Here is a 72,089-nt window from a genome sequence, read left to right on the forward strand (position 1 = left end):
GCAGATTCTCCCCCTTACGCGGCGTGCGAACAATAGCGGTCAACTGACTCTAATCCAGTTCGTCGTGGTTAGCTAGCTCGCCCACACAAAGCCCAGAGGTGGGAAAGCCGGACTGTCAAGGCCGCGGTGTTGGAAAAAGTGGGACAACATGCCGGTTTCAAAACACCCGAGCCTCACTCTTTGTGTTATGCACGAGGTAACTGAAGCACATCCAGCGCGTCTTCGTTTTTTTTGTGTGTGTGTTTTTTTTTTAAACGCAAGCACGGCGTGTTGAGCTTTTTAAGAGAGTGACGTTCATTTGTGGCAATCTTTCTTTGAGCCGAAAGTCACGGGGAGAGCGGTTCCTTGAGAAAGGCTGCTTATTCCGCGGAGACACTACAGCTCGGCTTTTCATTGTCTAAGGCGTGATCGCCAACACTTTATGGAACAGTTCTGGTTTTAAGCTATCGATGCATTGTATTCACACGCGTGGTCGCCAGTAAACTGTTAGCCAAGTTTATTTTTGTAGGCATCAACAGCGATGACCGCTGGCAGAATATTTTGTCGGGTTATGAAACGTTATCAACGCTTGTACGAAGCGTCACCTGCTATATAATCTAACCAGATGAAATTTTGTCGAACCCTACACTGTACTCTACTGTACTGTAGTGTACTGTACTCTACTGTATACTGTATTGTGTACTGTACTGTGTGCTGTACTGCACTGTACTGTACTGTACTGAATGGGAAGGACAAACTGTGGAAGTGGTAATACAGCTTCAAATAGCGCATTTCGATCGACGTTATGCCGCTCTGAATGAAGAGCATTGCCTGCTGACGCACCTTCCACAAATACTTGTTGGGCGCTCACAATTAGTCTTGTGCTGTGGACAAAGAAGATTACGAATGGTAACAGACACTGAGTCCCTATATGCACGGGATCATGCCCCATTGCACCCCATCTTCACCGCTTAGACGACAATGCGCCTGTAAGAAAGGACGGACGCAATTTGCCGATAGTCTAAGCAGCAGCACCGAAATATTTCGCTTTGGGGAAACCCGAGTGAGGCCGCGCTCGCTTCTCAGGTACGAAGAGCGGAAACCGCGCTTCCAAGTTGAGTTTGAAACTATGGAGCAACTTGCTCTCGACCGCAATTTTCCTGATTTCACGGTTCGTGAACTGTCTTTGGAGATTTGCGCTTTTAAAGTGCACGCAGGAAGGATTTCAACCACACACCATGCCAGGCTTCCGAGAACACACGGCGTTGACAGGCAAGTAAGGTTGTTAGCAGAGGACTCGTTGCAACATCGTGCGCCCCGTTCAGCACATCGTTGACAGCCAGCGTCCTCGGCTGTTCGCCGACTACTCTTCCGCTCCCACATTGCACTCCCGTGGACTTTGCGAGCCGGTAGGCTTTACACTTCGTTGTGTACACTCTTAGCCATGGATGTGGGCTGGATACACTCGATGGCAACACAGCTGTAGAGAAGGGAAAGCTAAAAAGCGACACTTTTGTAGATGACCTGATTTATGCTGGGAGCGGAAGCCATTTATTTTCGGGTATCCGGGAGGAAAATGGTGCCCAACTTTCTTTTCGCTCAACATTTTCAGGAGCAAGAAATGGTCTACTTTGTTGCGTGTTATAGCACCAACACAGTCGTATGGGGGCAAGTAATAGCCGAAGGGGAAGAGAATGAAAAACATGGAGTAAACATATATCGCGTTAAATGCAATTCCCAGTTTCCCATAATTCTAAAGGGAATCAATAAAGTGGCCTACCTGATCTCCATAATTCGAACATTTCAAAAGAAATGAGTGACGAGGTTAGGGGCATCCGTCGTCACTGTTTTGGATAGGGTACTCATATCGCCCACCTATGCACGAAATACAGATGTTATAAGCCACACGCACTGTGAAAAAGTATTTGTGCGCATAGTCAAATTGATCGCATTGGGGATCACATTACACATGTGTCATATGCCAGGAAACGCTTCACGTCTGCGCGCACAAAATTTACACGTCCACATACACAGAATTGCATGGAACCGCCGCCGACTCCGAGGTTAGTTGGAATCATTTTCCCGTGCGCGTCTCCCTTGTGTGGTGCAGTTGGGCATGCTATGTGCAAAAGATGAGCCGAGGTAATTCTGTAGCTCACGCTTGAAGAAAAAAGATTTTCTTCACTACCGTTGCTTTAAAAGAGCATACAACACTGTGTGTATTCCCTTCGGCTCGGATCCCATCGTTGGCATATGGTTGTTTTTAAGGCGAAAACCTTTAACGCTCCATACTGTCGCCACGATTCGGTCACATACTTCCGTCACACTTATTGCTGTCAATCATCCCGGCTTAGCCACGCCGGGCCCGTGAGAAACGTATATCTTAGTTCTCCTGGTATACCTTCATGCCAACACAGTTGCCATGGAGACCGTCGCCCCTGTTTACATTTAAAGCTCTCAGTGAAGAACTTTAGTTAGTGGTAGATAGCTACCGATAATGATAGCGTTAGTGACAGTGACAATGATGATGATAATGACACAGATGACTGTGATGTCATCGCGTGGCTGCGTCGTTGGACGTGGTGTAACGTCATGTTTGGTCATGGGCGATTCACGCATATACGAAGCTGACCCCGCTTGGAGTCCGATCCAGGCGTCCGTACGGCGTCTTTCATTTGCCGCTTCCTCGAACGCTGCACATACAGGAGAAGACGCAGTAAAGCAGAAATCAGCGGCGTTTAAAATTGGTTCGCAGGAATCTGTCACACTTCTCCGCAGCCACCTGAACCGCGCCTTATGGGAAGGGAGGAAGGCGGGAGTGAAAGAAGAGAGAAGCGAGAGTGAAAAAAAAAAAAAAGAGGTGCCGTAGTGGAGGGCTACGGATTACCGCGCAATAAAGACTTTCGCCTCATCGCACTTTAGTGATCCAAAATGACCTCTAGAATATTATTTTCTTCTCGTTTAGTGAAACTTGTCTCCTGATTGAAATTAGTATACAGTGTATTCTCTACGTTTATCAACACAACCCCAACAGGCAAAGTAACATGAACCATTCCTTAATTTCAGTGATGTGGCTTCTTTCCAATGCATATCCTAATGACGCCATTATCTCCACTCACTTGTACGCTCGCCGTCACTCAGCGAAGTACAATGGATAGGGGGTAAGAAGACAGTGCCCTTGTGCAACGCGAAACAAAATGGACAAGAGTTGAGGAGAACCCACAGTCCGCTAGCCAACGTTTCAATATGACGATATTGCGATCTCTTCGAGCGCAATTACTTGCTTCGTGGCTTTTTTTTTTAAATCAAAGGAACATGGTAGCTGGCATTACCGTGGCCATGAGACCTGCTTAAAGAAAGGGCTTCTTATTGCTCCAGACTACATGGGAGAAAGTAATTTAATGGAGAGAAAGATGAAGATGTGGCCGGCGGCAAGGTGACCCGGCCTATACTACTTACTCTAGAGCACATTGAGTTTAGTTTACGTGTTCAAATACAATGGCATTGTGCTTGTTTTCTTTTGTTTCATCTCTTTCGAGGTAAGGGTACCCAGCCAGAATCGATATCGGGACCCTTTGCTCAGCAGCGAAGTTCTACAACCGCAGAGTTTTCGGGGCGGTTACTTCTGTATTGTTTCTCGCAGCAGTTGCGGTGTGCAGAAAAGAGGCGCAAGATTTATTTTTCACGACGAAGAAAAATAGAAATGACCCTGCCCTACTCGGTGCAATAATTACTTCTTTTCTGCCACTTTAAAGTGGACTGAATAAAAACGTGTTTCTTTTTCATTCACATAACAGCAGTAGTCAAGAAGACTGAAATATTTGCATGCTAGAGCCAGAAAACTGCAATTGCTGAAAGTTTTGAGAAAACCTTGTTAGCTTGGAAATGCAACAATGCGAAGAACCGAAAAGCTTCCCCACTTTTTGCTGGCGCGTTGAGAAAGTTGCCTCAAATTTGGTTTATCAGGCCAGCTGGCCAGTATTTTCAGTTCAGAGCCTTACTCTTTATGAGCTGGATCAGTGCAGTGCATTATTCTGCCCCAGCTCATTGGAATGCAGCGTCGCCTGACACTTAGCAGAGTAGTCCAGGAAGCATTTACTTACTCGCCTTTCCCTCTTGCGCGCAAGTTTTCCCCAAAGACTGCGACCGAGAAGTGACAGAGGGAAACTGAAGCTGCGCAAGCGAGCCCCCTAACACGATTGATACTTTCCTTGGCAGGCGTGTTTTTTCCCTAGGGCGGAACCTCATGCATAGGGCAAAGTAAGGGTCCAGGCGCTCGCTGGCGACACACATTGGGCGGCTAACTAAATTCGTTACGTGCGCCTCTGGGCACGAGAATGAACGCGCTGCAAGCGGTGCAGAAACGCTCGCCACTGGCACAGGAGGATGCAAAGAGGGGTAGGAAGCGAGAAAGCTAGGATGAAGGGGACGCGTAGGGCACGCCACCCCACCAAGGGGTCGATGAAACAACTTCTCACTGGCAGCTTTCTTTTTTCACGTGGGCAGCCTGGTCAGAAGCTTGATGAATATGACGTTAAACAAATGGTGTTGAACGCAGTGTTCGGTCGGGAGCTGCACAGGTTCTTTCTTGACGTCAGCCTCTACGGCTACATGTAGAGTATGGGTAACCCCAACACATACCGCCTGACGAGTCTTGAAACTTGATAATAAAATAATGAAACAACCAGGCGTGCGTTCGCGCATGTTCTTAGTTCGTAATAAGAGAGTAATTAAATAATTCGAGCCGTGCCGTGGTTAGGGCGCTCGACTACGGTGCCCAAGAATGCGGGGTCGAATCTCGGCCGCGGCGGCCGCTTTTCGATGCAGGCGAAAAGCAAGGCGCCCGTGTGCTGTGCGATGTTGGGGCACGTGAAAGAAGCCCAGGGGGTCGAAATTTCTGGAGCCCTCCACTACGACGTCTCTCATTGCCTCAGCCGCTTTCAGACGTTAAACCCCAAAAACCAACCAACCAACCAACCAAAATATTCGACCAACACCGTTCCCATTTCGAGCTATTGATCAATGCGCTGTCGCCCTACGATCTGGTCTGCTGACCGCCCCGGTTAGCTCATTTGGTGGAGCGACTGCCCCGGAAAGGCGGTGGTACCGGGTTCGACTCCCGGTCCAGGAAGAATTTTCTGAGAAAGCTGTATAGCTTCCCTTCGCGGCCAGTATGACTGCGCTTCGGTGGATAACAATGAGTAATTTCTCCATTATTACAAATCAACTCCACCTTGGGGGATTCTACCAATGCTCTCAGCTCATAACTGGAACCAGCCACCTCACGACACATAGCGGTTAATTTCTATGAAGAAACTATAACTTCCATTCCCATCATTTCGGCTGTGTAGCGCAGTCGAAATATTTGAGTCCCTCGCAGTAATTTTCTTTAATTCGTGATGTTAAGCGCGAAGTACGAAATTTGCTCGCCATAACTCGCCCTGCTGCGTGTGACGATACGACTGAGCGCTTATTTTTTCCATTTCCTTGCTTTTGAAATTTTATATTTTTCTAATCGCATACCATGAAAAAGAAAGGTCGTCTCAAGTCGAAAAGTCCTTCTTTAGGTCAAGACTTGTTTTTTTTTTTTCTTGAGGACAGTGCACTAGGCGCCTCCAATTAACTTTCTGGTCGGAATTTCTGCGCGCAAGAAATACATAGTGAATCGGCACAAGCATTCCACGTTTATTTTGTCTCTTATAAAAGGCTACTTCTAATCGACAATTTAAATGTAATTCTACGAGTTAAGTTCGTTTCCAATTTCCAATTGGGATTTACAATGTTCTCGTATGGGCCGCCGTCACGAGTCTATTGGGAGCAACGGCAAATTGGCATGCCTTTTGCGAGTTCAAGCTAGTTCAGCTTTGCTGGCAGTATACGACACCGCATGTTTAGCATCGCTGTCTTGCTTGTGATGTACCGTAGGCTATCGTATTCTATATATAGACCCAATAGCATCCGTTGCTCCCGAACATTGATATCCTTCGGCAAGGTCAGCAGACGCCACGTAGTGCGGCGCGCACACAGGCGGCCGCAAACACGAATGAACCTCGCCAACCCCTAGCGTCTGGTGGCCTTGGCCCACGCACTTCTCGCAGAGGGTCGCTGATGGTCAGACCTTGCTCTCATTCGATCACTAGCGCCGCAGTGTTGCCAGGAGCGTTGATAAGCGTGATGTCTTCAAGCGTGGGCTAGGCGTCATAGTTGTGAGTGCTGTTTGCGCACGCCCAGCTCCCTGTTTACGTCTCAGGGGATTACTGCGTGCTCAGTGCAAATAATGTTCGCTGAATTGTGCTATGAAATGTCGTCCATCTAATTCGCGGGGTTTGAGTGGTCCAGGCGATGAAAACGGTCAGGGATAGTTAAAGGAAGAGAAAAAAAAATAGCAGGGGTTTAACTCCACTTAAACCGATTAAGACGAGCGAACGCACTTCCTTGTTTTGATTAACGGGTTATCATTGGGAGTCTGGCGCGAAGTTTAGCAGTAATAAATATGGATTTATTGCCCAGAATACAAATGGACGTATGCATGCTGCCGGTTCGAATTCCTATCTCGAACTAGACTCTAACATCAGTAACAATTGGAGGCTAATTGAGGGGCGAAATGGTATGGCGTCTGCCGCGGGAGGCGGCGACAGCATATGATATTTACCGCTCGCTTCGCGGAGGCAACTGGTTTTCCACTACATGGAGGTCCGTTAGTAATGCTATGTGAGCAAAATAAGCGCAAGGGGCGATACGGGGGAGCGGATCGACCTGTCACAGGGGTGTCTTTTGTGCATGTCGTCATCGTACTCACCGCTTTGGAGGCTGGAAAACGGTTGGCGTCATGATTGCTGCAGCAACCAGCAATGCAAAGCAAGAATTTTGCTCCGGTCTAACGATCGTATGAAAGCTTTCACACTAAAGGTAAATAAACACTGATCATTCACGACAGTTGATCATTCTCTACAGCCCAAGTCGGAAACATTTTATCGGCATTCAGTTTTCCATTGTTTTTCTTCATTTAGCATTATTCCCGGGTCATGGTTGTTTTAAAAATATGACGCATAGATTCCATCAATATCCCTCTCATCAACGTTTCAATGTGCCGAGAGGAAACGAACGAAGAGCATTACTAATTTATCCTTAGTGAATGGGAACGATCAGATTGGAAATTTATGACTGGTTCGGTCATATCCAGCCTATTTTCCCCGTTCAGTGTTACCATGCATTAGTTACCATGCGAAGAGCGTTAACGCAGTTGTCCTGACATGGAAAAATGCGTGTGCTGAAATGTTGCGATCGCAGGTAGGCGCGATAACCCTTGCACATTATTAGCTGATGCGTTTAACTGCCACCAGGGCTCAGCTGCTTTGACGCTTCGGGGGTTGAGTCCCAATTCTGTTGGAGATAAATGCAGAAAACAGCCTTGTGCTGAGCGTTGTACAAGGCGTTAAAAATTCCAGGCACTTGAAATTATTCCGCGACCTCCGTCCACTATACGGTGCAGATTTGTAATGTGTTAAACCTCGCAAACCGTACCCATACCGCACATCCCGCCTCAACGCATCCCACCGCTCTGCTCTGCACCGCACCGCAGCGCACCGCAGCGCACCGCACCGCACCGCACCGCACCGCACCGCACCGCACCGCACCGCACCGCACCGCACCGCGCAGCACCGCACAGCACAGCACAGCACAGTAAAGTACAGCACCGCACCGCACCGCACAGAACTGTACTGGACCGCACCGCGCCGTGACACGCCCCACCATACCATACCATTTCATACCATACGTAGTATACCATGCCTACCACATGTACCATACCTGCCATACCTGCCACAAAATATCATACCATGTCATACCTACCATACGATCCTACCATGCTCTGGCTACCATACCATACCATACCATACCATACCATACCATACCATACCATACCATACCATACCATACCATACCATACCATACCATACCATACCATACCATACCATACCATACCGTACCATACCATAACATACAATACCACACCATACCTACTATATCATACTAGACTGAACCATGCCATCCATACTTATTATATTACAAATACAATACTATACCTTCCGTACCATACTATACCACACAGTACCACACCATGTCACATTATATTACATCATACCACGCTATGCCATATGTCGCGCCATATCGTACCCTATTATGATGCCATTCGTTGCTGCGTTGAATGTTAATTTCGTAAGGCTTCTTAACGTAAATAAGCAAGTTGTACGAAATAAAGCTTGCGCAGTAGATTCATTCTAGACCGTCTGTGGAGTTATGAATACAGGTGAAGTAGTATGTGGTTATTAATAATTAGATATCAAAAAAGAAGAAAACGATGTTTGCCAGCCCCGGTATCTACCATCTTATATCTGAAGCACCTGAACTGGGGCGGCCCGTTTTGAATATTGGAGTTCTTGTTGCGAGGCGCCCTACGAAATGATACCAGTTTGCCTGTCCCCTAAGCTGGCCCCCAGAGAGCCTTAGCTTGGTGATATCCGGTTCAGCTTCACTTCGAGGACACCGAGTGACGAGCCTTTGTTCTTGAAAGGCTGCTCCTCGTTGTTCCTGGCTTCCGGGTTTCCGGGTTTCCGACACAGGGTGAAAGAGATGGAAAAGAAATACGTTAGAGAACCGGAGCAAACTGCGCCCTCATATGTTTCCTCGCGGCGGTGTTCGTTACAAGCAGCGTGGCTGATTGCCTGCTGCGGGGCTTCCTGCTTTTTTTTTTTTTTTCGGAGCAAATCGCGCTGGCCGATGCTAGGGCAGTGATCTCCTATGCACTGTCAACAGCAACACTGCCCAGCAGTGTGCCTTTTGCAGCGTGGCAGCGCGCAGGGACGCAAGGACCACCTTTATCGTCTTCAGGTACTCTGAATGAAGGGCGGATCTTACTTACCACTCTTTTCTTTTCTGTTTAGTTGTTTGTTATTATGTTGTTATGCTGAAATGCGTGCTCGTATGTTTTCAGCTACAAGTGGTTTATCGACAAATATAGTTGCCCATATCCTTTCTGTTTTCCCGCTTCGTTTGTGTACATCCTTCCCTTCGTTCCTTCGTGCCTTCATATTTTTTTTATTCTGTTTGCTAGCAGTATACGGCACCTCGCCTTAGTCCACTGTTACTTGAAACGACCGAAGGTTCTAGCTTAGTCGAGCTTCGCCACTATATCAGTTCGTCAGTTCGTTGGTTCGGTTGGTTGATTTGAGGTGTTTGACGTCTCGAAGTGACGTCGTCTATGGTGAGGGACACCGTATGTAGAGGGGTGCAGATAATTTATTTACTGCAGAGTGCTGTCAAACCCGATTAGTATTATTACTGGAGTGGATGCATAATTATCATGAAATTGGAACAGTAGGAGTCATTGGAGTCATTTAAAGTACACAGATATTGTACAGTGCGCGGATGCCTTTTGCTTTGCCTCTATCTACAATCGGCCACCACGGCCGGCATTGCACCCGTGCCCTCGGGTTGAGCAGTCGACTGCACTAAGCCCTAGACCATCGCGGTAAGGAGTAAATTAGTTGAACACATAGTAGTGACAGAACAGTCATAGCGGGTACTTGCTCGGTTATTCAACTAAAAATCGGTAGCTTACTAAGCGACAGTCAAATTAATTTGGTGCAGTTGCTAGCCGCCGAGACAACGCACTCACCATTTCTCGCACTCGAAAAATACATCGGATGTGACGATGTGGCGTCATTTTCGCGTTTTTTGATACGTCATTATTTAATGACCGTTGAGAAGATTTGGCAGTACCGAAAAACGGTCAATATTAGCAGCGCTCAGAGGCCGTGCAAAGCGAGTGAAACCAGAAGAAAATCGGGCAGAAAGAAAATTTGATTAAATAGAAGATAATTAGTGCGTGAAAGATCTGTCTGAGAAAAGCGCTAACTAGTCGGGAACAGCAAAATGTGAAGTTTGTGGACCCACGGACTAAGCAACTGCGTGCCTTTACGCTAAGGGCAACCCGACCAATACATTATTTTGACTGTGCAACTGCAAAAGCTAATTAGGCGTCTTTCTCCAAGTCGAAACCCTCACCGGCGGTTATGGGATGCGAGCGGAATACCACCGCAGCTCCGCTCGTCAGTCATACGTTCTTTCAGTTCACCTGCGTGATAAGCTCATAAGCGACGTGCAGTGCAACGCTCTTTTATTCTGAACAGTGGCGTGGCCTCTTTAGCCGCATTCGCTTGCTACGCTTTCCTAAACGTCTCTGCGATCTATATCCTGCAGTGTTACTCGATTGCATATGGTGCAGTTTGTTCATTATTTTTCCTTCTGCAACAAATTATCGGATCAAACTATCAGTTAACTCATGCTGTGCAGTGCCGTTTCTTTTCAATGTTTCCTTCTTTAGAAATCTACTACAAAAAATACCAGCATACGCAAACATCGACAATAAGAGAGAAAGCGAATACCCTCCAGCGTCAAACTGTCGTCCCCACTAGCTTTACAAGACATGTGTAGTAGACGTACAAGTTGCGCCACCAAGCGCGCGAATTTACTGGGGGCGAGGGCTATCAATGCTGGATTGCGCTTTTGAAAAGAGAAAACAGGTGGCCGTAAAAATATTCTAGAAAATGTAAGCTAACCGATCAGATTATTCAGAGGCTTCCACAGTTCCAGGTATGCAAATATTACACAGCAAGCTTGCAAGTTCTGCCTAATGCCTAATCTTGGTCATACAAATGGGCAGTTATTAGTTTGTGTATAGGTGTACTTGGTTAGGCAAAGAGCTCAACAGGCGACATGTCATACACACAAAAAAAAAGAGCCGAGCATGGTGGAAACTGCCGCTCTTATAAGGGGACGCTCTTATTTTCCATCCACCCATCCAAGTGGACTTTTTATTCAGCTTTAATTCTGTGCCGCGTTGCAGTTGTAACGGCTGTTTCAGACGAATCTGTATTCCTGGTTAAACTACGCTTTTTTTGCAGGTGTTGTAAATCGGGCCGAAGTGGCTACGCCACGCTTTCAACAGACAAGGTTCTGCCTCTGCAAGAAGCGGCAGAAACAATGCTTATTCGGGCGTTTCAGTAGAGCTTCTTTCGCCTGCTTTGGCAATGGGCCGAAAAGGTTGTCTGCAGAAATATCGCTATGCGAAAACGTTCGGTGTGCGTTATATATATATATATATATATATATATATATATATATATATATATATATATATATATATATATATATATATATATATATATATATATATATATATATATATATATATATATATATACCTATAGGGAGGGGGTTGAAGCTCGAATCGGTCCGGTAGGTCATAAACTTGAAGTAGGTGACACATGGTGGAAAAAAACAACACTTTGTGGTTGTTTTTGTTTGTTTTTTTCCGCCATGTGTCACCTACTTCAAGTTTATATATATATATATATATATATATATATATATATATATATATATATATATATATATATATAAGAAGAGTTTCTATTACCCTGGTACTTGGTACTTGCCCATTCATGTCCTCAGAAAAGGGCCTTTTATCGTATTTTCATTCGTTTTCAACTTTCTCCGCAGGTACGTTCACACTCCTTCCGATGGATGACAGTCACAAGGGACATCAATACGGCGGTGGAAGTGAGTCTTGCCTCACTGAATGCGTGGTAAGGCTCTGAACGAGTTTGTCGCTGCAATCTCAAAAACGTAAACATTCTAAAAAGACTTTGCCTGGTGCCTGTACCGGCATATTTTAATCACGGAGAAACGGGCTATGTATACTGGCCGATGGCTTTCTTCGTTTCATTTCTTATAACTGCTTTTCCTCTGCGGTGATTACGATGCCCACTCACGAAACTTATTGCATCTGTTTTTTCGTTTTGGCCTAATATGCTTTGAACCAAGATAAATAAGAAAACAGCGACGCTCCTCTTTATTCTGAAAGGCGTTATTTGGGCTATTTTAGCTTAGAAGTTCATCTCATGAAGAGATGCAAGCTAAGGACACCTATCAGAACTAGTCACCCGTATTCACCTGTGGACCGCTCAGTTCTCGGCCTAATCGAATGGGCAAGTCAACCGCGCAAGAAAACGACAGTGCCATCGCTGTCGTGTTCTTACGCGGAAACGGCTTGCGCGAGTTCGGCCGTGCCTGCATTGATTTCCCCAGGTGCGAGCCGAGAGCAGCTTCAACGCCGGCAAAGTACACAGCCCCGCGGTCCCACCGATGACAACGAAGTCCGCTCGCAATAGTGAATGGAAAGACGGGCTGGAGGGCGGGTCCTACACTGCACCGTTTCTTTGAATGCATTGTTGAACATGAACTGAGGCCCAAGTTATGTTCCTGTACTGTACATGTTTTGTCGCAAGACTCTCTACTTGAAGAACCCCTTGCATATTCGACACAGGAAACGCTTCACGCTTGGATCGGAGCGTTTTTTCTTACAATCGGTTACCGCTCGCTTGATGGTAAGAAAAGAGATGTTACAGGCACCCTCGAACGTTCCTCTTTGGAAAATCCTGAGTTTCTTTCCGTAGGTTAGCATTCTCCGTGCCTCCTATCGTGCCTGAAAGGCTAGTACTGCGCACGGCCACCGTTCCGGTCGCTTCAAGTGACATTCATAAACAAAATGAGCAGGCGTACGTAGCCCTCGGGGGTAAGCTTATGGACAGTACCTTAGGCTGAGAATTCACGCATTAGCATTCACATGAGGAATCCATTCCCGCAGAACCAGAACAGGAATATTAAAAGATAAGTTTGCGGAAATAAACAGTGATATGAATACAACAATGTGGCACTTAAAACTTTTGAAACAAAAACACGTCACATTTTCGAATTCTTGAGAGCACAGGTCAACACTCGCTATAAGCTAATTGGAGCATCACGGATACACGCCCTAGTCGTCGCTAAGCCTAAACTATTTCAGGTCGAAACAGTAGCGGTACTGCGCTTTGGGATTGAGAAGCGATATAGTAAATAGTGTATTCGCGGACCTGCCTCACTCTGAACCCCACTGTTTCACAGTAAAAGAAAAATGCAATTTCGGCGACCCGTTAGCAGTGGAGCTATAGTATACGAGATCGGATGAGCTGCTCTTCACCGGCAGCTGCTACGGGGCATGAGTCAGTGAGGCTGCTAGCAGAAATTTGCTTGTATCGAAGTTATCACTCCTGCCAAAAACTCGTTGCTCATATTACGATCCTCAGTAAGGGTTATTTTTTTATTTTTATTTTATACAAGTGTATAATATGCAAGATTTCAAGAGTTTTTACTTTTCTGACGGTGGCGCAAAGAATCTGCTGTGTTGGCACTGACAGACGGTGGCAGGCGGTTTAGCTTGTGTCGTGTACGGGAAGATCATCGGCACAGCGTCCGATTTATGCCATCGCCTGATATTCACGAGGTCAAACTCCTCCATCACAAGTATTCTGTGTTAGTAGCAGTACCGTGCGATATGTTCTGAGCACAGATGCGCTCTTTGATTCGGTGACCAGTTCGAGCATTGGATCGCAGGATTCAATTTGCCGCGAAGCTTCTTGTCTTTAGGAAATGATTGGCAAATCACTGTGCTGTTTTCCGTTGATTAATTCGTGTATCCAACAACACAACACTAGATACCACCCATTGCTGCAAGGAATGCATCAAATGTGAGCTAAACTACAATTCAGTGATTCCACGATCGATGCTGTTCGCAAACAAGCTGTCGACCGTGTTTGCGGTATGCCGGGTTGCTTGGAAGTAGCGCCGGCTAACCCCTGCCCCGTGCAAGGAGCACCGCTTGAGATCATGCACGTCGGGATAAGCGGCCAACACAAGGCTGTAAAGGCGACCCCACGCCGAAAAAGCCGCGCCCAGTAGGGTTGCTGCATTGTCGCCGTCGTCTTTCGACGCCCCTAGGCAACCGTGATGTCATCAAGCGCAGTTTTGACCGTAAAATATTTCTGCCTGGCAGCGGGAGCCGCGAGTCCCCGGGGGCTGTCTTTAAAATTAATTTGCGTGAAAACTGAAGCGTCCTCAACTGTGCTGTTTGGCATATATAATATTGACGTTGAGAACTTGTGACATAAATTTTGTTGATATCTCTGAGCATCGAAAAATCCCCGGAGTTGTCCTTTAAAGTGTCATAGAGCGCCTTAAAAAATGACGCTGCTTTCCTATGAGCTTTTGCCACCTTATATGGTTCAATGCTTGGTCTTCATCCGCACTAAACCTTTATTGACACTGCGCAGGCGAAGCCAGCGAATGTTTGCCGACGTTGCAGGTTCACATTTCGCTACTTTATTGAACCCTCAATCGGACTGGCAGCCAACAAACAAAAGCAAATGGGACAAACAACACATTGACGCCGACGATGCAGTCAAGGTGTAAAAACAAAAATCAGTAACGACACTAAAGCGGTGCGTTAATGTTTGTCTTCATTTCACGTCCTCAAAACCAAGGCCCGTAGATTTCAGTCGCGTTCAGTTTGTGCTTTCTGCCTGTAGCAGTTCTTGCAGCACTATATATTCCCACTATGTGTCTTCATTTATATGTGTCACGAGTGCCGTGTGCGGACAAAGAGTTCTATACGGCGTGATTTTGAAATTTCGAATGAAGCCTTTCAATACTTGCTTCTATTTTTGGAGCTATTATTTATTCTTGTCATTGCCACATCAGATTTAGTGCACTCGAGAAATTCGAGCACCGCAGGCTCGAAGACAAAAAGAAAAAGAGCAAGGGCGAGCCTTCACTGTATCACTCAAATTTCACAATGGAAGAGCAGGGCTCGAAAAAAATAAAACCTTTGCTTATTGGGCGAAATAAGAACGCCTGGTTCGTCGCGGTTATCATTTGTCTGCGTTCACCCCTTGTGGACGCAACCAAACCGATTCGTAATAAAGCTTTCAGTGTGAAACGAAGCACTCGCATGATAGTGCTTTTAGACTCTTCGGTGTCGAGCTAAGCTTCTCTCCAATGATAGAACGCAGGCGACTCTTATTTTCCTTCCCTTCCATGGATGAAAAAAAAAAAAATCATCTCTGAGCGGTTCTTAGAGCACGAGCTATATATAAAAACAAAGCGTTTCGCAGATTGTAAAGTGCCCAGACGCGCCTTCATTTTTGCGTCTGGAGCGCTTCCTTATTTTTTTCTTCTCACTCTCTGTCGGTCTTCCTTGATAATCCTGGTGTACGGCTGAAAGGAGGTTAAGCAATAGTACTGTACTCTCGCGTTTCTGAAGTTGGTGTATGCATATAATGTGCAGAATTTAGTCCTTATAGTGATAGCACACGACAGGAAAAGGTAACAGTCAGGTATCGCCCAACTCTAAAAACGGATTGGTTGAAAGTTATAAGTAATTGTCTCATGAGAGTCGCCTCCCCTGCTACGAGCGCATCTTGGAAATGGTGCAAAAAAGCCGCAGGAATAGACGCAATGCTCAGCGTAATGGTAACGTCTATCTATGGTCCGAGGCGCGTATACAGAGTCTGCGCACCGCAGGCACAATAAGCACGTGGAACAAACTTCGTGTGGCTTAAGTAAGGAGTGTCTTCACTCTTAGTGATTCAGCAGATTTACCGCATATCATTTTTTCTTCTTTTTTTTCCATACATATTCCAACATTCTCGAACCTCGGTGGCACTTCTTTGCTGTGAATATCCCGCATGACGTCTCGAGTTAAATTACTTCAGCTAGCTTATCTGTGCATCTGCGGTGTTTCTGGATACGTTGTCCTGCCTAATCATATGTCGACTTGTCGCGTCATTCGAGAGATCCCAGCTAACCTTGAGGCACGCGCGCCTTGTTGTAGACTCTACCTATGCACAGTTGGGCTCTCGCGCCTGCCGCACCACTCAGGTATATTAGAGGCCAAGAAAAGTCCTTGGGCACGGAGCGTCAAGTATTATCGGTTGTCACTAGATGCACGCCGCCAGACACAACCTACCGCCAACATAGGCGATGGGTAGTGTGCTAAGCTTAAGCCTAAAAAGAAAGAAAGACGGTAATCTGCTATATTATTTTTTTCTTTCTAGCCACAGGCTATAGAGGGCAACGGCGCTAAGCATCACGACAGGATGCATGTGCTCGCCTATTCTGCATGCCAACAACAACAACAACAAAAAAAAATCGTTTTATAGCGCCACCGTCTTGTTGAGGCTTAAGGTTGACTGTGAAGCGTGGAACCACGAGAACCTCGTTAGGCTGATGTGCCCCGTGTGCATAAACTTTACTCCCCTCCGATGGCCGAGCGCACGTTGCTTTCTAACCAGCCGTCTGAAGCCGACAGCGTCCGGTTTGATCTCGTGCCCAACGACATCACATTATTTCTTGATGGACTTCCTTTTTGAACCTGGAGAAAAGCTGTCGGGGAGTAGGAATGCTCATCTACAAGCCTCAGCTTTTTGTTTCTCTGTTTCTTGTTTTGGGGTGGAAGATGTATTCTACCCGAATAATTTATTTATTTATTTATTTATTTATTTATTTATTTATTTATTTATTTATTTATTTATTTATTTATTTATTTATTTATTTATTTATTTATTTATTTATTTATTTATTTATTTTTTAGCAGAGGACTATACACCCCGGAAGTTCGAAGTTGCTGCCATGCGCCTATCCCGGACAAAATTGTTAGGATAATTTTTTTTTTTTTAAGCCCTTCTCCTGCTACCCGTCTTTTGATGTAGCAATGGGATGAACAAACGGCACCTCACACACGCTTGTTGCTGCCTTCCAGACGCCTAGCGATAGAATGCAGGTCCGTGGGGTTGTTTTGAATTTATGTCATAGCCGGTCCTTCATTTCCCTGCCGTTTCCTACTCAAAAGTAATTCTAATAAGTACTGCCTTTAGCGCTTGCAACAGCACCAAAAGCGTTTTCTTGGCAAGTGCGCAAGGAGGTTGCTGCTGATGCAAGCACTTTCAGCATTTACGCAGTTATGGGACAAGGGAAGAAAAATAATGCGCGAAGATCAACATTAAAGCCAATACACATGTATTTTGCGCAGATGCCAGGCGTCCCAGCTAAATTAAAGCAAGTTTCTAGTAAAATGCGTTGTGGGGCTAGTTGGTTCGTGCTCGTAAACTTAAGTAAAGCGCAACAAAGACACCACAATCAGACAAGACAGGACAGGGCGCTCCTGATTGTGGTGTCTCTTTTGCGCTTCAGTTAAGTAAACCTAGTTTTAAAAGAAACGCACATGGATCTCACCCCAGTGAAACCAAATGAGAACTGTTGACAGCCAGCTGGCCTAGTCTACAGTGTTGTTTTCGTTCGCGAAAGTTTATAAATTAGCAGAGACTAATTAGCTAACTTTCTAATTGATGACTTGAAAAGCAGTGTCGATACCAGAGTTGTAGGTCACCATGCAAAGCAGGTGACTTAAATGTTTACACTGAGCTACCGTTTACACTATAGTGAACTAACGTTTACACGGAGAAGTTTTTTTTTTTTTTGTATGTTGGGCCTAAAAAAACTAGCGCAATAACGGAAAGCTTTCATGAGAAAGTAAAGTCACTTCAGCGTCCCCCCAAGGCACGTCTCAAGGAAATAAAATCCGATTCCTTCTATCGCTCTTCCCGATGAAGCTTTGTGTGAGCATAGGCGAGGGATGTGAGTGGGCAACTAGTGACGTCATAGCCTTCTTTGAAGGCCTGTAATAAAGCTACATAAATTTTACCTGGATAGAATCATCGCAGCTATTCATTTCTCAAGACAATCTACAGCTTTCGTATTGAAAATTTGTTCCTCAAGCCAATAATTGAATATAAACTAATTAGACTTTATTAATTAGTCGTTTTGGTGAATGAAAATACTGCATCCTAGGCCAGGAGACTTTCAATAGATCTCAGTTGATGTTACTCGGGCTAGGACAGCCCGCATTTTTTAAAACTTTGGCTACATTTCGCTCAACCACCTGATATATACACTTAACCATTTTGGGTTAGCCACATGAATGCTAGTAGGGCAGCGCCCAGCAGGGAAGGTGCCCAGAGGTACGGTAGCTAAAGGTAGGCATTTCCCCATCGGCGGAGTGCAGGTAACTGTCCTTTCACATGCTGCTGCAGTTCAACTTTAGAATGTGCTGTCCAAGGGCGTAGCCAGAGGGACAACCCCCCGCCCCCCCCCCCCCCCCCTCCCGTCGAAATTTTCCGAGTGCTGCACAGCACCAGCCTTTCAGCCTTTTTTTTTTCTTTTTCGCCAATTTAATTTTTTGGACGGCGGCGTATAGCACCCCAAAACAATATTGCCGGCTGCGCCACATTAACGGATGTCTTGCAAACTGCCATAATGTCACCTTTGTTCGGCAGCTATGATAACTTCGAAACCGCTTTTATCCTGCGCCCTCCGCGAAATGACATAAAAGGCGCAGATGGATGCTACAATGTCAGAACAGCTTTCCCCATCGGTGCCTTTCATCTTTCACTACAGGTCGCAAGGCTTTGATCTCAAAGCTCATTGGATGTACTTCTTCCGCCGCCGTCGGCATGCTGGGCGCTCTCTTAAAAATCGCGGAGGTCATCTACCGTTCCACGTGATGCGCTACGAAGTAGAACCAAAGGGGCACACACAGCCTTGTATCCACAGTGGCATTACGCTGTGTCATAGAACATTCGGAAAAGACGGTCCAGCTGCAAGCACCGATTACGATTTAGTACCGGCCTTGCCTCAAAGGCTTTGCTCGACGTCTGAGGCGCGTGCTTCACAAATCAGCTTTCGCGTTGATGTCTTACCCGAGGGTATACAGAGGGGAAATGGGTATAGAAGCAGCAGTAGAAGGCCTAGGGCCACTGCTTTATAGCTTACGTAAAGCAGGCACAGCGCGCACACGCTGCTTATGTCGTTTCGAAACTTGGAGACGTGCGGAGGAAATTCGGCCAGAGTAGCTCAGGTCGTGAAGTACGTACGTTGCCAGCTATAACCTGCTTTGCTGTTGCGCACTCAAAAAGATCTGTTCTCTCTTCTACAGGCAGCGTGATCTGAGGCATTTTCCATAAAGCTTTCCGGCACAAGTTTGTGTCACCACTTTTGCGAAGCTCTATAGACGCCAATAATTGGTGGTCTTCTGCAGAATGCCTGCCAGTTAAGGGTGCGTAAATTTGCCTATACAGTTCCGAAGTCGGTTTCCGATGGTCCTGACAGAAATTGCTATTTCTTAAATATTATTGCACTCAAACAAAAAAAAAAGATATTTTACCTTATCAGGTAGGCTATATAAAATAGTATTGCAGGTAGACAAATTATCTGTGAACTTCTTGACGAACTGCAGGGCTTCTGCAGTTTAAGGCAGAAGAGCCGCCTTTTCAAACTGGTGCTTTGGGGCGACTGCCCGAGTTTCTCGCGTCTGCGCCTCTACCTTCGAAGCTGTTCGAGCAGCGACAATAGTACGCACTCATGATCAATAAACTCGGTGCAGTAACCCAAAGTGTATTTTGGCCGCGACTGTAGCGCGCAATAGGATAACGCATGTTACCGGGGCATATGTGGCTGGCCTAGTTTGTTAAGGAGGAGGGAGGGAAGTTGAGGATACTGTTTTTATTTATTTAATGATTTCTGCTAATACAAATAATATCATTCCATAACGGGGGTATGCGTTTAGCATAGATACGTATCCACGTATTTAATTGGCTCGATGAAAACTCTACCCACCTTTACTCCAGCAGCTGCTGGCAGAGATATGCAGTTTTTACTTATTATGCCAACACTGTTTGTACTTGATAAACTATATACTCCATAGCTACGGGTGTAATTCATTCCGCCGCGTTCAGTGCGATCATTTCGTGTGACACTTTCATTTTCGTATGGCAAAATAAAGCAACATAATTAAATGCCTCCCATATGGGGCGCCGCGGCATGAGACTTGCTGCTGCTTTCGTGCATGCGCTCCCCTTTGTAAGAGTTGAAGCATCGTATGGTGAATGAGGTGTTATATGTTGCCAACTGCAACGACGTTTGCAGTTTGTTTGGCTTGGTTTATGGGGTTCAACGTCCCAAAGTACCTCAGGCTATGTGAGACGACGTTTGCACTTCACTTAGTAAGAACTGCTGTCTGATTTTCTGCAAGGTCGACTTGAAACCTTCTGCTTAGTGGCATAATGGCACAACCAGTGACACCAAAGTACTATGCGGGGAGGACTGCGCGGTGGTGGGCGCAGTCGCACTCACCTAGTCTCAGTGGGGCTTTTGAGACGCCTCCAGTATGCGGCCTCAGTCTTCGGCAAGGCAGGAGAATTTGTAATACACATCTATACTGTCCCCGTGAACGCTTACTTTAGTACGTATTATACGCGTGCAGCTCCCAGACGACTCGTAAACACTTAGCATTTATAGCCCCTTTGGGGGATACCGCAAAAACGGCTAGGTTCCCTTTAACCTTTCGCAATCCTAACTGCGGAAGCTCACCGTAAAACACTCTCTGATGGCAAGAGATAAAAGTTATTGTTGTCTCCGAGAATCTGTTTCTTTTTAGTCGCTGCTATAAAGGAGTGTACCCATCGAAACATTTGCTTCGTGAGCTGCTGGCAGTGGCACAGAGGTGGTAGTTTTACTGCGGACTGTGAGTGATACAATGCTTGAATGTAATTCCCTCCTACTATGTTTGTAACGAGCCATTAAAAACTGTCATTTTGCTGCACTGTGAGACGGCAAATTACTCTTCATCGTGAAGTAAGCATAGAGCGCTTCGCCGACAATTATTGGTCCTTCATCACGCATCAATACTCGGGCGCATCAATTGGCGCGGGTGGCGTGAGCGCCCAGACACCGTTAGAACATATGGGTAGTTTTCCCGGCCTCACAATACACGCTCTCGAATAAAAGTGACAGGTTGACCCATCATCAAAGGGGTGGTTTTTTCGGTGCTCAGCTTTTTTCGGTCGCAACGCAGAGACGGGGTCGATGTCAAAAGATTTCTGAATAAGAAACTTTGGGCAGCAGAGAGACAATACAGAGGAAAACCAATAACTCATAAGGACATATGCAAAGGGTTCCGCGAAACAGTGCAACATTTGAGAGATCCTATCATATACAGGCAAATTTCGGGAAATGAGGTACTCGTTCATACGACGCATACGAGGAAACCAACAGTCACTAACGCCGTGGAAAGCGTAAGGGTATTTGTGTGTGTGGTACGGATCAACGCGGAATTATAATGTAATCACGTAGATATAATTAGATAGTAGAAGAAAAGACAATAGTATGTTACTAGATTTATGTTAACCCTTGACTTCTCGAAATTCGCGTCCGTTTATCCTACCAACAGAGCTACGGCGACAGCTGTTTAATTTTCTGCTTTCGTAGGCATTTCTATTGCGTGCAACCTATCCGTGAGTGTGTTCGCCAGTGCCACTTTCGTTCATAGCGGTTGCCGTGCTAATTTACTGATTAGCCTGATCAGCGTTTCGAATCTTTCAGCTTTGGTGCCGTAGTTCACAAGTTATCGCACAGCTCCCGGCCTCCCCGCTCGATAAACTTCTACGTGATACTCACTGCACCACGTCCGCCGCTCTGGAGGTGGTTGGTGTACGCAACAGAAATGCCTAAGAAAGACGCCGATTGGACAGCCGTCTCCCCTAGCTCCGTTGTAAAGAGCAACGGAATGAAAATTCGGAGGTCGTGGGATCGTGTCCCGCCAACAGTATGTGGTGTTTTTTTCTTGCCTATATTTTTCATTATATCTTTATTATTATATTACTATCCCACATTGATCTACAGCACATAAGCAACGTATGCTGACGTCAGTTCAGTTCAGTCATTCAGTCGTGTCCGACTCTTCGCGACCCTATGGACCATATCACGCCACGCTTTCCGGTCTCTCACTATCTTCCTAACATCACATAACTTCATTTGCAGCGCCTCGAGGATGCCATCAAACCATCGCGTTCGCTGCCTACCCCTTCTCCGGTGACCCTCAATCTTTCCCAACATCAAATCTTTCTCCTGCGACTCCTCTCTTCTCATCAGATGACCAAAGTAGCTGAGCTTTAACTTTAGAATTTGACCCTCCAATGAGCAGTCAGGGTTTATGGTCGACAATATCGACTGATTTGATCTTCTGGCCGTCCAAGGAACTCTCAAGAGTCTCCGCCAGCACCACAATTCGAACGCATCATTCTTCGGCGGTCAGCCTTCTTCACAGTCCAACTCTCGCATCCATACATCACAACTGGAAAGACCATAGCATGAGTTATACGGACCATGGTTGGCAGTGGGATGTCTCTGCTCTTTACTGGTCAAGGCTAGCCATGGCTCTCTTTCCCAGAAGCAGGCGTCTCCTAATTTCATGGCTGCAGTCTCCTTCGGGGGTAATGTTGGAGCCCAAGAAGAGAAAATCTGTCACAGCTTCCACTTCTTGTCCCTTGATGCTCCAAGACTTGATGGGGCAAGACGCCATGATCTTTGTCTTTTTAATGTTCAATTTAAGCCCAAACTTCTCACTCTCTTCTTGTACGCGCATCAGAAGTCTCTTGAGTTCCACTTCACTTTCTGCCATTAAAGTGGTATCATCCGCATATATAAGGTTGTTGATACGTTTGCCAGCAATCTTCACTCCAGCTGAAGACTCGTCCAGACCGGCCTTCCTCATGATGCACTCAGTATATAGGTTAAATAGGCAGGGCGACAGTATGCAGCCTTGTCTCACTCCTGTCTCAATCGGAAACCAATCAGTAAGACCATGCCCAGTTCTTACTGTGGCCTCTTGCCCTTCATACAGGTTCCTGAGGAGACAGATGAGGTGAATTGGAACTCCCATCTCTTGGAGAGCTTGCCATAATCTACTGTGATCTACGCAGTCAAACGCTTTCGCATAATCAATAAAGCAGAAGTAGACTGGTTTCTGGAACTCTCTTGCCTTTTCCATGATCCAGCGAAGGTTGACAATCTGGTCTCTAGTTCCTCTGCCCTTGTGAAACCCAGCTTGCACGTCCGGAAGCTCCCGATCCACATACTGCTGCAGCCTACCTTGGAGGATTTTCAACATCACCTTGCTAGCATGCGAAATAAGCGCAATCGTGTGGTAGTTGGAACAATCTTTGGCACTGCCTTTCTTTGGAATGGGGATGTAAACTGACCTCCTCCAATCCTGTGGCCACTGCAGGGTTGTCCAAATCTTCTGACATAATGTATGCAGAATGTTAACAGCGTCATGGTTGAGGTTTTGAAGCAACTCAGCTGGAATGCCATCAATTCCGCTAGCTTTGTTCTTAGCAAGGCTGGCAAAGGCCCATTCAACTTCACTCTTCAGGATGCCCGGCTCGAAATCAGTAATCACAACCGTCTTATGTTGGGTTTGCACATCCGGGTCCTTCTTGTACAGTTCTTCTGTGTATTCCTGCAACCTCTTAATCTCTGAGGCTTCAGTGAGGTCCCTGCCTCGTTTGTCCTTTATCACGCCCAGCTTAGCACAGAAGCTTTCTTTGATATCTTTGATTGTCTTATACAGAGCTCTTGTATTCCTCATTTGGCTGTTGTCCTCAACTGCTTGGCACTGAATGTTCAGGAAGGCATTTCTATCTCTTCTTGCTGTTTTCTGAAAATCTGCATTGAGAACCTTGTGCTTTCTCTTTCCCCCATAACTTTTGCCATCCTCCTTTCCACAGCTATTTGCAAAGCCTTTTCAGATAACCAGTTTGCTTTCTTGCATTTCTTTTGCTTTGGAACTACCTTAGTAGCAACTTCTTGTATTATATCACGAACATCAGTCCACATCTCTTCAGGCTATCTGTCTTCTAGATATAATTCTTGAAATCGATTCCTCACGTCCACAGCATATTCTGATGGAATTTGATCCAGATCATACCTGAAAGGCCTTCTAGTTTTCTGCGTTTTCCTCAATCGAAGCTTAAATTTGGCAACAAGAAGCTGATGATCAGTGCCACAATCGGCCCCAGGCCTTGTTTTTACTGCTTGTATAGCGCTTCTCCATCTCTGCCGGCAAAGAATATAATCGATCTGATTCCTGTACAGACCGTCCGGTGAAGTCCGTGTGTACAGGCGCCTCTTGTGCTGTTAAAAAAGAGTGTTCGCTATGGTCACTGGTCAGGTTGTTTTCTTGACAAAACTATACTAGCCTCTGCCAAGCTTCATTTGGCTCACCAAGACCGAACTTGCCTGTAATTCCGGATATTTCTTCACTCCCCACCTTAGCATTCCAGTCTCCTAATAGAAAAAGGACGTCTGAAGATAGAGTGCGGTCTAAAAGGCATTGCAGGTCAGCATAAAATCTCTCAATGTCAGCTTCTTCAGCAGTAGTGGTTGGTGCTATAGACTTGGATAACTTATGTTGAAAGGGTGACCTTGGATCCGAAATGAAATCATTCGGTCGTTTTTAGGGTTGTACCTAAGCACTGCTCTGCCTATTCTTCTGTTTACTATGAGAGCGACCCCATTCCTTCTCCTGGATTCGTGCCCACAGTAAAAGACATAATGGTCACCGGAATTAAATTCTCCCATTCCGGTCCACTTGAGCTCGCTGACACCTAAGATATCAATGTTTAATATCTCCATTTCTCGCTTGATGACATCCAGTTTACCTTGCGTCGTAGATCTTACATTCCATGTTGCTATGTGATATATCTCCTTGCAACATCGGACTTTCCGGTCGCTTCCAGGCACATCCACAACTGAGCTTCCTTTTGGCTTTAGCCCAGCCGCGTCATTCGTCCTGGAGCTACTAGGAATCGCCCTTTGTTCATCCCCAGTAACATGTGGGACGCCTTCCAACCTGGGGGGCTCATCTTCCGGCGCCATATCTTTAATGGTATTGTGACTGGCCATAGGGTATTCTTGGCAGGAAATACTGGAGTGGGTTGCCATTACCTTCTCCAGTGAATCACATTTTGTCAGAACTCTCTGCCGTGACCTGTCTATCTTGGGTGGCACTACACAGCAGAGCTCACAATTTTATCGAGTTTCGCAAGCCCCTCCGCCACAACACCTGCATTCCTGCGACAACGGCTCCCCGTAACCCTGCATTTTCTACCTTTTTTCTTTCCTCCCATTTTGTCTTTTCCTCCTATCTGCATGCTGGCAGTGGTGGTAACGCCGAAACAAATGTCAATCACAGGCCCGTGCACCGTGCTCTCTTATCTTTCCGCTCGCTCGCTCGCTCGCTCGCACGCACGCACGCACGCACGCACGCACGCACGCACGCACGCACACACGCGCGCGCTCGCGCACACACACACACGCACGCGCACACACACGCACATGCGCACACACGCACACGCAGACACAGCCACGCGCGCGCGCGCACACACACACACATAAATAAATAAATAAACAAACAAAGCCCCTATGCCTTCTTTCTTTTGTGTCAGTGGCTATTGGCAGCCCTTGTATGTGACAATATAGAGAGAGAGATGTTTCACCAGTGGCGCACTTACCAGCGAAAAAGACAATCAAGAAACAAACTGTCATCACGTACTGCAAGAGTCCGACGATTGGAGGAGCAAGAAAGCGGCTGTCCCAAAGACTGATGCACACTGCCTCATTCATACACGGCTGGCTGTCACAGGCTTTCAACCCAGGGAGGGCGGCATGCGTTAGCGCTTTCTTCCTGGCAAGCTAACTACGGTACGGGCTGGGTGGCCGCGTTAAGCACCCTTTATTCATAAGGCGTGCCGCGTCTGTCACTTCAGGATGGTTGCAGCAGAAACGGTGGAACGAGTGCTTGGAGAGGAGCGAAGAAACAGACGAGGACGTTTTTGTTTTTTTGTTTTGTTTTGTTTTTTCAATTCTGTCTCCTCGTTCTGCCATTTATGCTGCAACCACCCTCAAGTATGAAGCAACTAGCTGTTCTAACCGCAATTAAACGTCTTTCGAGTACTTTGTGCACATGCAAAATTTTCACAGTACAAACGCTTTCTCATCCTCAAATCGGGGCTCGAATCGTCATTTCTGTAGAAAGCAAAAACGCTCGAGAACGGCCAACTGCTTTTGCTTCGGAGCAAAGAGGGGAGGGGGCATAGCGTTTAACACGTGCAATGATACGCCCTGTCTTCTGGTCATTGAATTCATTTCGCGCGTTACCAGTAAGTGCCCCTCTAGTGAAAAAGCCCTCTTGTCTGGGGATGACACTAATAAGTTAAAATAAAACACTTCACTGCCGCGAGTACGTTTCGAACTCAACGTAGCGCGAACAGATCTACTTCGCTCACGCTGCGTTAAACCACTGCGCCATTGTCGCTTTTTTTTTTAATTATTATTACGGGTGCCATTGGTCGCAGCCAAACACCCGACACCTTAAGCTCCACATCTCTCGCGCTGTGCTTTACTTGACGTAGTGTTCATCAAGTTCCATCTGTGCGTATTGGATCCGAAAACTAGAATAGAAGGGAAAAACGTAAGAGTACTTACGCACGGAATTCGCCTATGGAATAAGTATCTCGCTAGCTGGTTTGTCTGACTATGATGCCTCGAAGGAACAAGTGTTTTCCCGAGCTATTAAAATGTACGGCAAATAAAGGGAAATGCTTCCTTTCATCAGCATATTACAGGCGGAAAGACAAAAGACCTAAAACGGGCGCAATAAAAGATTTGAATTTAAGGAAAATATTATTTGTGCTCCGCATTATTACTTATGTGGGATCGAAAGGACACGTGCTTTCGGTTTTTCTCCTCATCAATAAAATTGATCGCCCCAAATTTAACCCCCTATTTAGTTCCGTCAGCAAAGTCAACAAGGCTAACGAAGTTCGACAAACTTATGCAAAGATCCTTCTCCTGCACACAGTTTAACGAAGTTAATCGAGGGTTGGTGTTTTCTTTGTTGTTCTCATGCGTTCTACGGAATGGGTGGGGCGCTTCTCTTTGCGCTACAATTACTTTTTTTTTTCATTTGTAATATTTTTTGTCATATGTAAGGCGCAACCTAACGCTTATTACCTGCCCTAAAAGCTGCAAAGTTTGATCATGCACCATAACGTTGTGTAAGGCTTGACGCAGCAATTTTTCTGTGGCTTCAAGAATAGAGAAACAAAGTCAGCCTTTCCAAGCACTAATGACTTTACTACTGGCTAATAAGCAGTGTTAGAACCTTTAAAGGGCAAGAAAGTCAAAATCCTTTTAGATTGTGAGGAGGATATGGTTGGTTTGGGGGTTTAACGTCCCAAAGCAACTCAGGCTATCAGAGACGCCGTAGTGAGGGACTCCGGAAATTTCGACCACCTGAGGTTCCTTAACGTGCGCTGACATCGCACAGCACACGGGCGCCTTGCTTTTCGCCTCCATCGAAAAGCGGGCGCCGAGGCCGGGATTCGATCCCGCGTCCTTGGGAGCAGTAGTCGAGCGCCGTAACCACTGCGCAAACCCGGCGGGGGGAGGAGGATATGCATGGCTTTGTTTTTAGTTCAATGGTATCGTTGGGAGATGTGTAGAACGCCTACGGCTGTTTACTTTCGAGTATGACTTGAAAGAGCAGCGTGGTTTCGTTTCTCGATCTACCGAAGCGGCGCCCGCGATTCACTGCTGCCCTCTGCAATTGAGGTGGGCATGAAGCAACCGTTTCCTCTCAAGACTACAGTTAAAAAAAAAAAAGAGTAGTGAGCCACCAAGCGGCAAGTGTGCTTCTCACAGGAGGACAGCCAGCCAATGGTGTCGACTGATTTTTCTGACGTCGGGCTAATCTGCGATCAACCTTGTATCACTCTAAAGTGGCACTACCTTACCAACGAATTACCAAAGCTTAACTAGGTTAACCAATAATTAACCGCGGCGCCATCAAAATTGCTCGGCGTCATTCGCTACTTCCTCGATGAGCATTTGCCGCTTGGTTTTTGAGTTTTATCTTAGAAAAACTTCAAGCTGGGATTTTTGGTTCATATTGTTAACAGAGTATTTTTTAGCGCTACAGGACGACATAGAGAAGAGAGAAGCGCCATCCTGTTCTTCTGTCCTCTCTGTGTCGTCCTGTAGCGCTGCAAATATCCTGTTATTGACTGAGCTGTATCCACCCACCCGCTGTTTCGCCAGTTTTTGCGCGATGCTGCTTCAGTGAGCAGTCTCTTGAGAGAAGCTACGCACCTGCTCGCTGTTTGGTTACGTGCAGTTTCCCTTTGTGCACTCGGCAGTCAAAGTAAAAAAAAAATACAGTGTTTCGGCCAAGCGTAGAAAGCTCCGTTTCGTGCAGGTACTGCATGTCCTGCCCCGTTCTCACATTAATTTTTTATTTCGTCGTGCATTGTTTCAGCGCATTCCTCCGCTATTTCATGTCGTTTTCTCCGTCTTGTTCGAAGAGCTTTTAATTTTTTGTTTCACAACACTTTATTCCAAGAGCATTATTATTATTATTATGCAGCGAATAATAACCCTTCGACTTCCTATAACTTGAATGATGCGCTTTTTTTTTTTCTTTTCTGGCTTGACTCAGTTTTACATACCTAAAATATCCTCGCCCCCTGTATTACTTTCGTGCAGTTGCGCCTAGATATAATGTTACCAAATTAAAATAAAAATGTGAGTTTAATTACGTTTGCCTGCATAGAGTCCCACTACTAGCATTGACTCTCCGTGGTGGTAGAAGGAGCTTCTTTTAATTAGCTAAATGATTTTTTTTTTCACGCACATTTTATTTTCACCAAGGAAGGGATACATGGCGAAAACGGGGGACGGGAGAAAAAGCTGCACAGCAGCAGCTTGACAATGCTCCGGCCACTCGGCGTTATCTACAGCTTTTCATTTGAATAAAGCGAACGCGATGCTTTTTAAGAAAATATTATCCTTCGCACGCGGTGGGCAAACGTCCTGTTTCACCCACTACGAGAAGCGCATCGCCAACAAATGAAAACCTAATTTCGATTCATTCGCCACTCGCGTGCTCCCGGCTGAGCACCTGTTTTTAAGGCGAATGCCTTCAATGACTCATGCTCGCGGATCGTGTCCGTCCGTCCGTCCGTAACGCTTTCGTTACGTGGGAGGCGGTAGCTGGCAGCTGACATGGCCGAGCACTAACTGGAAGTAGGGCTTCCTGACATTACGTTGTGCAGGCGCTGCCAACTCGGGCCTCTCCTTTCTTATGGGAAGGTGATATCAGAACCAGTCTGCCAAGACATTTGCATTCACGTTATTCCTAGGCCATGCAGGCACGTTCATACGGCTCGGTTAAAGCGGGACTTTATATGTTGGCTGATAGCTTACGCTATCGCGTCATCGCGAAGGTGAGAATGAAAACAGAGAAATAGGTGCCATAGTGGAGGGCTTCGGACCACCGCGCGATAGAGGTTTTCGCATCATCGCACTTTAGTGATCCAAAGTGTCCCCTAGAACTTTTTTTTTTAATTTTTGTTGCTAATGAGTGGTCTTTCCAATATAAACACCGAACTTGTAAAATTCTAATGGTATCGATTTGCAGTGGCTCTCTACCACATTCGCTCACACAACAGACATTGCATTCGTGATCAACACGGCGTCGTCCTCTACGCAAAGCTGCTGCTCCGCCCTGAAGCACACCCATCCGTTCTGAAGGTTTCCCCCAAGACAACTAATAATAAAATAAATCTTCTAAAAGAACGAAGGTTGGCTGCTCTTTTAATTCGATAATTTCTGGGGTGACGTTTATGTCCTAAGGCTCAACACTAATGCTAGAGTCCTAATCTACTTAGAAGGTGGTGCCATTTCAGCTACAACACGATGAATATTGCTACATCCACGATATGAAATGGTAAATTTTCGAGACACAAAACAGAAGGAGCATACGCTTGTTGATAATTAAAACGATGCAAAGCAATCATTCACGATAAACGTCCTCGGTTTGTAGCTCTCTTCACAGGTACTTTAAGTATACGTCGGCCAATAATTTTTGCTGGGCTGAAGACCTCCGAAGTATAATTTTGCTACACGGCACACCCAAGACCCTCACTCTCACGTTAGTCGTTTTACACTAAAGAGCTAGGTTAGTCAGCTTGAATGGACTTCTTAATACTAAAGCAGACTTCAACAATCTGCGTCCCAAAACTGACTGTTACAGGCTGAAGAAGTCGGCTTCTTCTTTTGCACGAAACCTTTTAAGGAAGCTAGCTTTACAGGAGCATTTTTTTTTTCTTTTTTTTTTTTTTAAGCAGTGGATTTGGCACGAAGCTTTAACTGGAAAATGAAAGCCTGGAAGTTTGTAAGAGACCAATCTTAGGGGAGGGAGTGAGCATATATATGGCAAAAAGAAAAGTTATTAGCCCCTGCTTGCATCCAAGAATCGTCAGACGAAGAAGCTGTCTGCAAGGGACCTACGAGCCTCACATGCTTAAAACAGAGAAGCGGTATTCTGGCCAGTGCTGGAGAATGACGTGAGCAGCCGTTTCAGCGATCTCGGCAAGTACATGTTGAGCTAGAGTGAAAATATATTTCAGCTAGAGCTAGCATGCGAACCACGCGGGGCTGTAAGCAGCTAATTTTTATTTTTGATAATGATCACAAACTTGAACCAGTTCAGAACAAAGCGATGTTGTTTTTTGAAAGGTGCTCGATTAACGCCGTTTTACTTATCAAAATAATAGAGGGAAGCAGAGGAGACTTGTGCATGCAATTGTCGACTCCATCAGGTGCATCTCCGTGGGCAGAACCGTCTAGACTCGTCGATCACACAGAGAGAAAGACGTCAGTATTTTCTAGGGGCTGTTTTTAGTTCACCCGCCAACGGCTGGCGTGAAGGCCGTGGCTATTCCTCGTGTCCACGGCAGACAGCGCTAACCACACCTTCCACGCCACCCCGGCTTGCACGCCACATATTCGAGCGCACGCAAACGGACGTTCGCGCACTCCAGAACTCGGGTAGAGAGCAGCGTAGAGCTCGAAGCGTGAAAGTTGGCAACCATACAGAAATATAGAAAAAAAATATAAGTCTGGCGGGAAAGCAGCGTACGGATGTCGAGACGCGGGATTCGCGAACCTTAAAACTTCTGCTCCGATCTCTTCAAAGTTTTTTTTTTTTTTGTCTTTTTTTCAAGCCCACTCATGTTTCTGCATGCGGTTCGATTCCCAAAAAAGCACACGCGCGTAAACAATATATTGGAGAAAGTGCACGCTCATCGTCTGTGTCCGGGAAGAGACGAATATTCGTTCGTCGCCGCGCCATCTAGAGATCCGAGTGAGGTTTTCACCGATCGATAGGCAGCCTCGCTTCGCTTCTGCGCCGCCAGATGAGGCCGCAATCTCGTTGGCTGATGAGGCAAGTCGGCCTTTTGCCGCAAGCGCTTTTCTTTGCTGAGAATTCATGGAGGTGGCGCTGCGACCGCGATGTTCACAAATGTAGGAAGTAACAGCAAGAATGACGATATTTTGCAAAATGTTTAGTTGCCAAACCAGCAACACTTGATATAAAGACCAGGATAACCCCTTACTTCTACTCGTTAATGTGGACATGCTGCATGAGCATTACCTCTCGACAATATTTAGGTACTTTTCTAATAATTCCCGCCGTGGTGACGCAGCGGTTCGGGCGCTCGAGTGCTGTGCTCGAGGATGCAGGATCAAATCCCCGCAGCGGCGGCTGCTTTTTGATGGAGGCAAAAAGCAGAATGCCCGTCTGCTGTGCGATGTCAGTGCACGTTAAAGAACCCCAGATGATCGAGATGTCCGGAGCCCTCCAGTACGGCATTTCTCGTAGCCTGGGTCGCTTTTGGGCGTACCCCCCATACACCAAACCAAACCAAACCATTATTCTGATAAAATTTATAGCATAGTTCAGGTAGTCTAATCTTATGCCGCAATACGAACTTGGGCTTAGGCTCATCATAGCTTGTATCTTCCACGAAATGATCCTGATCACAATTTCCGAAAGCTACGTGCGCGCTAAAGTGACACGCGGAACTGAATATTCAAGATCTCGTTCTCTTCGTCGATTTGTATCAGAATTTAAATTCTGATATATGCGTTATATGCGTTGGTCTTAGATGCTTGTCTGCGCGTTTTTTTCATCGCAAATTATGATTAGTATTACCAAGTTTTAAAAGAAAGTATAAATGCTATGTGGACAAAGCGAATGAATCCAAAAGCCTGAACGGCCTGGAACACAGCATGGAACGGCCCGAGACATTAAATCGTGTAAGTATATTTAAAGTGTGGGCCAAAAAATGTTTCTTTGAACTACCTGAATTTTTTTTTCTTTTTTTTTTTTTTGGGGGGGGGGGGGGGGCATGGCTCCCAGTCCTACTTGGCAGCATTATTTGTCTCTTTTGGAAAGCATTGAAAACTGCGAAAAACAAACCCACGTTTGATTTCTTTTTTTTTTTTTTTTTAGGAAGCATTAGTCGAGAAAGTGGACTACATTATTGTATTCGCTGTCTTGTATTGCAGAGAAAGATTTCCATTGTTGGCGATCACATAAAAATAAACAATGCTGGCTTAAAAGAACCGAATAATATTTTAAATAGTATAAAAGTACATTTTGAGAGTTCACGTGATGCAATGGACGTGCAAATTTGCGCTAAAACAAATGTTGCTGCTCATTTCCCGGCATTGTTCACATGCCTCAAAAATTGCAAAAAAAAAGAAGCAGACTTTCAGCAAGGGTATCCCTTCCGTTGGCATATCCTATCGAATGCCGTAGGCTCGCTTTGGAAGTTTGTTTCGGTGGTGTAGGTGGCACTGATGTTACACTGCATGCTTAGCTCAGCAGCCCAAAAGGAAACTTACCGGAAAGCTTCTTAAATATCTGAGGAATTGCTTCCAATAACAATCCCGGGAAACAATTTTATTTCATTTTTGCTAAGAATTCGGATATCTTCTATGCATATCACTCTAATTTTATTTTTATTTATAATGTTAGTGCATGCTGCAGACCACAGCTGGGTCCAGGCAGGACAGGCAGGACAGGCAGAACAAATGTTCCGAAGTAACAATACAGAGCATAGCTATTACACAGATGTGGAAAAACAAGTAATAATCTTTGTTACTCAGTCTCCGGCGGAACTCTAAGGTTGTTCCAATCAGTTGTTGTCCGAATCAGTTTTGAGTAGATGAACCTAGCAGCCTTTCTTTGAATTCTTTCAAGTTTATTGATATTTTGTTTAGAAAGGAAGTTTTATACTATAGACGAATATTCAAGTTTCGATCTGACGTTGGAAAGTCATTGCATTGGAAAGTCATTGCACCATTCAAACACATTGTCTAGGCTCTAGTCAAGTTCACATTGATCCCCCGTACTTATAATTTCTCGAAACATTAAACGATTGTTGGCAAACAGTCGAATTTGTGCTCCTGATGTAACCATGGCAACAATATCATTGATGTGCAGCTAGAAGAGCAATCGCCTCGAGTGCACACCTGATGTGACTGGAATATAGCAGGAGCTGCTGCCATCAACTGAAACAAACTGTACTCTATTCGTGAGCTAATTGGCAATACATGAGATTAAAAAATCCTGAAGCTTATTGTCTGTTAAGTTTTAAATAATTTTTACGTCAATTACTTTATCGAATGCTTTGCTGCAATCTATAAAAGCTACATCGATTTGGCTGCTTTTATCTAAAGCTTTTGGAAATGTATGAATCATTGTGGCTAATATGTGTCACTGCAGAATCACCTTTTCTAAAGCCATGCTGACAATAACTGATTACATGGTGTTGTTCTGTCATATATTATTTCATATATTTCGTAATGATAGATATGTTCGATCAACTTGCAGCATGCAAAAGTTAAAGATATAGGTCGGCAGTTTTGTATAGAGATAAAAACAGCTCGAGCGGTCTGCCAGTCAGATGGAAGTTTTGATGACATTAAAGACTTACGAAAAAGCACGAGAAGGAAATTCGTTGTAATTTCAGTATGCCGTCTAAGAAAAGCATTAAGTAAACTATCTGTACCTGGGGATGTTTTAGTGTTCAATTCGGAGAGAAGAGAAAACACACGATTGTAGCTGATAAAGTTAACTTCTGAAACTTGAAAGCGGGCTCTGTTTTGAGCTGCTCCTAAACTTGTTTCCGAAAGTATGAAAGTATACATTAAATTTTTGCGCAACATCTCCCGAATTAATAACTACGTTTCCATAAACTGATATTTCTGCAATGCACATTTTTCGATCGCTCTGGTAGTTTAAAAATTGGCTGGTGTCGCTTTTTAAAAAACTCTGGGGCGTCGTGTTGAAGTAGTAGCCTTTCGATTCGCGTACCACGCAACCAAGGTCCTCTTTTAGCGTTTGGATAAGATTAGAGTGACGGTTCTCTTTTTTTTTTTTTTTTTCACTTTACATTTTAGCTTGAGATGAATAATTTTTCGCGTCAGCCAAGGCGTGTTTTGCGCTTATGTGGTATGAAGGAATTTGTACAGCGTCGACATAGTTGAATGAAACGCACCCACCGCTCACTGAATTCTCATTTTCATGAAGATCTAAAAAACAAGTCTCTATATAATCTTTCACAAGTGTATCAGCGGTCCTAGAATAATCTTTAAATGAGTGCGAATGGCCGATGTTCGTACTACGCGGAGCTTTCTTGTAACGATTGAAAGCAAATCTAGGTGATAATCTGAAGGGCCTAGTTCAATTAATACACTATGCATAGAATAAACATGATTTACAAAAACGAAGTCTGAGATAGAAGATGATAACCCTTGCATACGAGTAAGTTCGCTGACAAATTGAACAAGAGCATGTGTAACCATGATATCAAACATAATCTCAGCATTGCTTCTAAGTTTTTTGGATGCCTGGAAATGGTCCCTGTCTGGTAGATTGAAGTTGCTGATCAGTATTTTTTTCTTTAAATGAAGCATTTGACATTGTAGTTGAATTAAATAGCCACGTGCTACGTTCGGTGGCCGATAGAATGCATAGAGGATAGAAAAGTGTGATCCCGAAAAGGTAATTTCATACGGGCGCATTCGATATCAGACACTTCCTGCTCGAGAACGCAGTCGATAGATCCCTACAAGAGAACGGCCACACCGCCACACCTAGAAGGCCGGTCCTTGCCTAAGACTATGACTATGTTTTTGGTGAGGACAGGTATGTGTGGGTGGGCTCCAGTAATTGAACTTTAAGTATATCGTTTTTTTTTTTTTTGTGTGTGTGTGTGTGTGTGCGTGTGCGTGTGCGTGTGCGTGCGTGTGTGTGTGTGTGTGTGTGTGTGTGTGTGTGTGTGTGTGTGTGTGTGTGTGTGTGTGTGTGTGTGTGTGTGTGTGTGTGTGTGTGTGTGTGTGTGTGTGTGTGTGTGTGTGTTCACAACACTGTGTTCATTAATACTGACAATTCTCAACCACTTTTCTTTGTATTTCTCTTTATCGCTGTTGTTTCGAGCTGTGAATTTTAGCGTACAAAGATGCTACAGTTTCCACTGCATTGCTTACGTCTCCGACGATGTGCGGTTCCTCGACTGCGTAGGACTTCTGGTCAGCGGCCGATTTCCTCTCGCTTCGTCGTTTTTTTGGGCGCAGCACTTTATGAGTCTTTTCGCCGTGGATATATATAACTTAAGTGCTTGACAATGCCACTATCTTCTGTCTCGGTTTGCTTTCGCGCTTGCCCACAGTTTCCGATGTCACGCACTTTTCTAGAGAAGCCCTCATCGACTGGAAAGATTTTAGCCTTCAGTTTACACCCTTTGTTTAGTATCTTGGCTTTATTTCTGTTGTTTAAGAGCTTCAGATCTACGGGCCGCATATCGGTTTTCTGTTGGTCTCCCCTGCCTATGAATGCCCCCAATAGATAGAGGACTGAGCTCCGAAGTTCCTTGGAAAGTTTGCTTATTCACTGTCGTTTCCAACGATTCGCTTGTTACCTCATCCCTTTCCGAAATTCCATAAATGTTGAGATTTGATCTTCTGCTATAATTCTAACTCATCTATTTTATCTTCAAACTTCTTAATCGGTTTGGTTCGTGGTTTGTGGGGTTCAACGTCCCAATGCGACTCAGGCTATGAGAGACGCCGTAGTGGAGGGCTGCGGAAATTTCGGCCACCTGGGGTTCTTTAACGTGCACTGACATCACACAGCACAAGGACGCCCTGCTTTTCGACTCCACCGAAAAGTGGACGCCGCGGCCGGGATTCGATCCCGCATCCTTGGGCACAGTAGTCGAACGCCCTAATCGCTGCACCACCACAGCGGGGCTTCTTAATCGTAGTGCCCATGCGATCGGTATGATTATGACAGGATGTGACTCGTTTTTCAAGCTTCGATAGTGCATCTCTATATATCCACTAAACGACCCTCTTTAATGCCTTTAATATCAAAGGCAATATCCTTGAGGTTCTTTGAATTTGTCGTCATGTCAGGGCCAGGGTTTGACTCGATGTCTCCCCCAAGCAAGAGTACTTCGTCAGGGAAAACATAAAAGCATGAAGTTGGCAACAAAGCCGTGGGCACGGCAGCACCAAGAGGAATTGACCATCAGAAAGGAAACATTTTCCATAACTTTTCCTCACCGCAGAATGTAGAGCAACGGATTAGTGATTCGCATATTCCAGGTGCTGCGCCGTATCCAGTGACTGCTAAATAATCGTGGCGCCCATTTATAGCCTGATATTTGCACTGTGTCGCCACCTGGTGTTCCTTTGCACAGAACTCTGCGCGTGTTGGCGTTGACGATGATGCAGGCACTTCCAGCGGTCAGTCGCAGTGGGGTGAAAATCTTGGTCGGCTTGTCGGTGCGATGCGTGATGGTTGTGCGCAGACGCTTGGACAACGATAGCATCCGCTCCACTCAGGTAGTAGACCAGAGAAGTCCATAGCACTCCATAATGTAAAGAAACGGACTAGTGATATGATATTCCAGGGGCTACTGTTGAACTATTAATAGTAGGCTCAAGATAAAATGAGATTTGTGCCTGCACATCGACGTCATGAACTTGGTTTTGTCGATAATATCTGCTATATTCCTAAAACATTTGCTGCAAATCAATTTGTAAGGAATTGACCTTCTTCTGTCTGCTATTCCTTGCACTGGGCTGCAGCAAGCGTGTCAGGGTTTCGCTAGGTCTAGAGACGTAAAGGGGCTCTAGCGCGGCGCATGTCGCAGTAGAAACTAAAACTTGTAACAAATGTTTGGGGCCGTCACTACAGTCAGTTGCATCTAGTGTGGCCAGCCGATCAAGACCCCCTTCTCTTCAAGTGCACGGCCTTATCGCTGCACTCCGCTGGAGGGTTGAGCTTGTTCCTTATCGTACGGCAGGTAATTAATTCCGAAGAGTATAGACGTCACATTTTTGATTGCGCGTTTTATTCCTTGCGATGGTGTCTAAGGCATTACTACACACAGATCTGGACGCGGGAACTACCGAAGGGAGGGTAATTTACGCCGGTTCTCAGAAGAGCTTCCTTCGGAGGAGGTCAGCAGCGCGAATGCCGTCCCTTCACTTTCGCAGTAACAGCACAGAGGGTCTCTAACGGATAGAACAGCAGCAGCGGCCTGATGTTCGTGTCGCTGTGGAAGCACCATTCATGCACCTTCTAAGCTGCAAAGCCACTGATCGTAATTACTTCAGCATCAACAAACATTACTGCAAGGTTTTCAAACGCTTCAGAAAAAGACCCCTGTCTCTCTCATGAGCAGACAGAGAAAGCCTTAATAATGTTTGCAGTTTGAGTGAAAACATTATGCGAAAATAGAAAAGTACAACAAGGGGATGTATGTGAAGAAAAAACATTGACCAATACCTGGCCTCTTCAAGGCCATTGCGCGACGCTTAGTGTTGCCTCCATAGCCAAAGCCACCGAAAATGGGCTGTACGACAACTAGTCAAAGCAGGCTGTAAGTTTGGAAACTTTAGTATTAAGCTCATTTAGAGAAGACTTGTACAAAGCTCTTTATGAGTAATTCATTACTTGCAATCAATTACATTTCCTTCAAACGCTGAAATGTAATGATTATATGTTTTTTCAAGCTGTCGACGTCACTTAATGCAGTTTTTCTTTTTTTCAGTAATCGGTCATTCCATGCCAAAGGTACCAAAGTTTGCTCTCGACCGCCTCCGATCTTGTCGATAAGACTTGCGGTTCTTTATTGAACCGGCTAAATTAATCCTCCTTAATAATTTTGGCAAAATGATTTCCTGGTCATTGAAAGCCCTTCAAATTTCTCAGAGGCATGCAAAAGCTCGTGTCATTAAAAAAATTATAAAACGAAAATATGTTACTTTTGAGCTTGAAATTTTTCTGTACAGAGAATGCATATTCATTGTCGTTTTTAATCGCGTAGCAGATTTGTGGCGCAAATATTTTCTGCTGTTTAATTGCATTATTTCCTCCAAAACACCGTTTTTGTAGTTCTTTTTTATATATACTCTTCTGCGAAATTCACGAGCAACATCACATCTTTCGCCGCTTCTTTATAATACGTGCTGCCTGATTAGATGGCCTAACTATAATACAACGCAAGATATAGTTCAGAAATAAATGTGAAACTTAGAATGAATGTGTTGTGCCGCGTTTTCAGGCATAAATTTTGTCCATAGGCGTTCCCAGCAAAAATATAAATTATAGCGTAATTAATAGCTAGTTTTATTGAAATTTTGCTCAACGCTTTTTATCGAAGCCTTTTTGTTGTTGTTGTTCTAAGCCAGAATAAAACTTAAAATTTTTTCAAGTCACATCCCCCTCCCCACTTCTATGCATCTGGTGCGGATGCATAGAAGTGGGGAACTATCTGAACCCCCTCTATTGACGCCACTGACAGGCACAAACTTCTCCTTAGAAACACGCGTTTTCATTTCCCCAACATCTAGTGACGAAGCAAAAGAAAAGAAATACGCGTAAAAATAAAACATTAGGCGTTTTCTTCTTTGCATAACCCTTCCGTGTAAAACATTGAGAGTGAAAAAAGAGTCGACATTGTTGAAAGCGTTGTACAGTATTTCTATTTCTTCGCCATTCATATTGTATAAAACCACTCGACTAAGAAAATGCTCCTAGTAGATAAAAGACAAATGCAAAAGACGGTGAAAGAGAGAGCTTTGTTTGCACTTCGACTAGGAGGGTCCTTGCGTTGCTAGTGAGGCCCCTCTTCAGCTCGTCCTATTTGTTTTTTTGGGCCAGCTATTTTCAGCGGGCTGACCACTCCGGCGCCGCGTTGAAAAACGACCGTCTCCTGTTTGCGCTCTCGCACCAAACTTGACAGTACAGGCGGTGACGCCGCCTTGGATTCTGTCTCGCTGAAAGATGGATGCTTGCGTTCACTTCTCCCCTCATTTGCTTTATTTATTTTTTTCGACTGAGCCTGCGAGGAAAAGCCGACCGGACGTGCCAGCGCACACACGAAAACATTCAGAGCGGCAGTGTTAACAGTTGGAAGGAGGACTGACACAGCGAGCATTTTCAACGTGGACGGCAATAGGGAGTAAGCAGCTACGTCACAGTGGCGGCCATTTTGTGGTACATATAGCACGGCGAAAGGCTGCGGACGTATCTAACAGCCTTATCACCGCCTGCTGCGACTTGTACTGCTGAAGCTGTGTTTGGCACCACAAAATGGCGCCCGTGACGTCACTTTAATACCTCCTATAGGATGCAACCACGCCTGAACTCTCATATCGGCCTTGAGATCAAACAGTGCACACAAAGCGGGAAGTTTTTTCCGCTTACGGGATCAGTGACGCTAAGGAATTCATCGCCTAAGTTTCACCGCTATGTTTTTCTGCATCTGCGTTTGACCAGGAACTTCAAGAGCAATACTCGTAATATGTCTAAAACTGATTTAAGGATGTGGCGAGGCACTCTACAGGAATATATTGTGCACATGTCTTCCCATTAGACCGAAGAGAATCGCAGTCTCCCGTTTAGTCTTGAAGATTGTACTCGTAAAATAATTTTTTTTTTTAAGATACGCAATGCATGCAAACAGAGACTGACGCTCCCAATAAAAACTTTGACTTCAGTGCAAGTTGTGACAAGTAATAACGCACTCTACAGATTACCGCCATTTGTAAATTCAGTCATTTTTTAACCGGAAATGCAGTAGGCACCAATGCCACCTGCTGCCAGTGATAGCAGTGGTGTATTTACAGGTAAAGGTCGAGAATAACGCCATAAAACTTCAGGCGCCCTCTCCTTAGCCCCGTATCGGAGGCTTTTAGTTAAGTGTCGCTGGAGTATACCCATGGTGTTCTTGCGTTTTGCGGTCAATGCCATGAAAATGTGCGCTCAGAGACCTCAGAAAAGGCGCGTAAATCATATAGGGTGCGCCTAGTATTCTATACAATCTGTTAACCAGCTCCGCAACAGCACGGATTCTGCGCCTCTGCTGTGAATATTGTTGGTACGAAAACAACTTTCACAACAGCTACACGGCTAGTAGTTGGTGATGCGAGATGCAAAAGTATATTGCTCGATTTTCTGTTTCTATTCTCCTTGTTGCGAAGCTTAAGCCTGCACAGCCTACAGCTCTATTCACGTGCTTACAAAACGCGGTCTCGACCTACTGTATGCGTACAAGAGTCTAAAAAGCGCCTTGATGAAATCGGGGAAATTTATGTTTAAACAGTCTTGAGAAAACACATTTGCAGATCGTTCGAAATAAGGCGTCCGTTGCATTCCTAAATCAGTTTTTTGTAGTGCCTTCATTACTGGTCAACACCGTACAATTATTTGTTCTCGACATGCGTTAAGTATCTTAAATACTTGCTACTATTGTGACACCTCCGTTGGCACCGTTTGTGCCAAAATATTGTGAAAGAAAAAGAAAGAAGACCGCTTGCGCAACTTTATATCAGAAAAACGTGCGTCAATAGCTTTAAAGGAAATATTTGTGAACAGCGCACAGCATCATTATTAAGATTATCTAGAACAGGTCATCAGCTGTCACTAGGTCCGAGCAGAACCTAGCTCTTCTCCGTGGCCCTGTTGCCATGGTGTATTGCCGCAAAGCTCATTATCGCGGGTTTGGCTCCTGACCCCAGCGACTGCATTTCAGAGCGAAAGAAACGCTAGAATGCCTGCATGCAGCGATCTCTGTGCAGTTGAAAGAACCAGGTGGGAGCTCTTCAACCCTCCATAACGGCATCACATTATCATTTGAACACGCAGATAAATAAAAATATTTACCAGTGCTTGGTTCGGCCGGCTATTTCTGCTTTTCGACTGCTTCTGCAGCCTCTTATTCGGCAAGGAGTGACGCAGTCGTGCACAGCGCGCTATATCGACCGTGGCTTCTGCCTCTCAAACAGTAGCGATCATGCTGCTCCGGTATTTCGCTTATGAGCGTGCGTGTGCTCGAGAAATAGTGAGTGCGTGTGTGCGCTTCTTGCCGATGACTTTTATGCTGCGACCCTGGTGACATCTTCTTTGCTCTCCAAGGCTTCTTTACAGGTTCTGCGGACTTCGCGAAACAGTCCGGCGTGCCTTTGCTACAGAGCCCCAACATCCAGAGTTGGGAAGTATACGACGCCGACTGCGACAAGTAAATAAAGCTCTGGACAAAGTAGCTCTCTGCGCTCTTATATTTGAGAGCTTTTCTGCCCGCTACAAAAGATATCGTGGTATACTGGTAGGTTTCAGGACGCTGATTTCGCGGCTTTTATAGCGACAGTGGCAACTAGCCGGACGGTGAGAACCTCCTGATGTGCGTCATGCCGTACCTAAATATGACCGACGTGGCAGTTAGAAAGTGAGGCTCACCAACTGTGCCACTTGTTTGAAGCTGCAGAATTATATGCTTCCGACGCATCCTTGCCGGTGTTATTCTCTCTTTATGCTGACACGTGTGATGTAAAGGTGCACAGTGACGCTTTCGGGAAACAAAAAAGGAGGGCTACAATTTAATAAAAGTGCAATTTCATGGCCGCGCAGAGGTTAGAGTCGCCCGGAGTGAGGATGCCCCCCCCCCCCCCCCCCCGCCTCTCACCACGTAGCCAGTGGCCATCACGGGCATTGGGATAACTGACGCAAGAAATTTCGAACCTAGTGCCGTCGATTGAGCAGCTGGGAAGAGGCAGCCGCCCCACTGCAGCCAGTACTGCCTACCCGGATCATCCAGATCTCACAAGGACTTTCTGCCGCTGCTCACCACGCTGCCAAGCCAAAGTCGCCAGTGGAAAGAGGGCTGGGACTGTACACTGGGTTATACACGCAGCCGTGTCCGACATTGGTAGAGCTCGAGTACATTATTGTTCTCATTCTCCTTTGCTGGGCACACCGACAGCTAGTGCGGCAGGTATTTTGTTGCGGACGCCGCCGAGAACGTCGTGAAGCCTAGTAACAGCTGACGTTTAAAAGCAACGGAAAGGCAGAGTGGTACTAGGCAGGTATAGGTCCATGGCACCAAAACCTCGCCATTATAGCCTCTGGCAGGGTGGCTGGCGTTCTTTTACAAATTTTGTTGACTGCGTATTAAGGCACCGCATTCAAGCAGCATCTCGAGAACAAATTACTAATAAGGACTGAGGATGTTCGTTGGCACTTCCGGGTTCTTAGGGCGGGTGTGGGCAGAGTATCTGACCAAACAGCTTGAAGAAGTTACCGGTGGTTGCATTCAAGGGAGTGCTCCTAAGCGAAGAAAAATAGACATCTCTGCGTTTTCAGCGCTAGAACACAGGGTGGTCGACGGCACTGTTTCGAACGGCCCCAGGGTTCGCGCGTCCTTGGCCTTTTCTTGTTATTCAGTCTTCGTTCGGCTCAAAATCGAACCACGTGACGGAGTAAACTCTGCCGTGAAGTAGCGGAACTAATACTGCTCACTCGGCAGCTCCGCAATGACAGTTTTGTAGTGTGAAATCTCAGCCTCGATCGTGTAAGATTTGGTGGCAATGCTGCTTTCAGTTCCTAACGACGGTCGGCGCCACAAGCGCGGATCCCGCTACAGTATCGACGTGTTTGGGGGATGTTAGGACCAGAGGGGAGAAGAAATGAGGGCCGGAGGGAGTGAAGGGGGCGCGGTGCTGCCGAATTTCAGCAGTTGTCCCAAGCCACGACGGCCCTTTCCCTCCTGGCTTCTCCGTCCCTCTAAGGCCGTCGAGGACGTTTTCTACCCCCCCCCCCCCTCGTCTCTCCCACCGCCTTTCGCACGCCTCTTGCGCTTCTCTGGAGCAGCGCATTGCATTTTCTTTTTTGGCGCATTTCTCGGTGGCTGCCAAAGTTGAGCGAGCAGGCAGAGCGGCCTCCGAGAGGACGGCGTCTCGCTGACTCTCCGGCGTAGGCGGCAGGCTCGGGCCTGGTCGCGTCCCTCAAAGTGTCGTCGGCCGCTGCTGTCTTCGCAAGCTGCGCTTCGTCCTCCCTCGGGCATCGCCTCAGCAGACCGGACGCGATGAAGAAGCTCTCGGACGCCCACAGCGTGGCAAGGTGCGTTACAGTCGACCCACTCCCGCTCTGTCTCACTCCGTCAGCTTCCTCGCGGTGCGCCGCGCACGTCTTTTCGGCGCGTCTAACGCCTTTGAGCGAATATCGCGTCTACGAGAAGAGCGGTGTCCGTGACAGCGCGTGTTATCTCGCGTGTTCGAGCCTATGAGGCACCTTTCGTGCGATCCGCCTCTCTCACGTAGCCAGCGCCGACCGCTGGGAAAACCGCGCGAGCGTGACGGATCGCGCGTGGTAGTCACGTGGTTTCAGAGCGGTATTTACTTGAACTGGGCTGATCAGCTTTGTCTGCTTCTGTAGCTGTCACTCAATGCGGCGTCGCTTTTTTGATCATTTCATCCTGGTGCCGGTCAGCCCACCCTGAAACCAGAGCCCAGCCATCCTTGCCGCTGCGTACCTTCTCTCTGTCCTACAGCTCCTGTATTTCCTGTTTTAACCACACAGCGCCCCCCTGTAGGCTTCATAGTAATACAATCATCTTTGGCGCCGTCCACCCTGGTTTATTTCTCACTTCCAAGTTACGGATGCGAGTGCTACACATTCAGCTGGATTTATATTCTTTCTTTTTTTCATATATAATTAGTCACTGGTGGTCTCGACAGCAGTAGTGAATACACGGGCAGTAACGATTAGCATTACTAAATGACAAGGAAGATAACGAAACAAAATTGTTTTGTGTTGATGTGCCAGTCAGCACCGCATCTCAATAAAACGCTGCATGTTATGCTAGCTGCAGCGAATGGATATGATTCGTTGCCGCCTCTATACGGCCCGAGCTACCAAGGAGTGTTTCGTGTAGGATATCGTGACATAGAGTCCAAAATTTCAGCTCACATTGCATTGAAAAGGACATGTACCAAAAATTGCAAAAGTAAATCAAAGAAAGCATTTCGGTGGCAACAAAACGGATGGCCAGAGGTTGTTCCAGCAGCTTGTAGTACATAAACGCTTCCTGTTGTGAGCACATATGTACCAGCGCAAGGGCAAAAACTAGAGCTGATTGGTCAAGCTAAGATTTTTTTTAGGGCTAGCAGTCTCTGTCTATAAGTAATAAAGCCCTGTGAAAATATTTCTGTCATGATACCATTCGATATTCTAAGGAAACATTACACTGAAAATTCACTCCAGCGCTGACATGCGGCTACGAGAGGAAGTTATGCATTTGTCTTAACCTTCACAATTGATAAAATATGGAAGATTTCGGAAAATAGGGAAAGTCGTACCCGTGCTTTAAATCTGCTTCTCCTCTGCGGTATTTTCTCGAAACATGTTGGGCTAATGCTACAGTTTCCTTGAACATGTTAAAAGGGGGCTTTGTGCTTTCAAGGGAGCAACGAAGCAAAATCCCAGGCGCCAAAAGCAACAAATCTTCATATCGAACAGTTCAAAAATTAAGGAGAATGCGCGAAGTAATCTGAATATACTACTATTAACTTCTGCGAATGAATTGTTTTCTTGCCACTGTCTGAGCGCTTGTTACCATGGAAACATTCCCAGCTGCTTTGACTGTGTATTGTTCTCAGAAGGAAAATAGCTGCGATGGGATACGATGTGGCGCTTAAGAATAACTTGAATGCAGTTGACGCGATCAAGTATCATTGCCCAGCTCTAGCTGAATACATGGACGTCGCGCTCACAAGCACTGAAGTGCGGAGATACTGTCGAGTAGTCAGCGCCACGCAGATTTGACTGGTGCACCAAGTCAGTCGGTCCGGATGCCTGGACGTCAAGGAGCCATGCAGGTTATGTGAACTGGACGAATGGCCACGGGGTCATGTTTGCAAAAAAGGACACGACATTACTCAGGCTGAACGTTATCTGCCCAGACGCTCGTATGGTGTCGCGTTTTTGTCTTGTGCTGCCTGTACTGTGTTATTTTCTAGACATGGCAGTGCGCATACTATCAGTTGCACTCGCTATTGAAAAAAAAAAAAAAAAAAAAAACAAGTGAATAACCGTGTGATTGCTTGCTGATTAACTGTTCAAGTCCAGTTTATATCAACGGGAATAATCGGATTTAGCGGCCAGTAGACTTCACCAGAAGAAGCAATTTGTGCCCTTTTGTCAAGAAATGAATGATTCATCTGTTATCCAGGAAGAGAGTACGGAGTTTTCCGCACTTGTCGATTCGCACTGCCTCGTTCTAAACGCGTAGAGGGAAGAAAACCGCTTTACTTTTCTAAATTTAAGCCCAAGCACTCTAGTAGGTAGTAGTAGTGCTTCTTTAGAAAAATATTATAGATGATACCAATAAAAAGCATTATTCCAATTGGAATCACAGGTAGCTGGAGGGCCTGTTGCCAAAAACGGCTGCGGTTGTATTTGAGTCACTTGTGGTGGCTTGCTACCATAAATAAGGAATGGATACTTGAATATGGGTAGCTGCTCACGAGAATGTCCCAGGTATAACAACGCCCTCGCCACAGCGCGAGTACCGGTTTGACCGAGGATGGTGAGGAGGGAAGCGAAAGATTTGCCACATGCCGAGAACTATTGCAGCGTTACACATTAGAAATGAAAACATATGCGCACGCTCACAAAGACTATGCGTTGCGCAAGTTCCAAACTAATACGTATCTATACACCTTCGTCTTTTACACAGAATACAACCCAATATTTTACTCAGCGAAATGTTAGTTTTGTAAGAAAAATCTCAATCTATCTCACATGGTGCGAACATTAACTGAAAATTGAGAACATCTGCTGAAAGAACCACCTTTACAATACAATCCTTCCAAAAGTTATGTGGCCATTCATTTTACGAGATTATCGCATCGCAAATGTTTACTCTGCAAAAAGCTGGGCTCGATCTCCGAATGTCTAGGCCCGCTTTAAAAGGAAGCTGCAGAGTGTCTTTTTTTTTTTTTTTTCTAGATATATGAGACTCAGCGATTCGATTGCATCAAACTTGCAGGTAAAAGATTCCAACTTTTCTTGTTCATTGGCTTATTTCAGCCGGCCCCTAAGACGGCGACTAAGTACTGATTAAAGCCGCGGCATTGTGTAGGCTTTTTTCTTCCACCGTTGCGCAGTGCGGAGAAGCTTGGTGGAGCCAACCACATGAGTAAGATTTCAGAGTTTCGGTGCCTTCCCTACCACTTTCATTGTCTTGTCGAACGCCACCGAACAACCCTCCAGCACAATATTTACCTTCGAGGGCTTCGGATTTTTTTCGAGCAGGATTTCCTGCCTTGGAAATGTAATATCTCCTCAAGTTGACGCAGTGTCGGTTTGTCGCAGTTTTAATCGCCGACTTTCACTATTTCAAAAGCTTTCTCAAAAAGAATTCACGCGCTTCCCCTACAAGTTCCATCATTCGATCCACTTACGCTTGTGAAATTCTTAAACCTTTTCAGTTGATGTTTCTAAGCACGCCTCTTAATAAATAATGATTCTCTTGCCTTTTGCACGCTACCTCCAAAGAGAGCCAGTGCATGCCTTCAACTAACTTATGATTTACACCAGCACAGGACTGCGCACTGGCCAGAACACAATTAAAGTAACATAATTGTGTCTTGCTCGAGTTTTCTTCCTGAGAACTGTGGAACACACCTCTACCTCAGAAAAGACTCGCATTGTTTAAAAGTAGTTGATAGGGAATGGAATTTTCCACGTAAATGCTGTGGTTAATCGTGTCGCACCCACAATGTCCCGCTGGTAGCGTTGGTAATCATGGAAAAATATATAAAAGTGTAGAGACCAGGCGGAACTTTCATTTTGTGATCTGTCGCATATTTTAGTCCTTGAGTACCAATCTACTCCACTAAACAGTCTTAATTTATTACGGAAAGGCTCAAACTAAAGACGCATATGTCGTCATCAGGACATATTGTCACTTCTATACCATCACGTTTTTGTCACCACATCTGTATCTCGATTTAGAACACGGACTCGTTTCAGTTGTCCTCATACCGCTACCTTTTACGTAAAAGCTGATTCGCTCGCTTCGGTGTCGCATCTTGAGCCCTGGAGACTTCCAAGTTTCCATGACGACGCTTCGCTGGCGACCTGGAGGACTGTTGCTGAAGCGGGCACATCCTGCTTCGCTTGATAGTATTTTACGAGCCGAAAACACAGGATGTCTAAAAAGGATGAAATAGCTGAGATCAGCGCGTCGCCTTGGGGTAACTCAGCCGCGTACCACATCCTGAGACACTCCTAAAAGAACTGCTCAACGGCGGCTGGTGACACCGAGAAACGCCGAAGCCGGACCAGCTGCTAAAGGCGAGTTGTTTGAATTAGAAGAGTTCGCACTTTGCTGCCGGCCGCAGAATTCCGGCGTACTGTTTGGAGGAACTCTGTCCGGTCACGTACGGTGGACGCCCACGCGAAGCAGCCACCCGCGGCGTAAGGCACGAAGGCGACCGAGCCAGAGTGTGGGCGCGGTGACGCCATTAGCAATCCTGGATGCAAGCGGTGCAGTTCCCCGTGATGAGCAGGAGGACGTGTAGCGCGCGCCGCTCGCCACCCAGCCTCGGTGCCGCTTGTTTGCATGAACGCGCTCGACGAAAGTGGTTCGTGGATGCCACGCGTCTTACCATACCGCCTTCCCCTCTTCCTTCAATTTATTTACTCGAATTGAGCTCTAGTTGCGAGAGTATTTAGGAACATCGTAGTTCGGCTCTTACAACGCGACGAGGCCCGCAGAACTGGCGTTTCCACTCCGATGAACCGGTTCTGACTACTAGCTTTCCTCCCGCTGCTGATCATCAACCAAGCTCCCAAATGCAAACTTTTCCGTTACCCTATTATTTTTCCGCAAAAGAAAAAAAAAAGTAAGAAGCAGCAGCTCAGCTTCCTAACGAAGAAACGCATCAATGAGCTAAGTCTTGAAACGCAGCATCACTCCTCCGTCCTCATCCTCGTGTGAAGGCTAAAAAATATCGCGTCCTTTCTTTCCGATTACACCATTTGCTCGCGCTAGCGCGTAGGCGCATATGATCACACAGATGAACAGACAAGTAAACAGAGTACGATGTTCCGTTCAAATTTGCAATCATTCCTTCCCTATCGGACGCAACGAAAGAAAACATTATTTATGCCTTCCTTCTTACCTCTCTCTCTCTCTCTGTGTGTGTGTGTGTGTTTTGCTATCGCCGCCGATAGTTGCTATCGACGATGATTGCTATCGCCTCCGCCGATTTCTTAGTTCTTTTGCGGGTGCATGTCAGCTCAATAAGGAGTTTTCAGCTGAATTATAGCGGTCTTATTTTTCTTTTTTTTTGGTGCCTATTGCCTAGTTGTCATCACCACGTGACATAATGGCGAGCATTAGAGTTATAGAAGGGGAGGAAAAAGACAAAAGCTTGAAAATGATGGAGCGCGTGCAACGTTTTTTCGGTTAACTTTTTGGTATGTACAAAACTTTTTTGCACTGTGTCAACAGAGGAATAATACGGAAGGTGCCTGTGCGTTCATCTAATTAGGTGGTCTAAAAAGCTTTGCGTGGGATAAGCCCACATCAGTAGTTTGAAAGACTGCAGATAGACATATCTCGCAAAAGTATTTACGCCCGGAAATGCGAAAGCATTGAGAGTTCTGTCACGCCGCCTGGTGAATTCGCCCGTCATCACGCTTTCGGAACTCGCCCGCATTCGCCCGGATTTTATTTGTGTATCGCGCATTTACTCAAGGTAAATGAGGGAGCGCCGCAGATAGAACTTCATGAAGACGACGATGTTCAATTCACAGCACGAGAGAGCTGGAACTTAATGAAGACGACAATGTTTACTGCACATCACAGGCGTATGTTGCAGCTGGATCATGATGAAGACGGCGATGTTTTGCTCGTCCAACCGTGAAATGCTGACACGTCTGAAACTAACTTAAGAAGGCCGAAATATTAATATCTCGAAGGGAAAAAAAACTAAGTCAGGTATTATGTGCAGCAATAGGAGCAAATGAAGTCATTATGGAATCGTAATTTTTCAAGTCGAACTTCATTACATTAATTTCGTGCCAATTTGTAGCAGCTATTCGATCACTATTTCATGCTTAAACAACAGTTAATGAATAGCCTTCAGATGAGGTGTTCTCATATCTGCTCTAATTAGGGTAGACCTTTTTGTTCTGGGATAGTTTTGAGTACATGGAATAATGGCAAAAACGAAAAGTGGGGCACGAGTGTTCGAACAATGGATTACGGATAGATTATTTATGTGTTCAGATATTTAGAGTCTTGGAATGTTCGCTTATGCCGGAAGGTTCTGGCACAATAAGATTATATTGCCTGATGAAAGCTGTGTTTTTTTTTTTTTATTTGTGGGCCCCTTGGTTTTTTTTTTTACAGCTGCAAACTTTTGTGTCTTAGAAATGTGCTTCGACAACTTTTTTTTTTTTTTTTTACAAGCTCGTAATGGTCATTTTAACATTCACGTTAGGACATAAAGGACTACTAGATTACGGTTGACGTCCAGACTATAAGTGCGGAGACCTTCGACTGGCTTTTCACTTGCATGCTACCGAAGCTTAGGGCGCTATTGTTTCCCTCAACTTTGAATGACGCTAGTTACAAGGAAGAATATAAATTAGGGTCAGTTCCCTCATTTCCTCTCTCCATCCACTTTATTTTCTTTTAATATAAAAATTAAATCTAAACCATTCGGCATTGAACCCTTCTAAAACGAAATGGCGGTTTACGCATATAATCGGGGACAAAATCTCTGAACCACACGTCTGGCGATTTTAGATTAGAAGTACGAAGTACACGAGCTATCAGCTTATTTCTCTAGCACAGATGAAAGAACTAAAGTCCATCTTTCACATATCGGCAATGTATGGCCCGAGACTATACTGGCCGATACGAAAGCTATGCGATTTGGTTTCAGGCTGCGTAGTCAGCGTTAATTGCCGAAGAGTTTTTTCCCCGATAAAGGATGCTGTCACCTCACCCTAGCATAGCGTATCATCCCTTTGATTAATTTACCTACCTTTTCTTTGATCATTTATTTTGCACAAAGTAGTCGTACTGTGCTCATTTCTATATCAGAGTGTACCTCTGCACATAAACTTGCACTATGGGTCATTCTTTATTCAAAACATTAATTGAAATTCAGAGCCATCCTTGATAGGGGCAAATGTTTTTGATTTTCTTGAGGAGTGAAATATTTTAAAGAATAAACTAGTCCTATTCTTTCCATTTACGCATCCCGCAGGCCATGAATGCAATTTAAGAATGCAAACAAAACCGGCTGAAACGCAGCTGCGCAACGGGCAGCTTTCGCAGTGAAGGGCGCATTCCTGCACGTCCTATGTATTAATGCAGCGAAGAAAAGCAATGACTCTCCGCAAACTATTTCAGGAAGGTTACCAAATTGTGCTTAAGGCTTTGCGTCAGCACACAACAGTGGGCGCTTCGGGCGCTGGACGCTCTGCACCTTGCATCACATCTAGGTGCATGACAAATGTAGTTTCGCGGTGCATATCCTGCTTTATTTTTTTCGCTTCGCCAGGCAGTCACCAAAGAACAATTTAAAAATAAGGATTCTGAAAATGAGTAATTATAAAACGTGCGCGAAATATTGCCTTACTGGCCTGAACTCTGCCTTTAAATTCGTGACCAAGGCTTTTGGTCACATGGTGTACGATGCCATGGCTAGAAACGACCACAGTGTTTTGGAACGATTTGTGCACAAACATAAAAAAGCTCCTTAGCTGTAGATACACTATATGCTGACTGCAATTATTTAAACTGACGATTCGTAAGAATTTCGAGATTGAAAAGGATATTCAACACAGAAATGAAGTAACTACGTAAACTCATCAAAGAAAAACAACAAAATTCTCTTCGTAGCATATGTTGCGTGATAATAAGAAGGTTGCGAGGTGCGTAAGGTTAGCGGCCCTATTAGGCCACATCGCGTGACAGAAACCTATCACTGCTAAAGCCAATTAATTAATTAAGGTTCTACTGTAACTGCGCGAAATTTTATTACTGCTTTAATCATGTAAAGGTGAAACTAAGAGAGGGATTGGGCTGTTACTAAACATTTTTACCCCAGTAAAGCCCCGAAATCGATGACCGTGAAGTATACTAGATGTCGAAAATATTTTGGAACTCCAACTAGACGGACTGCGCTTCCTGTGCGCTGTCTGAAAGAAGAAAAAAAAAAAAGGAAAAAAAAAAACGTGGGTTTTCGTTGGCGCGTCCTCATTATACACGCTGTGGAGGGAAAATAGTTTGCATAATAGGTGGTGAGACGGCGCACGCCATTCTGCGACCGCCGCACTTGTTCCGCACGCTTGATATTTAGCAGCGCGCCCGGCATCTTCGAGTTTAAGCGCAACGAAGAATTAATTATCCGGTGCATTTGCTTCGCTCGGAAAGCACGACTTAAACTCTCGAAACCGGGGCGCGCCTAATTCCTTTCGAGAGGCCCCCAGGCCAGCTGGCATCGCCTCTGCAGCCCCAGCAAGATTAGGGTGGCATACATCATTTCTCGCGCTAATTAAATTTGTGGGGATTGCGGGCTTCCTCGACCAACTAACTTGTTCAGTGCGCAAATGTATACGGCATTGTGGTCGGTGGAACCGTGCCGTTGTTTTGCTTATTTAGGCTGAATAAAACAGCTTCGGGGAGGCTTAACTCGCAAAGCTGTTTTCTTCGGATACATTGAAATGGTATCGACGAAGAGGTTCGAGCCGGCCAATTTGCGCAATGTTTTAGCGAGGCACCGCTCTGTGCACGCTGTGTATCCGCTCTGTGCACACACAGGTGAAGCAAACATGCTCCGATCACACGCCGAAGCAAAAATGTGCTCGCTGTGGGGCTGCAGGTGATCTGAATTATTAAGCGCAGTGGTGAATGCATCGTTTAATAACCTTCGAATTTCTTCGTGGCTTCGGTTCAATTTTCACAACTCATGTATTCAGTGCCTAATCAGCGGGCTCGTTTCATATCCGGAAATTTCGAGTTGAGCTTGGGATATGTTGCCTTTGTATTACTTGTATACATTTTATTTGCGCGTTCAGGGAAGCACATGTATTGGTTCATTTAAGAGCGAAATCTTAAAAGCGGCAGAAAACTAAGAAAAGCGACCAATCCAGTGAAGTGGGCTGCACGCATCTTTATAAACTGAAGCTGCTGCTGCCGGTGGTGAGGCCCGCGGTGTGTGGGGTTTGTCGCTCCGCAACGACACACGGGAAGTTGGCCTACAATGATGGATCACCACTTCTTAACGAGAAAAAAGTCATTTTCACTGAAAGCAGAACAGCAATGAGCTGAGAAGGAGTGAAAAATGGCACAAAAGCGTCGCAGCTATTGACCGTTCCCTTAAGTGGGGTCAGCTGCCCCCGTGAAGGGAGTTCTTGTTTTTTTTTTTTTTTTGTTTACCCGTACAGGGGATACATATTTATGCGCCTGGCACGCTCATTGCATTGGGAAGGCGAAAACAGAAAGTAAAAGAGCAAAACACAAACCATGAAAACTAAAGACTCCCGGAGGCGTTCCCCAACATCAAGGCTTCGGAAAGTAGTGGCACTTTAAATCTTTATGATGTTACGTCTTTTGCTACGTCCAGCTTTAAAAGTGGTAAGCAGCGAAGACACATTTTTTTCGTCCTGAATTTCGCTGACCATATGCGACGGCGGTTATACGGTGGAGGACAAAAACGCGTCTCTTTCCGCCTCCTTGCACTTGGTAGGGGATACCGTGGACTCGCAATGCCAGCGAAGCAACGGTCAACTTTCGAAGATAGCCATATTCGCTATAGTCGAATCCGGTGCGCGTCAGACAGCCGTCCCGTTTCTGGTCCTTCCTGCCACTTGGCATTACACGGGTCATGCTTGCTGATAGCATCGTGCTTCTGTTAAAAAAAAGAAAAAAAAAAGTGTAGGACCAAGGTGCAGCGTGAGCTTCGGTTCACGACAGTGTAGTGTCGACTGTGGCTAATTGGCTAGACTGTCGGGAGCGGTTTAAAATGTGTGATCTACAACAAACCCAACCCAGAGCGCAACGGCTACCCGTCGTTAAATTATGAGCGTCTAAGAAAACAAAATGGACACCCGCGTTGTACCTGCGCTCGCCGTTTTAACACCTGGGTAAATATATGATAATCTGTTGCTAAAGCAATATCGAGGGCTTTCTTGTGGCGGCAAAAGCCCGGCTGTAGCTGCTTCCCGCCAACTCCAAACAAGAATGCTTGGACCCTAAGCGCAGCCTCTCCTCGTTTTCTTGTCACGACGAAACGAATGCTGCCGACTAAGGTGTCAACGCAAAGCCGCTCGAAGCTTTCCTTAGAATGTTCCGGAGTTTCGTTCTCATGACGAAAAAATAGCGAGAGAGAGAGGGGGGGGGGGTATCGTACGATGTTTATTTTCTTTTATTTCTTTAGTTTTCTCGCTTTCATATTTACGATTTTTACCGTCCGAGTTATAATAGGCGTCATCGTAAAACGCGCCGAAAATAGATGGAAGGAGTCCGCTATTGTGCATGGGAACAAAAGTGGTTGCCACATGGCCGGGTTTCTCATCCCTGCGCCGTTTTCCACTCACGCAGGGGTGTGGCGAGTATTGCGAGCGTACCAACACTCGCGCTCGCCGAATACTTGGATCACGATCACTGACACTTTGGGGCCGCGGATTTAACAGCCTCACCGGTAGCTTCTTTCCTTTACTCTATTTATTTTAGTTCAAGCTGCTGACTTTGTTGTCGGTCCTTATTTTCTCTCTTTTTTTTTTTTTGTATTAGAGAGCGGTTTTGAAAAGGGGCAAATTACGTGGCTCCTGCACGTCCACTCATTGTTTCACAGGATTTGAGAAAGCGTCCTACGTGTGCAGCATGGCATCCGCTCTTTTAGCGCGGCTGTTTTCGAGCTGAGTAGCCTGCACGTATAGATACAACAATGCAAGGGGTAAAGAAAAAAATTAAATGAGGGGGTGGGGGTGGGGGAGGCGAGTCGTTGCGGGACACAGGGGTGGCACGTCATGCCTGCCCGTTTACCGCTCTTTGTTCCCCACTTTTCTGCTCAGTTCGACCGCTATGCGGTGACCCCAACTTATTTGCAGCCGTGGCGTCCCTCCATTCAAGGCAAGCAACGACAGCTGCGATCTCGCAAACTTCTTTGTGTGTTTGCGTGCGGTTGTGCGCGCCCATGGTTGTATGTTTAAGTTTACCCTATAATTTACTTTGGTCAAAATAGCAGATAGCCTCGTCCTTTGGGAGCACGCTTTCAAGTTTGACTCCAGAAGCGCAGTTTCAGAAGATAACGTGTAGAAAAGCAGTGATACTGGGTTCTCGCCGGTGTGCTTCTTAAATTCATCTTTTCTAGCGAACTTCCAGACTCAGACAGTACACAAAACGTGACAGGATGTATTCTAGCGAACTTGCAGTCACGGACAGTGCACAAAGCGACACAGCACACGGCTGCCCTATCCCGTTTTGTGCACTCTCTGCATCTGTAAGTTTGCTAGAAATAAGAACTTGCCCAACTTAACGAGCTAACTAAGTTCGCGGGGCTGTTGAGTGCGAAGGCATGTGAAGTGACCGCCAGTGAAGTCGGCTATCGGCGTCGTTTTTCTTTTCTTCGTCTGTGCATCAGTTCTTGACTTGGGGGATGACGTGTATAGTTTACACTGATGGGGAGTACAATGACAATCGGAGAGACAAACGAACTGAACACATAGAATACGAACATTAACACAAAATAGCATATACAGGAGGACAGAAGAGAATTCACTGCCAGTTACAAAAACTGGCTCAACACTGTGTGCACAAACTGGTACGCTATATATATTTCGAACTCGCGGCTTTCTGATCACGGCTGCTATACAGATCCAGAGTCTGTCGAATTGCGACCAAGAACCGTCAAATGTGATGTAGAGTTCTTTATATATATATATATATATATATATATATATATATATATATATATATATATATATATATATATATATATATATATATATATATATATATATATATATATATATATATATATATATCTCAAGGGGAAATGAGGGTGCTCGTTATAATACATGAAGGAAAGAAGCCAACAGTCGGCGAGGCCAAGGAAAGCGTTGGGGATAATACGTTGTCTTTTTTTTTTTTTTAATGTTTACTTGGATAATCACAGAAATTAGTTATGTTATCTGTTTAGGGGAAAGATAATTAGACACAAAGTAGAAGAAAAAACAACGTGCCGATGGTGGGATCCGAACCCAGGTCGTGGGTTCGGATCCCACCATCGGCACGTTGTTTTTTCTTCTACTTTGTGTCTAATTATCTTTCCCCTAAACAGATAACATAACTAATTTCTGTGATTATCCAAGTAAACATTAAAAAAAAAAAAAAGACAACGTATTATCCCCAACGCTTTCCTTGGCCTCGCCGACTGTTGGCTTCTTTCCTTCACACACATATATATATATATATATATATATACCATCAAACGTCCGTTAGTTCTTTGCGCATTAGCGTTCGGCAAGTCAAATTTTTGCACTCCGCTGCCACTGGTCCTTGAGGCGCGGAGCGCTATGAAGGCTGAGCGAACGTCCTGGCAGTTTCCTGGAGTAAATGGGGCCGATGACGCCGTCAAAAGAGGGGCAAAACGGCAGCAGCATGTGTGGAACTGGGTGGCCCACATAAGAGCTTCTTGAGCGTAGGTCGAATGATGACGTGGACGTGGAAAAAAAAAAAAAAAAACATCGCTCCCTGGTCAACTAAAACCCCTCGAACTTGATTTAGAGTCGACGGGGTCCAAGGGGCAGTGCACCGTGGGTGAACGCGCGCATTCGGCCACGCTGCCTACATGAGACTTCTAGAAATTTTCGTCTGGCCCGTTTTTTTTTGTTTTTTTTTTGTTTTTTTTTCGATGGGTGCGCCCAAACGGCTCTAAAATGACCACCCTGATCTTAGAGGGGATTTTGATTTCCGATGCACATGCTAAAGAGAATCATTCTTTCTCGATCTGAGCTGATGGTTTCCTTGAGTAGCGATTTTTGAAGCGTTGCTGTTCCGCGTTTTTAGTTTGCCTCCTTGAGCAGTACTTTGTATTTACCTATTCCACCTTCGACTATCGTTCAAATAAGCCGAGTAACATGCCAGAGTCTTTAAAAGCGGCATTTTGTTTCAAGTGCGCGGTCGGGAGGTGTACGATCTCGACTTTTATTTTATTTATCTACTGACGGAAAGTCTTGGTCAAATGTATAGGCTTATCAGGGGCATTTATGTAACGTAAAAACATCTGAGATAAATGTCAGTGATAAATATGAAAACAACAGCAAAAGCGAGAATTTAGATCGCTACCACAACGGGAGATATCATAGTACAAAACAGGAAACATTCTAGCTCTCGTGAGAGTGAAAAAAAAGAAAAACGCTTTGAACAGTGAAGACTCTTTGTCAACGTGTTATTAGCCATGCTATTATTCATTTCGCAACCCACCGGGCTTAACTAAAGCCCCAACTAATTTTTTCGCTCACAACACTGACGCCGGATTTGCGGTGAAAGGTGCCTGTAACGTAACGCGTTAAAAAATAGCTTAAGCTGTGCTTATGGGAACTGCGGATGACGGCCTTCTTCGAGTCATCGGTCAGTTAGGTTTTGCCTAGAGCGAAGGTCCGACTGTCGTGTTTATTGTCTCTCAGACAACGCGTCGAAGTGGGGCACGCAACGACTTGAAACAAAGCTGAGAGCCCGGGTATACGCGGAAGGCGCCTGCGTTGGACCTCGTAAACATCTTCCGGGTGGCCAGACATCAAACGGAGAACAGCTTGTTTGACCACGGCTCGCCTATCCGGGGTCTTGGCTTTCCGGCTTTCGGTGTGCGTGCTTTCGAGCCCGGCCTGATCTCGTCGTGAGGCGTAAACACTTGGCGTTTGATTTCGGCCTTGCTTGGTGCGAGCAGCGTCGCTCTCTTTGCTCTTCCGCTGATTGAGTTTGAATGCCTTCCTGTAGGTTTATGTGCGAGCCGACAGCGGCGGCGGTGGAAGCCAGATTTAGCGTGACCTTGCTCATCTCTGGCAAACTTCTGCTTCTTTTCTGTAATCATTTACTTTTGTTTCACCCCCTGGGCACCAGAGAATGTTCGCCAGTCCTAAACAGCGTCGTTGTGCCATTCAAGTACCGAGACAAAGTAACCTAGGAGTTTGCGGAAACGTATCAGGTCAAAAATACAGGAGGCGCATTCGTTTAGCAGAGTGCACTTGACTGTGTATAAAAAGGAATTCGCATTTGTTAATAGCTTTTGTCGATATAATTTTCGAACTGTGCTTTCAACCCATTTGACGTGCAAAACAAAAAGTCTTTACAAAGTAGGCTTTAACGTGAGAAGTAATGCTAGTTGGTTGAGCTGCTTGTGTCGTGTGGTATTCTCCGCTGTGTTCGCCTTTTCGCGCTCCTTTACCATGAATGGTTTAAAATAGGCGATATTCTGAATAAAACTCATATCAATGCTCTATATAAGGACGCCATTGACAAAAATTGTCGTTGTTCAAGTGGGTATAAAAAAGACGGATTATCGTATGTTTGCTGCGAGGCGTTTTAAAAGGTGCGATAAAGAAACCATTTATTCCGTGTGCACTTTGTATTGAAGAATTACTGAATGAACAGCCGATATGACATCATAATAGAGACCAGGAGCATACCGCAAAGAACTTGGCGTCGAAGTTTTGCAACCAGGAGGGCTGAAGGCTTGACGGCTTATGTGGTCTTCTCGCATTCAACTCCTCCCGTTATGCACCCTTTAGACGAATTTGCTCTGAAATTAATCCTCACCAGCTTCTTCAGCAGTATCAATGCACATTGTCTACCATAACAGGTGACTATGTAAAGATGATAAATGAGCATCTGACATGGCCAACAGAGCGAGGGTGTCATAAATACCTGAAAGCCAGTACCACGGCCCAAAGGCAATATGTACAATACGCCCAAGGTACGAATAAATTACAGAAAACAAGCATTTCATTTTCCATAAATATAAATACTGAATAAAGTGGAAGAATTAGTAGATATTTAGCTGCTGTGAGCACAAATTCAAAAAGTTTGTAAAGGACATATCAATACGTGAAAATTTGCATTTCGGAACCGAATAGCTGCTGAGATTCTTTTATCTCTTATGTCAACCACCCTTTTTGTGCTTTTATGCAATGCAGAAATGACCTTGAATACAGAATAAGCATGCCCTGCTTTTTTCAATGTTTATTTTTCCTATTGTATGCAGCGAGTCACAGTACGCTGTTTTTATCATTTTTAGAAACTGTTCATGTGTGTACATATTAATTTTTCTTCAAATTGTTTTAAATAGATGGAAACGTTCTGTGTGGAATATGTGGTGGTTTTACCTAAAATTGTCTTCTTTAATTGTTATATATTATACGAGTTATTGTAACCGTGTACCATTGTGTATTCTGAGTTTTTATCCTAATAGCGTTTGTAATGACAAGCTGTTACTTATATGTGTGTGTATTTTGGGAGGTTGAATCTGTGTGTGGGGCAGGGACCTCTGCAAGGCTTTCACATATCCCTTAATCCTTGCCTCATCTCGCTTTCACCATAAATCATTAAATCAATCTTAATTTAAATTTCGACAATCGTGTCGTATAGTCTCACGTTCGCTTGGCGCTTCGAACTGAGTAGCACAATGCAGAAATATGACATATTTTGGAGTACTTTGAGCATTGTAACTCTCAAACACGCCGCTTGTCCAGCGCATTATCAATTCCTCGAGTCCGATAGCACTAGGCATGTCTCTAGAACGTGTAGTAACGCGATAGAGTTGAAGACATCGTTGTACAGAAAACCCGGCGTCGACTTTGTGATCGAAAAATCACGAGCATGACGCTGACAGGTGGCAGCGTTCATGGCATGGCTGTGGTTGGTCGTAGCTTTTCCTGACGTCACGCAATCATAGCTGATTGGCTAGGAGTCACCCACTCGGGGTCCACCGTTCAGATGGGAAGGAGAGATCAGACTCAGCCTTAAAGAACCATGTATTCTGAACCAGGCTCGCTACTCATATATGCGAGGCTTTTTACACCTGTGTCGGATGGCCCTTCACATAGGACTGTATGCTTAAGAGTACTGTGTGCAAGATATTAGAGGCACAAATTTTTAGAGATTAGTAATTAGCTGAGTCAAAAAGTCTATGTAGACTAACGAGGAACCACGAGAAACGTTTGCAAACGGGAGCCATTAACGTTGTCATACCATTGAAGGCGGGACTCAACTGTCTTCCCGATGATTTTTCTTTTTCAGAGTGCGCTTCACGGTTTGCATTACGCATGGCATTGACCCTACATACAAATAGAAGATACTAGTGGCGTCGAATACTGGTATGCGGTAAAGAGCGAATTATTCTGAAAAATACGCCTGCATATTTAACGAAGACAACGAACGTGAGAACGCTGAGGTCTGAAATGGTTCTTCGCTGGGAGTAGAAGCAGAGCGCCTTCAGTTCTTCGGCAGGCAGCAGTTCATACAGCAAAAAACAAGTAAAAACGCGCCAATTTACGCGATGACTGACAGTTGAAATAAATCCCTTGCTACAAGGGGTCCAGCAGCCCCCTGCAATTAAAAAAAAAAGGCGGAAAAATTGCGCGTAGAGGGAGCAGTGTCGGAATGAGACGTCAGTTTGCCATTTCTTTTCAAACTTTAGTTTATGATATCAACAGAATTAGTTAGCTCGTCTTTCAAGCGCATGTTCTACCATCCAAGCATATGTTTTTTTTTTTTTTTTTTTTTTTAAATATTCCCTACTACGCATTCACTTCACCACCGCATCTTATTGGTACTTCAGACGAACTTTAACGCCCTTTAGCGCATGTCTTTATCCGGTGAATGGCTTAAAATCCCTCGGCATTTCTTGCTCACAACACCCGTTTCAATCAACTACCTCTCGCAACACAACACCGACCTTAATATCGAACTTCCCATTACGACAATCACCAAGAGAGGGTTGCGGGACTGCTAATCTTCGTACCCCTTTGCTGACAACTTAGTGCTCTAGTGAGACAAACTGCGCAAACATCGACCGACCACACGCGGCGAATACGGGGCCGACAGGGACGTCGGTTACGGGGAGCTGTACACAATCACTCGCGTGAGAGGCAGCCATCGGGAGCACGCTATGCGGTTTTCCTTCAGTCTTTTCACGAACAGGGGAACGCGCATTCGCGTTAGCCGGATTGACCTTCGCCTAAATGGTGCTCGCGTTTGTCACTGTCTTGCTTCTAGCTTTATTGCGGGCAACTTTCCTCCTTCAGCAGGTCGACCTTCCTTTTTTTCCCCCTTCCCTGCATCCCGCTTCATGTCAGAAACAGCCGTGCAAAGCCGACGGGTGAGGTCAAGATTAATCACCTCATGGCACCAGTGCGCCGGCCGAGTCGAAAGTCGCATGCAACTGGCCGAACTACCACGATTCCACAACAACAGGAAAGTTGGCCATTGCCAGGCAGCTTTCCCCTTTGCACGAATTTGTGTTGATCGAAGAAAAAAAAAAGTTCTGCTAATTCCTTTGAGCGCTCATCGTCACGCGTATCTTTTTCCGCTTTCACTGTCAGCTCCTTCTGTAATTTGAGCTTAAATTGTGCGTCTCGACTCGACACTGATATAGGTTGCTGAAGACAAAGGAACCAGGTTATAATGGCGCTCACTCGACGTAATTGTGTAGCTAGTATCTGTCTCGCCAGAGCTGGCAGTGAGGCGTGTTGAATTCGCCCAGCTGACAAAGGGCTGTACAGTGCGCAAAGTTGGACGGGCTAATATGTTCTTCGTCATTTCAGCGTGAGCTGCGCTCGTTGTTGCAGACGAAGTCTTCGTTATATACCCTCTTTTGAACTATCCCCACTGCAATACGATGCCTTTGTTTATTGCTCTACTAGTGGCTCTGAAGGCATTATAACCTCCCCCTTCCCTCCATTGTATTAAAAAGTGACGCGGAAAGTCTAATTCATCAATTGTTCGCTGAGTTCGGATCCTTGCCGACTTTTCTTTTTTTTTTTTTTTAACACAAGCGCGAAGTCCTTTCTGATGCAGCTTACGAGTTGTAAGATTGCAAGTAGCATCGTCTTCATTCAATGCAAAGCTGCAGAGATCACAGCTGTGTTTGCATTTGCATCTGTCTCGAGGGAAATCGAAATAAAACTGCCAATGCTGCCGTGCCAAAACGAAGTGCAGCCATAGAACAGTTGGCTTGGAGCGAGCACCCGGAGGGTCATTAATCATGGATTGCGCAGCGTGTCACTAGTTACCGCCACTACTCGTGACGAGTTGGCGGGAACTACGACAAAAAGTAAATGCATTGCCAAGCTTGCGCAATCCATAGACGCGGTCGCAGAAAGCAGACTGGAGTCCACTCGTGTTACTCATCGCTCCTCGTGGTAAGTTTTCAATAAACTGTAGCGCTGGCCAAAGGAATGACAATTAAGTGTTCGAAAGAACCTCTTCTATGTAGGCCTACTGCTAACGTGCAGGGAAATTCTGTTTAACACCAGTGTGCGCTGTTATCTGCAGTAAGCACCACAGACCCGCAATTTAACAAGAAAAATGGAAGGCTACTGCTAACTGGTTGCAGTTTTTTCTCGATTCCCCTGCATAGTTGTCATACGAATGCAGGTACTTGTTTTGCAGAACAAAGCAGGGGAGTGGCACGAAGTCGCTGTTCCGCCAAGTTTAACCCTTTAGAAAAATTCAAAGGTAGAACCGAAAAAGGGCGCCTGGATGAAAGGCCTCGCTCTCGTCTTTCCGAGTGACATCTTGTCTTGCCCGCGTATGTGCTGTTGACACAGGCTTACGCACCAACGTAGCAGCTTCAGCCCGTAACCTCAAAAATTCACGTGGCCAACTAAATGGTTAAGCAGGGGAGACACCTCCACTAGAGCCCAAGGTGTAAAAAGATACTTGAGAACGCTCCTGCATATCAAACTTCCCGCGAACCGCATGAGTCGTGCAGTGAAAGTGCTCTTCGAGACTGCTTCGAATGACACTATAGTGAACTAGAATACTTTCTAGTGGCGCGAACGACGACGCTCGGGCACGCCGATTTTCATTGACGCCGCCAGACGGCGCCACTGCAACATCTACTAGTCGACTTTTCAATGTTTTCTTGCAATAGTGCGACATAGTACCGATGCTTTTGTGCGCCTATTCAGTAAAAGTGGTGATTTTTTCCCTATGCTGACGTATGTGGACCTCCACCCATGATAGAAGGCGTTTCATTCGACATTAATCGGATTTTCGCCGTTGCACTAGGGTGAAAGCGCTCTTATTTCGCTGGCGTCTGCTACAGCTCATGCGGGACGAGTTATCGCGCACTGTAAATCGTTACGGCACATTTATTTGTACGGGATGGGTATTTTTCTGAGCCCTGCAGAGCCCGCTTTATTACAGAGCCAACTCAACTGTCAGCAGCAGACTGGTAGCAGAGTGGCCAGGCATCGTGCGCACGTACGGGTTCTCGCATCTCTCCAACCACGTCGCAGTAACTGTCCTTTAGCCAATAATAATGATTATATTACACTGCGCTATTCGGTATCCACTGGTAACCAGGAATGCTCATTTTAGCTTGATATCTGCTTAGCTTTAGGAAATTTGCCAACTGGTAAATTGAGGAGCAGCTTCAGGCTGTTATATATATATATATATATATATATATATATATATATATATATATATATATTTTGACAAAGTGGTCATGAAAAAAAAAAACAAATCGTACGCTTTGAAACGAATCATCCAGTGATATTCTGTGGCGTCACCATTATTCTCTGTTCACAGCAACAATATCTGTTATAAATCATAGCTGTAAGCCAGATGCTAAAATCTTTTCATCATCTCATATACATAACATATATGCCAAAAATACATACATGAGGAGGGCAGAGCAGTTTTGCTTAGGTACTTCACAAGGCTTCTCCACTGCTATTTTATTTTATTTGAGTGCATGGGACAAAAGCCATCAACAATGAGTTGTTTTGTGAAATTATTGACTACACAAACAGTCCATAAGAGCATCCATCTGCTCATCTTCAGGTGCTTTGAATCTTGACATTGCGCTCGTTATTGCATTTTGTGAAAGAGTGCATGCGGGCAGTTAAGCAGTGATTTCAGCTGCACCAATTTGACAGTGGTCAGAGCACCCAAGTTAGCAGGTTTGCTTGGCCAGTAGCATACACTGAGTACAAGCTGTCTGCTTGAATTTAGTCTGAAGCGGGTTGTACACATTCTCAAGGTCAGCCACAAACTGGTATCACTTGAAGGGTACAAAAGGCCTCTGTTGTCCTTAAAATTAGTAAAATTAGCCAAGTTTAATACATGTGACTTATCTTTTTCTTTAAAAAAAGAAAAAAGATTAAAGCCTTTATCACAGTTAGTTTGAGGTAGGATTTGAGGTAGGATAGAGAGACCACAATTGTATACAGCTGCCAGCCAACTGGCTCACCCCAGGCAATTTTTAATTTTGAAGTTAAGTAATTAGTAATTATTTTTTCTAATTGACGAACTATTGCCTTTAGACAATAACTGCGTTTGCAAAATTTGAGAGCGCCTTCTAAAACCTCCATTCCATTCATTTTCGATAAAGAAAGCCTCATCGTTTTTCCAAGCTCTAAAGAAAGCCCGCGAAATACAAAAATTATCAGCCTGTATAGCGCTGAGACTGGGCTGTTGAGTCACGGCCGCAGCTAATTTCTGTCACTCAAACCATGCACGGTTGGGAGCACCGCAATATCGTAACGCATGAATGCGTCAGTCACGTGATTTTTTTTTTTTTTTTTTTTTGCGGGCTTTCTACAGAGGTGGGAAAAACTATGCACGTGAGGTTTTCTTTATCGGGAATAAATGAAATGGGGGTTTCAAAAGATCCTCCACAACTTTGCAAATCACATTTATTTGAAAGCAATACTTAGTAAATTAGAATTGCAAAATGAAAAATTGCCTGCACCGTTTTTTTTTATCGATATTTATTGTCTTGGGATATCAGTAGGGTATGATATGAAGAATGAATAAATGATTAAATAAATGGGCCAGCTAGAGATCCAAGGACATACCATGACTGCGCGGAATTGAATTTAATTTAATCTCAGCTGTCTGCTTTATTGAGCCAGTATTCGAGATCACGCAAACAGTCGAAGCTTTCTTCCCCGAAGTCTTCCTTTTTTTCAGACCTGGTGCGCCAGGTGGCTGTTAGCAAGTGGTTTATCTTTAACACTGGGCTGAAGTTAGCTTGGACACGCGGTATAAAATATGTCGGCTATCGTTTGGTGCTATAGGCTTATAGCAAGAATCTGCACTAAGCACAACTCTCTGCAACATCAATATTGCCCACATCCAGCCTTGGCTTCGCGGGTTTGACAGTAATATATGCCGGATAACCTGGCAAGAGTGTATAGGTACCGCATCAGGTGCCAGTGATGGATTTCACGCGGTATATCCTCACTTCTGCCATTGATCATATATATGTGCGTAGTCACGCAGCAGGATGAGATGCGGCTCGAAATGATGCTCACACACTGCCAATGTTTTTGTGAGAGGCTTTTCCTGCCTTCACAAGCTTCGTTTCCACTTTGTGCGATGTTTGTTGTCCCTCGGAGCAGCAAACAAAGGTGACTGGAGCACCCGGATAGCCGCGCTTCGGCTCGGAGCAAAACAGTGCGAGCTGGTCTTTTTCCTGGCCATTTCGAACTGCGCATGGTGCTTTTGAAGAGCTGAGATGTCTTAGTTGCTGTGATGAAAGGCAGAACTGAAAGTTCGGGGGCGAAGTCGCAAGAATGTGCAGACTGCACGGCGCGCCAAGCCTTGACTTCCCTTTGCGGAGGGGCACGCGGTCCTAGTAGCTACTAGTAGACGTAACTGCAGCGCCACCAGCGGCGGTCAGTGGCGGTCGGCGTGCAAGAGGCGCCCATTTTCCTTCCATTCGCGTCACTAGAAAGTATTCTAGTTCACTATAAATGACACCTTCCTAGCAGTAAGTAAAGCCGTCATGAAATTCCGCCATTACCATCGTCGGGTCCAGTTCTAAATGAAATGTATTTTTGTAGAGCCTTGACGGGCTACTTCGCGGCTACTCTCGTTAAACAGGCTATATATGCGGTTAACCGCATGCTCGAGGTGAATTCATTCGCTTATCGAGCGCTTACATTTAGCATATATTCGAAACACAACCTCGGAGCTCCTCTACTTGAGCATTACACCTGAATTCCACATGCCAGCAAAATGGAAAGGGTATTTTAACGGAGGCGATAAATTTCTACGAACGCTGACATTGAGCCATCTGCGTACAGGACGGCGGCTAGAAATATGCTCTAGAAGATAGAGGATGACTTGTAATTCACAGAAGTAGAACGGTTTCTACGCTCAGGAACCGCCAACGATGACTTCTTAAGAGGAGGAGAAAGTTTGTCAACAAAAATGGTCAAAACAGAAGGGAAACGAGGCAATCGTAAAGTGTTTTTCAGCCGCCATGCATCACTGCGTATAGTGCAGTTCCTTAATGCATGCACAAGTGTGCGCAAGCGAGTTAGACACCCAGCTCCTTTTTCATCGTTATAAGATCGTTTCCTGGCGGGCCTATAGCACGTTAGAAAAACTTAAAAAGGCACAAAATGCGTCAGCCCTTCTACATACTTCGAACGAGAGGCGACGCATCAAGCTCCCGCTAACGACAACACGATGGAGCGAGTCCAGCGGGGAATTAGAACCTTGTTTCAGAAGATTAGGCCAATGTACCGGAAGGACTGCAGCATCAGCATTGCGCTCAACGGTAGGCAAGGTTGCCGAGTCTGTAAAGGAAGTTGCAGCTATATTTCATCTCGATGCGCGTTTGTACTTCGCGACTGGGTTAGTTTTCCGGCGTGGACCGAGATTCAACTTTTTATTCCGACTCAGAAGAATCATCTGACGGCTTCTAGCTTCCTCGAGGGATGCACTCGTGAGATCCGGATTCACGTATTTCACATGCTCTCACTACTCAGCAAGCGACGTTGTAGTTGCTGCCGAAATAAATAGTAAACAATGCCTGTGATGGTACCCCAGTAGCGGTCGCGTCAGAATTTCGCATACAAATTCGTGATTAAGCGTAAACCTATGCCGCGCAAGAAATTACATCCCAGGGCGATTGCCTTCAGTCCCCCATTCCCTGTATTTAACATTTTGTCTTTTTTATTATTATTATCAGCACAAGTAAAAACTCCATTCTACGAAGCACCATGTTTGCAGGGTTTTGGGTACGCATTCTCAAGAGGTGCAGTACGCACTGTAGTGTGACGGAAAATCTCCGATAGCACCCTAATCCTGGCGCACATTTATTACGCACTCTTGCTGTTCTTCGAGGTTTCGCAAGGTCTGATATTACGAACCGGCGAAGATTTCACGAGCGCGTGGCTGAAGAGGCACTCCAGTTCGTCGACAATTTCGCTCGAGGTCTCAAGGGAGTAAGATTCTACAAGGTCTCGAGGCGGCGTGTTTACTTCGCTCAGTATATTGCTCGCAGTCTTAGTGAGCGTCCAGACCGATCTCACTCATCTGCTCTGAAACGGCAGATCGCGTAAATCGTACGATGACCTCGGAGTTCGTAGAATTAACGCCTCTCTTCCATTACTTTTTTCTCCCCTTCTTTTCTGCAAATCAGAGCGCAGGGTCAACAGTCTTTCGCGCCGTCACTTCAGTGAGGCTACAAATATTGGAAACGATGGGCAGTTTGCTTCAACCCCTCCTTCTTGACCGACCTCATATTGCAGTGTTTACGCCCGAGGAAATCACGCGCGCGGTTTTTTCTTGTCTTCAGCTCCAATCGAGCCCTTCAAGATTTTGGTCTCTCATTCATCACCTCTTCACTAATAAACTCGTCTCGAAGTCTGCGTTCTTTTGTCGGCGAAGTTTGCCTTTTATTTACCTTCTCTCTTTGTTTCGCAGTAAGTGTCAGTGGCCTCTCGATCGTGTTTTTTTGCCTATATAGGCTCACTCCTGGGTAGCAATACAGTTTCCTGCTGCGCTAGGGGTTTTGTGCTTCGTACTACAACGACTGAAGCACATGGTTGCTAACCGCGTATAATCCTGCCTCCGTATTTATTTTTTATACAACATACCCCTAAAGGCCCTCAGTTCGAGAGTGTTACTAAGGGGGTGGATACAGGCATATAATCAAAAGTAAACAAATAAACCACAATTACAAGAAACAACAAAACATATAAAAGCATATAAATATTTGCAAAAATACAAAACACAAAATTAAACATTGAAGCTTAAAAGAAAAAAAAAAACATGAACAGAGCGGCAGACAGTAACGTTGATATAAGTTATACAATGTCTCACGAATAACGGCACGAAAATAAAACTAGAATTATCATTAACAGAAATAAAGACAGAAACCTGATGCAGTGGCAAGTGAACAGTGAACACAGAAAGTTTAAGAAGAAGTAGTGGCAGCGAATAGATTATAAAATTTATCCGCATCAGTGACGGTAGCAATATGTGAAGGCAGAGCGTTCCAAACAGTTGTCGTAAGTGGCATGAATGAATGTGTATAGTTAGATGTACGACGCGACAAGCGCTTAAAGGGAAAGAACACTGGAATTTAGGTCTCGATTTTTTTTCGCCACAGTGGAAAGATTGATGTCTAAAATGTTCGATTCCATAACGGTTTTGTTAGAAACGCTGTAGAAAATGTTTACCGGGAATTTTTCGATCAATGCGCGCGCCCGTTTTTATGTAGTCCGATGCTGGAAACCATGAGCAGCGACCGGGATGACGACTGGTGGTCGACAAAAAAGACGCACCGAAAATAAATATAACTTTCACTCGCCAGACAGTAATCAGATATTTTTTTTGCGTAGAGTAACGTAATTTTCAGTTTCACACTCAATGCTGTTACGGAACAATAACGCACGCCCTCGTCACGAAAGTTTTAGTGGGCACTGTCATGGCTTCATTCACGAAATTTCAAACACTGTGGCGCCATCTAGTGGCGAAACCTGAAAGCATTCCTCTCGCGGTGCGAAAGCAGGGCTGGTTGTTATTTAAGAACGCACTGGAGAGAGCGCAAAATATAATAAATTGTGGCAAGCACTCCTAGAAGAAAAAAAAAACAATGTGCAGTTACGAAGATCAGCGATATTTTGCTGACATGTAGTCCCGTGGTGGGCTACACTGAAAGTACTAGGGTTTCTCCGCTAGACAGCGCCTCAGTTGCTTTTATGCGATTTTCAATGGCAAATTAAAATTGTAAAGCCTTTTCTTTGATATTGTAGTGCTCGATCTGTACTATATGAGGCAAGATCTTTTCATCTCCACCATAATCTCATGGCATATTTTGGACAGTTTTCTGTCCCTTTAACTTTAAATTGATGGTCGCGGCGGTCAAAAATGGAAGAAGGCGAAGAAAAAGTCATTATGAAGCGTTGGATGACGATACAGTTTATGACAAAGTGATAACACGCACCCTGTTTTGTCGAGGCGCAGATTCCAAATGGCGGCTATCTTGGGACCGTTAGAAGTTTAAATGAAACTGTTGGAAAAAGCAGGCGTTAAGCCCAGATTTTTTCGTTTTAATGCGGATGAGCTAGGAGGGCTTTGTAGGCCGTGTGTCTGAAGCATCTTCCACCTACCACGGTTTGTGAACGGAAGGGCTACCTGCCACGGTTGACAGGTAGGAAAATATAGGGAGCGAAACCGCTTTTTCCTTTTTAAGGTAGGTGTTGGAAAGAAGAAAAGCTCGAAAGAAAAAAAGATTAGCTGGGGCTTAGCTTTAGTTAAGCCCGGTAGGTTGCGAAAGCAATAATAGCATGGCTACGCTATATTTCCGTTGCCGTTCTTCTGTTTCCTGAAGGCGTCGTTGCCTCCTAGTTGCATTCCTACGTTCTTGACTGCTGAGTGAACACGTTGACAAAGAGTCTTCACTCTTCAAAGCGTTCATTAAATTTCATTCGGAGTCGTCACCGGTTGAGGACGATTCAAGAGAAGCGCGACGCGCTTGTCTAGCTGCATCTTGAGCGCGCCGTCGAGCGAGACGCTGTTCCCGTTCTTCATCTGTCTCTGTAGCCCGCTGTCGTCTCCTGGCTTCATCGAGACGGCGTGATTTTTCTTTCTGTTTATCAGGATGCATAGCGAGTGCCTCCGCTTAGCAAGCGCGAGCATTTATATACCCATCGTTTTCCTCTTCATCTCAACTGCGAGAGAAAAGGTGACATCAGCGCCTCCACTCGGTAGCAGCGCGGCTCCAGCTGCAGCGCGCTGTGCCCATAGAGTTTCTTACACTACCTAGAGGGAAAGCTGAGGGCGCGGCACTTCAGCCACCATGGGCGCGCTAAGAATCATGGGCCGGTGTGCTACTTGTTGCGGGACAGTCGGGTTTCCTCGGGTACGTGGAGTGGCGTTACTGCGATGTTTCTTTTTCGTCATCAGCATCATCTTAAGGTGCGTACATAGACCGCGAAAGCCGTAGTAGCGAAGGCGCAAAAGCAGACGTCGTCAATAAATGGTTTCTGTTTCCCGAAATTCCACTAAAAACTTTCTTAAGTGATTGTACAACCATAAATATTTTCATAACGTTTTTTTATTTCAAAGTTTGGCTATTAGGTGCGAAATATTGGTATTTGTGCTGCTGAAAACTAAGCCAATAGGAGAAAGAGCCATTGCTTCTATTGGATAAATCTCACACTGACATGCTGTTTCTCTCTCTTTTTGCAATTTACAGTCACAATATTCAATCTTAGGTCATTATTTACGGTAGAACAACGTTTGTCTTTGCATTAGTTTTGGCCAGAAGTTGTAGTTCTGCACTCGGTAGCTCACCGGCCCATGATGCTTTGAGCGTCCATGGTGGCTGAACTGGCCGTCTGGAAACTCCATGTAAACTCCCATAGACGGCAGCACAGCTTTCCCTCTAGGTAAGAGTAAGAAACTCTATGGCTGTGCCCACCGACCGCCGCCACCCGACGACTCGACTTGTGGTAGCCCATCTTTCGCAGCTGGTATGACGTCACAGCCATCTGGGGTCATTAAAGGTCAAAAGTGCCTACCGACCATGGCTGAAAATGGGAGTAGTACTGCTTTCGCAATGAAACCCGCTCCTGAAGAAATACTCGGATAGAATGCAAATGTAACTATGTGTTTTCTACATTGTTGTAAAACTTGTACGAGGGGTCAACACCTCGTCAGGTTTTTAGTCTTTAGCCTTGGCCTCCTCTTAGACACAATCTAGGAACAAAAGAAAAAAAATTCTGTGCTCCTTATAAGTCATAACTCATTTCCTCCGCATAACTACAATTCGTCGCCCCTTAATTTTTTTTTTTTTTTTTTTGCTGTCATGGGACCTACGTGTTGTGGTATAGTGGCAGTTGCGGTCAAACACTCCGGTATCCTTTTTATCTTCCGGTCACTGCGTTTTGAGTTTCTTTGTTGCGACTTATCTAAGACACTGTGGAGGAAACGCAAGCGTGGTCAGTAGTGACCCATTAATCGTCTCAGCACTTTAATGTCAATTTTGACCCATCGAATTCTTTCTTACTCATATTCGACGGTACACCGAGCACTTATTTACTCCGCGCACGTTGGTCAGTCAATCGCAGCCCGAGGGTTAGGGTATTCAGCATGGGTAACGAATTCTCGGACAAAGAACAACCAGAAACTACGAGCTTCGAGAAAGCGCCATTGATAGAAATGAATCTTCTGGCGCTTTCGTCATTTTTATGGCCTCCATTTCTTCATCACCCATTACCTTCTTAGCTGTCAAATAAATATTAAAGAATTTGTGGATGGGGCATGGAAAATAAATTCCGAATTAGGTGAGAAAAACTTGCAAGCGAACTCCTTGGATCACGCAAGAAGTCTTACATCTTAAGAGAAAAGTTAAAAGGCTTAAGTTAAGAGGCGCTTGTTGAAACACAGTTTAATTAGTAGCGGTACGATACGCATTATTTTGCGTGCATAACTTGAAGGTGTGCTCCGCGTTGAAAAGTCAAAACTCTGTGAGCAGTTTAGTAGATATTTTCGGAGCATGTTTTTGATAACACACACACACACGCACGCACGCACACGCGCATACACACACGCGCGCACACTACACACACACACATATATATATATATATATATATATATATATATATATATATATATATATATATATATATATATATATATATATATATATATATATATATATATATATATATATATATATTGCTGCACTGTCTTCATTTAATGTTTTATTGGTATAACTTCCTCATCTGTTATTTCTGCTCCAACGAACCTCTAAACGGAAGTCTCTGCTGGACTTGATGAAGTGCCAGATATGTTTTTGCGGCGTAATACAGAAGTCATCTCACAGGTTCTTCTTGTATCTTTTAGCACATCGTATTCAGTAGATAACCTTCTCTCCTACTGAGAACAGGCTTTGAGAACAGTGATTAATAGTTTTCTCAAGTGCTGAAGCAAATATAAATGCGCGGGACAAAAAATAAGCAAGCTACGGTGCAGATATCTTACACAAGCTTTAGATACTTAAACTAACGGAAACATTTTCGTGGTGCTCAGGCACGTAAATATTACCCATCTAGCGTCGCTTGATATTCTTCCACGATGTCAGCGCCGAATGTTTTCTCTGCTCGCATACTGTTCGCGAAGATCATTCTAGAAGAACGCTTTGATGACGCCTCGGGCTTTCTGGTCCGCTCTCGGGCTGGTTCGAAAACATCTCGTGTTAGAACTTGGTGGCGGCCATCACAGCCAGTCTTCGTAAAAATTGCCACGCCACGTGGTATATTATCTCTGCTGCTTTCGCGCTACAGGCACCACCCACCGCACAATTTGCTCCCTGTTATTGCTCTCTTTTGCGAAGTAATAGCCTTTGGCAGGACTGCAGGTCGTAGTAGGCGATGGGGAATGCACGCCCCCAGCGGTCACGGCAATGTTTCTGGAAGTCGACGTGGTGCGGCGAGTATCACTATGTAGGAGGTCAGACGCGCAGTATGTGCCCTCGCTGTCTCGGAAGGAGGGGATTAAGGAGACACCG

The sequence above is a fragment of the Amblyomma maculatum genome, chromosome 1 (genome assembly GCF_055883805.1).
Source record: "Amblyomma maculatum isolate TAMU_Amacu chromosome 1, ASM5588380v1, whole genome shotgun sequence".
Taxonomy (NCBI): domain Eukaryota; kingdom Metazoa; phylum Arthropoda; class Arachnida; order Ixodida; family Ixodidae; genus Amblyomma; species Amblyomma maculatum.